Raw genomic sequence first — 67,228 nt, 5'->3', positions numbered from 1 at the left:
GAGAGGGCCTCAGACGAGACCCAGTCACCTCCCCTGTCCCTCTGGCCCCCAGAGGTGACTGAGCTGCTCGTGGAAGGGTGAGGCGAGGGTGCTGGAGTTGGTGGGATGGCGGGCGGAGGAAAAGCCCTGCACACATGTCCACAGGGGACTCGAGATCCTGAACATGCTTTGGGACATGGGCAGGAAATCCCAAAAGTGGCGAAGCTCCCTAAACCCATTCTGTGAGCGAGAGGCAGGCATGTGGGTAGACTTGGGGCTTCTGAAGCAAATGGCTTTACCAGGGGCTTTGGTCATTTCCCACCCGGCCATCTCCTGCCGACCCAGTCCAGCCTGGAGATGCCCCAAGCCTGCTTTCCCCTGCTTCACATGGGCTTGGGCTTGAGCTAAAGATATCCTTGATCACTCCCAGCCAACCTACCTTCCTCCCAACCTCTCCTATGAGCACAGGTGGGGCATGATCTGTTTGGGGACACTGGCCATTCTTGTTAGGTGTCTTCAGCCTCCACTCACATTCCACCCTTTCTCTCTCTGAGTCTAGGGTCATCTCCCTTCTTTTCTCACTGTGTTCCCTTGCCCCTCCTTAATGGGTTATGTCTTAAATGGTGGAGTGAAGGGAAGGTCCCCAATAAAGGTAATTTAAGGATCCGTGGGCTGTGACAGCTGGGTCAGTATTTCTGGGACCCAGACCCCATCACCTTCCTGGCCACCCACTCAGTCTGTGTGTGAGCCTGGCTCAGTCCCGTGATTTCCCCTTCTGGCCCCACTCCAGGGCTTAAGAACTTTGTGTGGGTGCTGGAGTGAGGAGGCTGAGTGGCCTCTTGTTTCCACAGCACCTAGCATAGGATATGGTCCAGAAAATAGTACTGTGGGAAGGCTGCCTCCTCTCACTCCACCTGGTTTTGCAAAATGACTGACCGGCCTGTTTTGTACACACTTCTTGTGAGTTATGTTTATGTGACCTGATTTTCTGCAACTGCAAAACTGAGAGATCCTGGTACACAGGCAACCCAGATGCTGTTCTCATGACCATGCCACCCCCCAGCCCTGGGAGCCTGTCTCTTCCGCCTCAGCTCCATCCTTGCCGCCTCTCAGGTGCCTTGGCAACTGCTATCATCAGACCCTCTGTAGAGTCCTCGGTCACCCTACCAACCATCTCCATTTCTATCTAGGGCCATGGGTCCTACCCAGGTCTGTGTACCTGCCACACCTTGTCCCTGAAGTGTTGACTCTGTGGAGGTACAGATGTACATCCAGGGATGGGGACCTCAGTACTAGTGTCACACACTCAGGCGCCCATGGTCTCCTCAGGGAATGCTGAGCTGTGGCTCATGGGTGAGGACATGCCCTGGGCAAAGGGCAGAGCTGCCCTGAGTCCTGCAAACTATCACCATGGACGAGGCTGGTGGGGCCTCCTCTCCAGACATCTGGAGTTTTAAATAAGTCATCCTGATTTTTTAATGTTGGCAGCTCAGCAACATGCAGCTAGCTGAGTCTGGCTGGTGGGTGCTGGTGGCTAACTCTCAGTGAGCACTTAACATGCTAGACAACGTTCTCGTCCTTTCTGCACAGTCAAGTCACCATCACTGTCACCACATCTCAAACTGGGAAATAGACGCACAAGCAGAGTAAGTCACTTGCACCAGATCACCATTTGATAAGTGATGTCTGAATGCTGGCAGCCTGGGCTGAGCTTCCACAAGTAACCCTGAGGCTTTTACCCTTTTCTAAGTAAGACGCCGAGTCCTTATAATTCTGTTTTAATGAGCAGCTTCTATGTGTGTGAAGAGTACACATCTCGTTCAAGCCTCACAACAGCCCTGTGGAGTCTATATTAAAACCTTATGTTAGGGATCAGGTACAGTGACTTTCCCAAGGTCTCTCAGCCTCCGTGTGGAGGACTAAGACCAACATTCAGGTCCATCTGGCTCCAAAGCCCCCCTCCTTCTGTGTAGCCTGGTTTCTCTCTGAGTTCTCTGCATCTGGCCAGGCTCAACAGGGTCATTGGGGATGGAGGGTGTGTGTCTGGAGCTTGGCTTCTGAGGCTGCAGGGCAGGGCTCCTGAGGCGGCCTCCCGGCGTGGGCGTGGAGCTCAGTCCAGGCTGGCAGGGGTGGGCCTGGATCTGAGCAGTCCCCCAGAGAGGCTCACTGCACTCGATCCGCTCACTTGTCTGTGACGAGAGGCACTGCCAGATTCGCCTGTGGACCATCTCACTGCCCGGCGCATAGTTCACAGCGTTGATCGTGGGCACCATTTTGGCAATGAGAGCAGGCACCTGTTGTGGCAGAAACATACAGGAAAGAAGGCTCAAAAGCCCCTGCTCCTCTCCCTGTCCTACCTGGCGACCCCAGCCCTCCCCCTTCCCCACAGTTGGACTGTGCTACAGCTAAGTCTTCCCTGACCAGCTCTCAGATGATGCTTAGGAACATATGCCTCCCCGGGCACATCTCAGCCCCTGGTCCCAAGAGGGCATATTCACCATCTGGCTGTTTGTCCCTGTCATCTCACATGAGGCTTAGGCAATTTGAGCAGCAGCCCCATGTGGCCTGGGTGACAAGCAAATTCCCAGTGCATTGTGAGTGTTCAAAGGAAGAGAGAAGAGAGACTATCATTAGGCAGTGAAGCAAGAAAGAGAGATGGGTGAGACAGAGACACAGAGATGGAGAAAGTTCCAGCTCTGGGTACTGGAGGTGTCTGTACCATCTGAAGCTTGGGGGAGATGGAGGTCACATCCATGATGGCTGCGTAGAGGTACAGGAGGGCATAGGGGCCCCAGCAGAGCAGCAGCGTCCTGGCTGGCAGAGTGGTGTTCACCTGAGGAGAGATTGTCACCAGAGGTAGGGACTGACTTGCTCCAGTGCCTGGCAGGCCCGTGCAGCCCAGGGACCATGCAGGCGCTCCTCAGAGCTGGGCAGTGTGACTGGGCTGTGGGAAGATGTGAAGCCTATGGAGGAACTTGGGACCTGATGGATCTTACTGCCCTTCATGACCCTACTCCTGTCATTTAATCTTACTTGACCTCAGTTGCCTTGTCTGTAAAATGGCCTGATAATACCTGTCTTAACCTAAAGGCAGGGACTGGGGGCAGATAATGAACTTCCTTTCTGGTCAAACCCTGGACTCTGTGAGTGTAGCCGTGTGCATGAGGGTCCCCAGGCTGAACTGCCCTCACACCTCAGTCCCCAGACCACCTTGCCATCAGCAGCTGCAGCCACCTGGCTTGTCAATCTGTCCTGGGTTCAAAGGGGCTGCTTTCCACTGAGTGAGATAGAACCAGGGAGTAAGCAATGTGGTAGCACCTGGGGCCACAGGAGGGCGCAAGACATGCGATCTAATTTCAGGATGAAAGTTGCCATGTTCTGCTTCTCACACTTCAAATTCTGACGCTAAAAATCAGTGCCTATTTTCTCTTGACTATGTCTTCCTTTAACAAAGAAGGTGACGTAAGCTTGCAGCCGACGTCCCTGGGCCAGTATGTGGCTACCCCTGCTGATGCTACCAGAACTGATGGTTTAAAGTCAACTCGGAAAAATGAAAAAAATCCCTGTGGCTGACTTGTCTTCTGGCTGATTGAACCTCCAATAAATGTGGTGACTTGGAGCACTCAGGCAGGGCTCCGAGGCGGTGATGAGCAGATGAGCATTGAGCTGGGAGCCTAGGATGGGATTCTGGACCCAGCACAGCCCTCATCCTCCTTCTGTGACCTCAGAATCACTGGATCTCCAGCTAAAATAGATTTGTATAGCCTTTTTCCAATTCACAGGAAAAAAAAATGTGGCAAATTAAGTGTCTCCACAACGAGAGGGTTTCTTTTATGCACCACGACTGACCACTGGGTGGTGGGGTCCCTGCCCTGGGCTTGATCCAACTTTGCTGTTCTTAGTTGCGGCTTAGCTAACCTCTGTAGGCCTCAGTTTTCTAGTCTGTAACATAAGCTTCCTTCGTCCGAGAATGGTTGCAAAAATGCAATGACATGATGCATATAAAGTACTATTCGTATCGTTTCTTAAAAAATCTTTGGAGCTTGTTATGACTCATCTGCTAGAGATTATCCAGGTGACAAAGTTAAAATTGTGGCAAGGGAATATTAATGCAGGAATTCAGAAATGGCGAAGAGGGGCTTATTTTGAAGTATTGTTTTGCTTGGACAAATGTACTCGCGGGTGTAATTTTATGTTATGGGTAACAGCCTGTGCCTTGATTAAATTAAACATCTTGAAGCAATTCAAAAGCAGCATTTTAAAAGTATGTAATTTTGTGCCAACTCTCACATCCCTGGGAAGAAGGAAATCTAACAGCATGGATAATGTCCGGAATGGGGCATCCTGGCTCTCGGTGTTACTGTGTCTGGGAAACCTGAGCAGTCCTGATCCTTCTTCCAGGTCTCAGCGATTCCCAGCAATGACAAGGAGGGTGCATTCCTGCCTAACACCCCGGATCCATGAAAGCTGGATTTTCTTGATTGTTTAAAACACAGAGAACCCCTGATTGCTGTCACATCATTCATGTTCCTTGGTGTCCCTGTGGGGGACAGAGACATTTCTCCATCTCTAGGAGTTGGTCCTTACCTGGGGATGGCCAGTCTTCCGGAGTTTCTGCTCCATGAGCCGATAGGATGTGTGTGTGATGAAGAGGGGCAGGATAAAGTTGCAAAAGGCCATGGTGAAGAGGAAGCTGGTGAAGTTTCTGCAGGCAGACGGGGCACAGGAGTAAGCGTCGTCTCTCAGGGGTGACCAGCTGCCCTCAAAGGCCCATCAGCCTTTTCTCTGGATAGTCACATGCGGGGCTGCCCCATCAAACATGTGCTCAGAGTGAGGGTGCTCCTGGGTCCCATCTGACCTCCCCTCAGAGCCAGGGAGCCACTAGTTCCCCCTAGAACTTGCCTTCAGGTGCCAGGGAGCTGAGATGAGGGAGAGTCCTCCTTCAACTCACTGTTGGGCAGTTAAGTGCTATTCTTGCTCTGTGTATGTGCCCAAGTATGGAGAATGGGACACTATCATTTGGGAAATGAGTTTACCAGATAGCGATGTCAGTGAACCAAGAGGAAGGAACATTCCAGGTGTGTTCCTGGCACAGGGATTTGAAAGGGGCCTGCGAATAACAAAGAGACTGGACATTGTGTCACTGAAGAAATTGTGGTCATGGGACATAGAAGGGTTGACCCTTTGTGAGGGGGATGCCATGTCACCTTGGTGCAGTTCATTAAGGATGGGTGGGAGGAAGGGATGCCAGAACGACAGGACACAGGCTGGGGAAACACGTGCAGGGAGTGCTTTGGAGGGGCATTTGGCCCAGACCCAAGGTTACGAAGTGGGTTTCACCCGAAAACCCTGTCATCGGGGGCAGATGCTACGTGAGTTAAATGAGAGTAGACATGTGAAGCAGATGAATACAACACGGTCCTAGTGGAGCCTTGTGACCCCTCCCCAAGTCATCCCTTAATGGGTATCCCTAAGCCCTGGTCTCCCCAGAGCCCCATTGATGGGGCAGTACTAGACACGTGCTCCACGATGGTGGGGCCATTATGCATTCAACCCTGTCTCTCCAGGGCTTGGCCCAGGGACTGGCTCACAGCAGACACCCAGAGAATTCAGAGACCTGAACTATGCCAACGAGGTCTGTAACATTCAATGACTGTAACATTCTTTGAATCTATGGAACAAAGGACATGAGTTCTTCTAGAAACTAATAAAGCCAGAGCTGGGACAGCTGACTGTGCTGAAGAGAGCAAAGGGGCCATGAGGCTCAGTGACTTTTAGAACAAACACAGGCCAATGGCTCACTGGATGATGCCCCTTCTGGGGCCCAACTCTGCGCCCCAATTTGCACAACATTCCCATCACTTGGCCAGTGTTCAGAAAAGGCTTTCCCCAGTCCCACCATCAACCTGCAAGTGGTATCATGACTAAAGAGTTGAGATTGTCTGGCAAATGTTGACATGCCCCCATTTGGATTTTCAGCTGTGATATTATTGTCTAAGGGCTCAAAGCCAGGATTCCCATGGAAGGGAGCCTCCCACCTTACCTGTCCCCCCTGGAGTAGTCCAGAGTGCAGCACGTCCCCAGGGGCTCATAGTCATAGTGGCCCCAGCCAAGGAGGGGCAGTGCTGCCCAGAAGGCAGAAGACAGCCACACGAACAGCACCAAGGTCACAGCCATGTTCCATGCCAATCGGCTGCCTGCATGGACAGAGGGGGAGGATGGTTGAGAGGAGGTGACAGTTATCAGAGTGAAAAAGAATGGACTTAATGGTCATAGAGAATGGCCCTAAATTCTGGCTCTGATGCTTAATAGCTTAGTGCCTCAGGCAGGCTAAGAGTTTCTCTGAGTCTCACTTTTCTTCTCCACAAAATGGCAATGATATCCCTGCTTCAGAGGATTGTTATGAAGCATAAAAGAGATAATAGATGAGAAGGTGTCCTACTAGACACTCTATACCATCTTCTTTAGGGGACAGAGAGAAGGAAGGGTGGCAAAGATATAGGTGTGTTTCCCAAAGCCAAGTTAGGGAAGAAGCATGAACAGTGATTTAGGTGAGGGTCATGGAGGAAGAAGGTGGAGTCTGGACTTGCCACCATCCTCAGCTCTTGCTCAGAAGCAGGCTGCCCTCTCTGCATCCTGGATACCTTCTGAGAACTCTTGACTTGAGTGTTGGGTCACCGTCTCAGTGCCACTGGCAGAGGTGGGGTACTGATGTCTTTTGGTGTGACCAGTCCCACTGACCTGACCTCCTCCACGATACTTCATCCAAGCCCCTCACCACCTCATCTAGCCCTTCCCATCCAGGTTCTTCCTAGATCTGGCTTCAGAATGCCTTTCCTAGATGCTGTCTCTGTCTATGGTATATGTTGTGTTCCTTCGTAGGCAAGACCCCAGGATAGGGGACAGGACTCCAGCTGGGGTTTCATCAGCAGAGAAGAGCAGGTCTACAACCCCCCTCAACCTGAAACTTCACTTTGATTGACATAGTCCCAGATGGTGTTTGCTTGGATGTGTCCCCTTGCTATGGACTGAACATTTATGTCTCCCTCCAAATTAATTTGTCGAAGTCCTAATCGTCATATGATGGTATTTGGGGGTGGAACTTTGGGAGGTAATTAGGTCATGAGGGTGGAGCCCCCATAATGGGATTAGTGCCCTTATAAGAAGAGATTTGAGAGAGATGATCTCTCCTCCATGTGACGGCAAGAAGGCACCCATCTGCAAACCACAAAGAGAGTTCTCACCAGAACCCAACTGTGCTGGCACCCTTATCTTGGATTTCCAGCTTCCAGAACTGTGAGAGATAAATTTCTGTTGTTTAAGCCATGCAGTCTACGATGTTTTGCTCTGGCAGTTCTAGCTCACTAAGACCACTCCCCCAACTGTGGGCACAATAATTAATATCCATCTTGACCCATATATTGCATGAGCCTTTTTGCTTTGCAAACGGATGACCAAGGTGACACACCTAAAGTCACCCAGTAATGGAGTAGATGAGCTTGGGCCCATTTCTTCCCCTTCCTTATTTGGTGCTGCCCCACCATGCCCTCCCGCACAGGAGGGGCTTTGATCTAGGGGCCCCTGGAACAGGGATGAACTGTTCTATGTTGAGGCAGAGAAGCCCGTTGCTCTCTGAGAAGGCGTACGCATGTGTGTGCTCATGTGAGAGTCTGTGTGTGTGTGACAGTCTGAGGGAGTTTGGGGAATTGGGCTGGGATAGTGGTGGGAGATGTGCTCCAAGGTCAAGGTGGATCAGGAAGCCTAACCTGCCAGAACAAAGGCGATTTTTTTGCTTGGAGAGATACGTGACCCAACGGCTGGGTGTTGTGTGTGTGTCTGTGGCAAGGACAGATCTGTGATTCCAGAGAAGCCATGTCCAGGGCTTTAGGCCACACTGATCATGGACCCCACAGTGGCCTCTGTGCCAGAAAAATCCACAGCTCTAAACGTGGAGCCCAGGAGTCAAAGGGAGAGACTACCTCTGAAGTCACCCAGGCCATGCCCTTATTAGCTGTGGGACCTTAGATGAGCTACTTAACTTCTCTGAGCCTCTGTTTCCCAGTCTGCAAGCTGAGGGTTTGCTGTGAAGGTTAACTGAGCCATGGCTCCCCAAAATTCGTTCGTATACCCTGGTGGTGAGTGGGATGCTAGAGGGTCTATGGGTGAGCCAGTGTTTTATTTTAATGTGTAGTAAAATTATAAGAATATTAAAGCTTTGATATCACAGATATTGTTTAGAACAAGACTAAAGCAGGTATTTAAATTTTTAAAAGTGAGTTACTTCTAAAAAACAAATATCAGGTAAATAACAGAGGAGGTGGTACACTGATATGGCCAATTATGAAGATGGTATTTGACAATGTAACTTGGGAAATCAAGAGTTAGACTGGTTTTTACAAAACCCTGGCATGGCAGAGCCCCTCTCCCCACCATCTCTCTGCCCCCCAACAGTAGGGCATTTTCTGTGTCCCAAGGGCATGTTCTGTATCTCATTTGATTTTTCAAAATAAAACAGTGAGGTTGTTTACAAAACTCATCACGTAGAGGAAAGGCTAAGGCTCAGAGAGGACCCCTCACTTGCCTGAGGCTGCTGCCAAGATGCAGGCAGCCTTTCTAGCACATGCGTCTCACTTTCTTGCACCCCCGTGCAGTCCCCCAGCCTCCCGCCTTTCCCGAGTTCCCACACCCTACCCTCACGCACAGTCACCCCCACCCACACGCCCCTGAGGTGGGAAGCAAGGAGCAGGCTTTGCTGTGACCACCCTCACTGTGTGGTGTGCTTCCACCCTGGGAGCCCAAACACTTACGGGTACAGTGGTCGTAGTAGCGCCCCCAGGCGATGGCTGCACTGCCGCAGATGCTGGCCAACGCGGTTGCAAAGCCCTGGAAGCCATGAGCCTGGCAGCCGTCTGGACCATAGGGCCAGTGCCTGTGGGAGACACTGGGCACCAGTGACCCCTCCCCTCTGTCCCTGCCCTCCTCCCACACCTGCTCAGCTTCAGCTTGGAGGGCAGCTTCCTGAATGTTGGCCCAGCTTCTCAGAAGAGGGCTTTGTGATTTGTTTTTCCTGCAAGGAAACTGGGGTCCTAGAGCTGAATTCACTGCGGTCAAGGGGTAGAGACTGGTACAAACTCTCCAGGCTCAGCACCAGGGCTGGAGCAAAGGTCTCTCTGTGTGATCAGGTGCCTCCATCACAGGAAATGGAACACCCTGGTTGGGAAGAGAGCTCATGCCTTTATTCCATAGATGGAGAAACTGAGGCTCAGTGAGGAAAAGGTACTGAGCCAAGGTCACACAACAGATGAAGGCAAAGTCAGAGGGGAGGCCCCAGGCCTCCCAACTCTTGATCCCATGGGCCAAGCAAGAGTAAAAGTTTTAGTTGCCTCTTCCCCACCCTGGGAAGGGGCAGGAGGCGATCACAGCAAAGAACCCTCATTAATTCAGACCCCACAGAGCATTCACGCCCAGATGGGCTCCAGCCTCCACCTGTAGTGCCTGGATGTTAAGCTCACTTAAGAGATCAATCTTGTAAACACCTTCTGAGGCCATGACAATCCTGGCTTACACACAGGAGGTCTTAGACACTCGTCAAAATCCTGTTTGCTTTCACACATACTTATTTAGGGCTTCTTAGGTGACAAGTATTGTTTTAAATTATTTACAAATAATAACAAGTCAATACTTCCAACCACCATATAAGTTAGGTAATAATATCCAATTTATAGAAGAAGCTAAGAGGGAGAAATAACGAAACCAAGATTCAAATTTAGGCAACCTGGTTCCAGGACCCACGCTCACAATCCCTACAGCAGCTCCTGGGTTCCAGAAATTGGTTATGCTTCTTAGAGGGTAGTCTGGAATTCATATTTAGCCTAGTTCAGCCTACCCGCCCTCTCCCTAGGGTCAGTTTTCTGTTGGTAGGAAGAATGCCTCTGGTCTGGCTGCCCAGTGCCCAGAGGTCAGGCCCCAGGCAGCAGCGCAGTGTCCAGGGACAGGGGAGGGGCTGGTACCGGAGGAAGCTGGACGTGGCTGCAACGAGGGCGTTCAGGCTGATCCCACTGTCTGCCACTGCCAAGCTCAGCACCAGCAGGTGGCCAGGGGTCTGCAGCTCCGGGTTCTTGCAGAAAGAGAGGATGCTCCAGCCATTGAGGCTGAGACCGATGAGAGCTGAAAGGAAGGTAGGGAGAGCTGCAGGCTTGCATCCGGGCTGTTGAGGCTCACCTAGGGTCAGAACCAGGGCGCGGGGTGGGCAGAGCCTCAGCAACCTGCCCCCCATTCCTTCCCACTCAGCAAGCCCCTCCGTGCAGCTCATCAAACACCGATGAGGTGGACTGGCCCTCAGACTGAAGGCCATAAGACACACATCCTGCCCTCTACCACTCACAATCTAATGGGGACACTGACAAAGAAGAAAACCAGTAAAGCACAGCACGGTTCGTGCTAGAACAACCATCACAGACGGCCGCCGAGCGCTTATCACATGCAGCGCAGTGTCAGCACTTCATGCGGTCCTTTCATTCACTCTTCACCTGGATACTGACTTCCCCCTTTACAGTGGGGAAACTGAGGCTTGGAGATGCTACCGAACTGGCCCCAAGCACGCAGCTAGGAAGTGGTAGACATGGAAGTCGAACTCAAGTCTTTCAAATTCCAAATTGCCTTCTGTAAGTGCTGTGGAGCTACGTCAGGGAGGGCCTCGGAGAGGAGGAGGCCTCGTAAGAGCTGGGAGGCGCCCAGGACACCAGGCAGTGAGGTCAACTTGAAGGGGGTGGTCTCAGGTGGCAGACAGACCTGACACTGAATTTGAACTTGGTCATTCCTCATGCTCTGAGCCTCAGCTTCTCCCATCTAAAGTGAGGAATGGGAAAGATCCTGTCTTCAAAACTGTGAGCATTTCCTAGGAGGGCAGGGTGCAGAAGAGCATTCTAGGAAGAGGAATAGCATGTGCAAAGACACACAGTGGTGAAATTTCAAGGCATGTTTGATGACCTAGAGGGATGCCAGATTGTAGGGCTCCCAGGAGTGAGGAAAAGGGGTCAGGGCCACCAGGACCAGCCTTGTAGCTGCCTCTCCCTCTCCACTGTCAGTTCTGATTGGGTGAGAAAAGGTGCTAATTATTTCTCTGGACCGACTCTGAACAAGGGCTGCCTCCCCATCAACTTAGTCTTGGGCTGGCCCTGCTTTAGGTTCTACAGTCCAAGCTCTGGCCTCAGTGACCTTCTTAGGGATTCTGGGTTGAGGTAGGTACCTCCCGGACGCAGGCTGCTCCTAGAATGGAAATGCTTAGGCTGGAGGGAATGGAAATATGGTGGCAGTAATAGGGGTGCTGAAGAGGCTGAAAGTGAATGAACTTCAATCCCCAAGGATCTATCTTAGTAGCATTTTATACCCACGATCCCATCTAACCTTCACCACCACCCACTTGGAATGTCAGGGCACTGAGGGCCAGAGAGCTCGAGTGACTTAGTTACAGTCACACAGGTGGCATAGCTGTCTGTCTCTAGAGCCTACTAGGGGCCTGATCCTATACAAGATTCTTAGCAGGATTTCCAGGGAGTGGATTAAACTCCCCAGCTGGAGGGACATGAAAAGACCTGAACTCTGTTTTTTGGTCGTGCCCTGGGCAGATGTTCCCCTCTCAAAGTCCCTTCCTCCCTGACCTTTGCCGGGCCTCTCTCTCTTGACTCCCAGCCTACAAATTGCATCCCACAGGTGCAGCCATCAGAAGCCCCCATGGGTCCAGGCACAGAGTGGTATGATTTGGGAACCTCTCCTTGCCAGCTTCACAGCTGAGATCTGGTTTCTGGGAGCTCGCTGGGTCCCCACTCCACCCCAGGCCCTGCCTGGCTCACCTTCCACCAGCAGCACTATCCCCACAGTCAGCACCTCTAGTTCCCCGAATCCAGTGGGCAGGGACCTGGACTTGGCCATCCTCGCCTTCCTCCTGGCTGGCCCAGCTCTTCTCCCAGTTACCAAAGCCAGGCCCCTCCCTTTTAAAGGGCCATCCCATGTGCTGGCACAAGCAGGTGATTATGCTAGACCTTGGGCTCCTTCTTCCTGCCCCTCCTCCTTTGGCCTAAGCGGAAGGAACCCATTGACCAGTTGGACAGTGCAGTCTTTGTGAAGCCAGAGTGGAGCCTGTCTCATTCAGCCTACCAGGCAGGATTAAGGACACAGAGTCCAAATGTGTGGCTGACAGCTGAATTAGAAAAGAGTTGCATAACCAAGGGAGGGGTGGGGAGTGAAAAGAGGGCTCTGAGCTGCAGCTGCACTAAAGACCTGGTTAGGAGCCAGGTCTCGCTGTGTTTGTAGGTGCTGAGTGCCTGTGTGCATTTGTGTACACACGTGTGTGTCCACATGCTCGCGTACATGTATTCACAAGCGAGGGGGAAAGGGTGATGGCTGAGAAGTCATCTACTGTCATAGAAAGAACCCCAACTGGACTAGAGACTGGGATTCTGGTTCTGAACATGCCATTAACTAGCTATGTGCCCTGGGGTGGGACCACTCTGGTCTTCTCTGTTTCCTCCTTTGCAATGTTAGCATCTTTCCACATGGCCTGTGTAAGTCTTAGAAGAATACATCATGAAGATGGCCTTCCAGACTGCACTTTCTGACTCCCATACAGCACTTAGCTACACAAGCATTGAAGTCTCCCAAGGCTCTGGCTTGGGACATAGGGGCTGCTGTCTTTTTGTAAGTGGCCCACTACCTACTGAGCTCTGGCTTTTGCAAGTGAGGTCCTGGAGCAAGTTATGTGCTGGCTGCTGGTGACATTTGCATCAGGAAACACTAATTTAGAACAACTTAACTCACTTTCAGGTAAAGATACCAAAGCCCAGCGTGCTCTCAGCAATATAGCTAATGTTTATTGAGTGCTCACTAAGGCCAGGCACTGTGCTAACAGACCTTATAATTCCTACAACTCCATGAAATGGATAACGTCATATTTTCCATTTCCTGTGAACAAACTGAGGCTCAAAGTAGTTAAGAATGGGCCTGAGGTCACACACTGACTCACAAAAAACCTCAGCTCCTGTCCCCGGGGGCTCCTGGTCACGCAGTTAATTTTATTTCAGAACCGTTCATTTTCATGCCTTTCGTCTTGTGGTCCCCTCTTATATCCAAGCCTAATCCCCTTGCAAGGCTGAGCTGATGGCCACAGCTTCCTGGAAGCCTGGCTTGATAACCCAGTTACCACAGAGGCTTCTTGGACCTTCCCCAATTTCTGTCTTGCATTACTGGTTAAAACAAGTGTCAGGGGTTTTTCATGCATATAAGATTACAAAAGACTTCAAGGGAAAAGAAAAGCAGGACAGGGCTGGGAATCAAGGGTGGTGATCAGCTAGGTAAGACAGACAGGAAGGCTTTCTCAGGAGGAGGAAGGACAGGCAGAGATGTGGAAATGGGCCGGGCGGCCTTCGGTTTGGGGAGGAGGAGGTAGAAGTGGGAAGCATTAAAAAAATGATACTGGCTGGACTGGGAGAGAGGAAGAGATGTGAGCCACCATTTTCTGGAAAGCAATGTTGCCAAAAAGGCCTGTCCCAGAGCCAGGCATTCCATGTGTGCACCAGGCCCCAGATATCCACCTTAGTCACAACTCACTGGTCTAGGCCTGCCTAGGCTATGGGCGTGAGGGACTGAGGAAACTTCTGGAAAAGCCAAAGGGACCAGGTAGGGCATGCTGGTCCAGAGAGGAAAGCCTTGGGGTCAAATGTGAAGAATGAGTGAGTGAAAGGTGGTGTCTATGATGGGATGAGATTGGGTATGGGGACAATCAGCAAAAACTGAACGAATGAACTTTCTCCCAAAACTCTCTGAGATCCCGCTCTGGGACCCTCCTCAGAGTGTGATGACTTGAGTGAGCAGAGGGACGCTGTCTGCCTCACATGCAGACACCTCGTGCCTTTGGCCTTGGTGGTAACGGCCAGAGGGCTTGGCTCAGATGGCAGAGCTCTGAGACTGGTTGTCCACAGGGCATTCGGAGAGGCAGCTGTTTGCCTGGCAGGCTGGGAGAGTTCATGAGTCCATGGGAGACACTTCTGAGGTCTCTTTGAAATATCTGAATCTTCCTAACTCCTCCATGAACAGTTAGTTGTAAGGGCCAATGAAAGTGGGTCCTTATCACTCATGAGAGAGCTTCTGCTCCCACAGGTTGTCAAGGTCTGGGAAATGGGTTGTTTAATTTTCATAAGTACCCTAAGTAAAGTAACATTCGACAAATGACACAGAGGTGAAGAGGGACCGTGTGACTTATCAAAGACCACAGCCCATAAATAGAGGAGCTGGGATTTGAACCTAGGGAGCATGGCCCCAGAGCTTGGGCTCTTTCTAATGCCTTCACAACCTTGCTTTCATTGCTTTTTCACTACAAAATAGCGTCACAGGAAAGAATTTCCAATGGTCCTTATCAGAGGCCAAAGTCTATCTTCATGTCCTCTGAGCCCAGGAACCCTGGCGGGTCCATGCTACCCACAGCCTGGCTTGTATGCGGTGGCTTTGCAGGTGGGCAGCCCAGCTGGCCTGTCTAGCAGTCACTTGCCCCTGGGTGACTGGCCACTTGCCCCACCTTATTGTGCCCTGGCCTCTCTGGGCCCAGGGCTTTTGCTACAGAGGGGACCCCCCACCCCCACCTTCAGGACTGGGTGATTCCAGGAAGCAATAAGCTGCTGAGCGCTGCGGCTGGGGAAGCTTCCCTCCCTAATCCCTGGCCTGTCCCTGTTTATCTATGGGGGTGCGGGGGGAGGGGGTGAGGAGCCAGTGGGCTGCTGCTGGGTTTGCTGGGCCAGCAGGACAGAGCAGTCCAGGGACAGACCCCACCTGGGCTACAGAGGAGCCAGGAGCCATGAGGGTGGCAGTGGGCCTGCTCTGGCTCCTGGCCCTTGGGGGGTTCCCCCAGGCCCTGGGCTCCTGTCCCTCTCCATGCAGCTGCAGCCTCCACATCCTGGGTGATGGCAGCAAGGCCAGGTATGGCACCAGGGGTGTGGGATGGTAGCCCAGCTCCCATCGCTGTACCAGCTAGGCTGGGGTGGGAGGATTGGATGCAGGGCCCTCAGAGTGTGGCCAGGTGAGACCTCCATCTCCCTGGCTCTCAAGACCCAGGGTCCTGTGGGGCTGGTCTGTACTCCATTATTGTTCAGCTAGCAGGGTGTGGCTCTGCCTGGGACTCACCAGGTACCCTTACACATGGGGGTAGGGGTGGGGTACAGGTGTGCCAGCTCCAGGAAACCCTTCCTGAGTTCTCCTCCAGGATCCTGGTGGAGAGGAACCTCCCTAAGGGCCCAGGAAGTCTCCCCCTTACCTCTTCCTTTTCCCTTCCTTGCTTCTTTCCATCTTTCCTACCATCCTTCCTTCGTTCCTTCCTTCCTTCCACCCCATTACCCTCTTATGTCTCCCCAGCCTCTTCTTTCCCAGGTGTCTCCCATTTGCTTGCCTCACCTCCCAGGCAGGGGTACCTAATCAGAGCCCAACTATTTCTTACCACCCTGTCCAGGATGACCACCTGCCTCCTCATGCTCTCCCTCTTTGGGTCTCCTCTGGCACAGCCCCCAAGAGCCTCAGCCACAACCCTTTCCTAGGGGCTTTCTGAAAAGCCTGGACTGCCCATTCTATTGCAGACAAGTGCCCCTCACTCTTCAGCCTCTCTTTGACTCTCTGCACACCCCATCTGAACCCTGAGAGTACCTCCATTCTTTCTTCCTTCCCCCCCATGGACCTTCCCAAGCCACTGGGGATTACGGATCCTACTTCTTCCTCCATAACTCATTCGCTCTTTCTTTTCAGCTGTCTTGAAATCTTTCCTCTGACCTCTGCAGCTTATCCATCAATGACCACCACATTTCCCAACTTGCTCAAAAATTTCAGCCCCTGGTTCAGGGCCTTTCTTTCCCACCATCTTTCCAACTTTCTGGAATTCCAGCCTCCCTTTCTCCCTTGTCTTGCATAGGTGTTGGGGAGCCACTGATGGTTTCTGATTGGGGCAGCAATGTTATCAGTGCGGCTCTTTCAATGATCCTGGGAATGGGTGATTAGTCGATTGGGTATGAGAGGAGGCAGAGGAGGGAGAGGCATCCCCATGTTGGGCACAATATGAACCCAAGACCAGGAAGAGCTCCGTTTTTGGCCCAAATCTCTGACGTTCCCACTCATATAGGTCATCAGAGGGATGGATCCTCTCCCCAGCGGAAGCCAGGAAATAGCCTGTGGCCAAGGACAGTGTGACAGAGTGATGAAGAGCCTCCCCTGTCACCCATAGAGAGCACAGGGCTCAATGCCACGCAGCATCAGTGGCAGATCTGGTCCTAGAACCCAGGGCTACAGTTCCACTTCCAGAACTGTCCTCATTGGTGATGCTGTCATGGAAGGACCAGGGGAGGGTTGCTGGTAGCAGTTTAGCTTTAGGATGGAAAATGACATGCTAAAAGCAGTTTCCAGGTCCTAATGTCGGCCAGTTGCCATCCTTCCTCTGCAGCCAGAGTTCTTATCATCAGTCTACCTGCCTGACAGTCCATGGCTGATATGCACTAGCCCACGTGCATGGAGTGTGCTTTGAGGGGAATGAGGCCATGAAAGGTTGTAGCTGGCCCTGAGGTCCCCGATGGCCACAGGCACAGAGTGTGCAGTCAGATTAAGGCTCCTTCAGTCTCAGACATTTTCCTCAGCCCACATCTGACCGAGGCCTCTCAGAGTGCCCAGCCCTCACTTCTGAGCAGCCGGGGTGACCTGCCCATTCTCCACACTCCCACAATCACAAACAGAGCGTGTGATCCTGTGGGAACAGGGGTTATGGGAGTGGGGGACAGTCTAGGCATTTGGACAGCTATGTCACCACATTCTTTGCACCCATTGTGTCCGACCAAGAATTGTGCTGGGTTCTTATTGGTTTCCTTGATCCCTCCCTTGACCATTTTCTCCCGCTTCCAAGACCTGTTTTCCCATCAACTCTTTCCTCCCACCTACATCCAGACCCTTCTCCTTGTAACACCCAAGCCTCTTTATCATTGAAAATATCATTGCCTCCAATGCCCCTTCTTCCTTAACTAGATTATAAGCTGTACAGGAACAGGGGCTGTGAGTTTGATATTCTTCTGAATCTTCACAGCACCCATCACTCAGTAGGGTTCCATGTATATTTGAAGAATATGAGTGGGTGGAAAATGTGTCTTTTGTGGACATTGTTGACAAGAGAAAAGAAGCCCAGCCCAGCCTACTGGGAGCAGAGTATGGGAGCTAAGCTGATGGATGCTGGTGGAGTGTGGGTGTTACCAGGAAGACCTGATATGAGCAATATGCTATGATATTACAAGAGAACAACCTCCTTTAGCAAAGGAAAACATGACCACCACCTCACAACCACTCCAGTGTGAGCAGAGAAGTCCTCCAGATGAAACTGGAGCTGCACGAGGGCTGGGTCCCTCATGTCCAGCCTTTTAGGTTTTCTTCTGGAGAATCCTTCCCATTTTACCTGGTGTGCTGCTCTCTGTGACAGCATATGACATGGTCCTGAACTGTAGGCTCCTTGAGGGCAGGGCTGCCTCCTATTATCTCCCTATCCTCTGTTTTAGTATCAAACTTCATAGAACAAGGATTAAGACATCACATCTTGCATAGAAGGTGCCTTGGAAAGTGCTGGTAAGACTGACCCGATCTATCAGCAGTGCTGGGATTCAGAAATTTACAAGAGTGGTCAATAGCACTAGGGCCCTACTGGTGACAGATGTGCAGAGCTGGTACACACATGACCTCATGTAAACCCCCAACTGCCCTGTGACGTGGAGTCTGCTATTACAGTAGGAAAATAGAGATTACGTAATATACTCAAGACACAAAGCCAGCAATGAGCCCAGATGAGAATTCAACTGCGGGGCTGCAAAGTCCCAGTTCTCAAACACGTTAAACATCTCCTGTTCCATCAGTCAGGAGAGGGTTGAGGCGCCCTGTGTATGGCTTCCATTTATATATATATATATATATATATATATATATATATATATATATATATATATACACACACACATACACACATAAATATGTATGTATGCATTTTAAACGAAGAAAAGACAAAACGGTTACAAAAACTGAGGTAGAGTTTATAAAATGAATGCTTTTAACACATGTATGCAATGGGACAATGCACAAGATGATCTCAGTATTTATGAATATTGTTCATTCTTAGTGCATTGCAGGCAGTGTGGGTTGTAACGTGACATAAGAGCTTAAGTTTGAGGTCCTTTCCACCAGTGACCAAGACTAAACGGGACCCTGTGAAAGGCTCTGAAAGCAAGAACATCCTGAAGAGAAAACAGGAGACTGCTTGTTCCCAGTCCATCTCCAGGGCCCACCACAGCTTGGAGCCTGGGTTTGGTGCCTTGTGTTCCCGTGCAGACCAGCAGGCCTCTGGAAGGGAGGTAGGGGAAGTGGGGATCTCTGACCCGACAGGACCCTTTCTCAAATACCCCTCATTTCTGTGACCAGGACAGTGGTCTGCAATGACCCTGAGATGACTCTGCCCCCAGCGTCTGTCCCTCCGGACACCTCTAGACTGTGCCTCGAGCGGACAGCCATTCGCAGGGTGCCCGGGGAGGCCTTCAGGCTGCTGGGCCGCCTGGAGCAGCTGTGGCTGCCCTACAACGCCCTCAGCGACCTCAGCGCCCTGATGCTGCGGGGTCTGCGCCGCCTGCGCGAGCTTCGCCTGCCAGGCAACCGCCTGGCCGCCTTCCCTTGGGCGGCGCTCAGGGACGCCCCCCAGCTGCGGCTGCTGGACCTGCAGGCCAACCGCCTCTCCGCACTGCCTCCCGAGGCCGCGCGCTTCCTGGGGAACCTCACCTTTTTGGACGTCTCCAGTAACCAGCTGATGAGGCTCCCACAGGAGCTGCTGGCCACCTGGGCTCATCTGCAGACCCGGCCCTTCCTTCCGGGCCACCGTGCCAGGGTGGTCCTAGGTAAGAGGTGGCATCCTTCACTTGGAATTGCCTTGGGGTCTTTGGCTACCAAAGCCTCTCTGAGTTTCAATTCTTTACCTGGAAAATAGAAATCACACCTGCCTTCTGGGTTTGAGTGAAGGTTGAATGAGAGGCACGTATTGACAGGTTCAGGAACTCAAGTGCCCAGTCAGACTGCAGCAGTTCAAATCCCAGCTCTGCTTCTCAACTAGCTGTGTGTGTTTGGTTTCCTTTTGTAAAGAGGATGATAAAAATATCTATCTCAAAAGGTTAGTGTTGCGGGTGTAAAGGCAGTGCTTAGTACACAGCAGACACATATGGCAGGCACGGCGATTTGCCACCCAGCGTGGATTGGCTGCTCAGCTTCTGGAGGTGCCGTCAGCAGCAGCCTTCAGCTGTCAGCCTCCTCAGGGAAAGCTTCACCTACAGAGCAGCCTTGCCCAAGGCCACACCCTTTCTGGGGACAGTTTCCATCCAAAGGCCTAGCTGGTGTGAATCTAAAACCCCAGCCACCTGGGACTGCTCCGATGGGCTATTGCAACTCCAGAGCCCCCAGGATTTCCCAGGCCTGCGTCACAGCTCCATCTGTCTCTCCTGCTTTCTTCCTTTCCTTAATAAACCCGCTGCACGCTAATCTTCATCTCAGTCTCCTCCAGGGAACTGAACTTTCAAAAGCATGTGAATCCCCCTCCCCCATGAGAGATTCCTCTGAGCAGTAGGTACACGGGTCCTTCCGTACCCTTTGCTAATTGGTCAGTTCTTACTGGCCATCAGCATTAGTGTGGCACTGACGAGTCCGCAATACTCCCCCTTGCCTCCTCATTGAACTTGACCCCCACCATATCCCAGGTGTAGATAGTGTAAGTACAATGCCCTTTGTTTTATGGATGAACGCACATAAGCTGGGGGTTAGTAAGTGGAGGGTTTGGGCCTCAAGCTCCTGTCATCCAGCTGGTTCTCTTTCCCCTGTCCTATGAGGGGGTGGGAACAACAGCAGGTGGTAGAGAGGTGAGGTGGGTAGTATCAGAAGAGATGCCTCCTGGCAGGGTGTGCCTGGAGCCTGCCTTGGCTCAGATGGGGTCCAGCACTGGGGGCTGGAGTAATCTTAGAGTGGTTTGGGGCAGCTCCTACCCTGAGGCCCAGGAGAGTCTCTCAAGGAGGGACTATTTGGGAGCCTCCCCTCCTGGAAGCAGGGCAGGGAACAGCAAGCCCCATTCCAGCTCCATCTGCCCTACAGACTTTCGCACCCGATAAAGGACATTATCTAGGGAAGTACTGATATGGAAAAATATTGTTGTTTATTTGAAAATCAAGTTTAACTGAGTGTCCCCCTGCCCCAAATCTGGTAACTCTATTCCAACAACCATGTCAGGCAGCCAAGGCAAGGGGTGTTGACCCAGTGTGACAAATAAGGAAAATGAAGGACAAGAGACCTTCTAAGTCACACAACAAGGAGACGGCCCCTGAGACTCAGTTTCCCAAAGCAGAATTGAATGGGTTATACCAACTGGCCCCTCTCTTCAATTCTGTCCTGTTCCTAACCAACAAATGGCCTACCAGGTAAACCAGATCTTTTCCTGCCCAAGGCACCTGCTTGGCCCAGAGGGTGACAGATGGGGACATAACTGATTCTGCAAAATTAGTTTTAATTTTAATTTTACAACTCACACATGACTATATGTAAACATTTAAAATATTACAGAAAAAGCTGAAGATTCTTTTGTCCCTCTTCTGTTTCTATAATAGTTCCGTCTCCCCTTCCTAAAACATAGCCATGATTGTGTTTATTTGCATGTTCCCTATCTACATACGTGCACTTGGAAATTTTACCTGTGTGTTTTACGTAAAATTTTGTCATATTGTGTATATCAACCAATACTAACTTTTCACCCAGTAGTATGTCTTGGAGATCGTTGTTAGTTACTACAAATGGGTCAATTTCATATTTTTAAACTAATGCCTAACATTCTATAGTGTAGTTATACTACAGTTATATTACAGTTTATTTAGCCATTTCTTCTTTAATGGACCTTTAGGTTGTTTTCATTATTTTGTTAACACCGATGATGTCACAGAGAATATTCTTAACAACGCAGCCTGGGGCATGCAGACAAATATTTCTCTAGGATAGGAACTGAGAAGTAGAATTGCTAGGTCATGGAGTGTGCATATTAGATATTACAATATCAATCTGATGGTCTCTAACATGGGTGGGCCAATTCTCACCTCCACCAGTAGTGTGTGAGCCACCCATGTGTGTGTTCACTCTGCAAGTTTATCTGGGTGCCTTTGAATGTGTGGACAAAATTCTAGGTGCTGGGGATGCAGCAGTGAGCAAAACAGATGAAAAATCTATTCCCTCTTGAAGCTAACAATTAAAATGGCCAAAATATTTAACTTTTGCCAATCTGCCGGAGAATGTTTCACTGCCTTTACTTGGCCTTTTGCATTCATTCTTTGGGGACTCTGTTGTGATGGGTGAAAGCCAGATAGCTCACCAGCAGAGGCAGACGGTGATCAACCTTGGGGTGCAGATGTACTGTTCCATGCATTTAACTGGTGGTACAGGGTAGCAGCCACCAGTAGGATGGGGTAGGGGGTGGGAGAAGGGACTGGCACCCTCCCTCACAAGGACTGGAGAGTCACGAATATGCAGCAGATCTGAATCAGCCTCCCCAGCCTTTGACACTCCCTCTTCCAAATACATTAGGTACACACATGTGAATGTACAAGATGCCATTGGTTATTAGACACACTATCAAACTGAATAACAGTCGTCGGCGGATAAAAAGGACATCACATTAAGTGCATTCATGTTTCAACGCAGAAATGCAAACATATAAAAGGAATTGTGTCTTAGAATTGAGGACACGATACCCCTCTATCTGTTGACGATTCTTTGACAGGGTAGGTACAGTGTGACCTGATTCCAGCTTTATAAAGATGCTCAGTTTTAAATTAAAAGGGCTGAGATATGACATGAGATTTAATTTCCTGGCCTCTTCACTCCTCTTTTTACCCCCTTTGAGCCTGTGTCAAAGGGATCATGGCTCAGAACAGCCACTCTCATTGCTGGAGTGATGCTGAAAGTGCCATTTATACTGGGAGGACAGGGGTAAAGGGAGGGGTCATAAGCATTTCTAGAAAACGGTTTTGGCATATTTCAATTATTGCAGAAATTCTCACTGCCTGGCCAGCAGCCTGAAGGGGTCAGTCTAAGAATGGCAGGAGTAATTGCTATTTTTGTCAGTCTGCTGTATGGCCTACCCAGTGCTGAATGTGATTTTTCTTTATTTAAACTTATGGTAACCCTGAAGGGGAAGTAATGCTATTATTCAAGGTGAAGAACCAGGCTTAAGATTGTACAGCTAGCAAGGTAAGGAGCTGGGCCCAGAGGCCAGTTCTGCTGACTCTGCTGATTCAGGACCAGCCTTGTCCTCCCTGAGGGGGAAGGGGACCTGGGCCTGGGGATCTGAATAACTGGGGCTCACCTCTTGCCTTCCCTCTCACCCCTGCAGGGCTGCAGGACAATCCCTGGGTGTGTGACTGCCGACTCTATGACCTGGTCCATTTCCTGGAAAACTGGGCCCCAAACCTGGCCTTCATAGATGCCAGGCTGAGGTGTGCCAGCCCTCGCAGCCTGGCTGGAGTAGCCTTCAACCAGCTGGAACTGAGGAAGTGCCAGAGTCCGGAGCTCCACCCAGGTGTGGCCAACGTCAGTTCCCCTTTGGGCAGCACAGTACTGCTACGTTGTGGGGCCACTGGGGTACCTGGGCCCGAGATGAGCTGGAGGAGGGCCAACGGCCACCCACTCAATGGCACAGGTATGTGAGCTACAGGGGCTGTTGTGCTGACAGCCTAGACTGGGACAGGTGGGTCACTGTCCCAAATGGGCTGAGTCAGGTTTGCCAAGGAGAGGGAGGCAATCTAAGCAAGGCTGTTTACTCCCATTTTGTTGAGTGGAGTTGGCCAGGCTCCACCCACAGGTAGGGCATGGGGACAGTGGCTTCTATGATGATGATGGCTCCTAGTCCGTCCTATCATACTCCACCAGCCACTCTATCACAGGCTCAGGGCCTACCTGGAGGGGAACAAAATGCTAACATTTTGGTAGAAGATACTCTCTCAGTGTATTTAATATTTATAGTAAGTTTCCCAGTTTTAAATATTAAGCCAGTGTCACTAGGGGTAACTAATGACACGAATTACCATTTATTGAGCTCTTCGTGTATTAAGTGTATTATGAACTTAAGGTCATTGAGCTTTAAAGAACAATTTTAAAGAACAATCCTTCCTATTTTACATGCAGGAAAACTGAAGCTCTGAGAGGCTAAGTTTGGCCCATGTCTCACAGCTCCTACATGGAGAGCTGAGCTGGGAGTCTAACGCAATCTGGCCAACTCCGCAGCATGTGCTCTTTTAGCTGTGTGGTCAGAAATTTTCATCTCTGGCACTGGGTGAGAGGGGAGTTGGGGGGGTGGGTGGGATTTCAGGAGTCAGGGCGCACCCACATGCAGAGAGTGAGTTGAGAAGGAACAATTTCTTCGCACCTGACCAGAAAAGCTCACATCCCTCCCAGCTTTCTTCTGTGTCTCCTTCAACTAGATTGGCAAGCATTGCTCTAGGACTGTGGGTTGGAAATCAATTTACAAGCAAAATTGTATAAGGAGCTCCATATCTAAAACAAAGTGGAAAATGCTCTGATTGAAGCGGTCATGGGGCTGGGCAAGGGTGGGCAGAGCCCTTCCATTTGGACCTCTGCCTCATGCCTACCCTGACCCACCTTATCCCCAAGCACCTGAAGGGTAAGCTCTGAGGAATTCTAAGGCCCTGAAGAACACAGTTTGAACACATCACACTTAGTAGGTGGATGATTCCTAGCCCCTGCCTTAGCCTGGGGCTTCGGGGATGCCCCGAACTTGAGTCCAAGCGATCTCAATCCCCTTAGCTAGTCTAAGGGACGCTGCATGATTCCCAGTGGTTTCTCGGGATGACAGGGTCTCCAGCAGTCCCAGGGCTGTGACCTTGGCCCTGGAAGGAGGGTTTGGGCAGATGGGCCCATTCATTCTTCCACATGTGCCTCTTCCCCCAGTGCACCAGGAAGTCTCCAGTGACGGCACAAGCTGGACTCTGCTGGGCCTGCCAGCTGTGTCCCACCTGGACTCTGGAGACTACGTCTGCCAGGCCAAGAACTTCCTGGGAGCCTCTGAGACTCTTATCTCCCTGGTCATCACTGAGCCCCGGACTTCCTCAGAACGTGGTGGCAGCCCAGGGGCACTGTGGGCAAGGACAGGCGAGGGGGTGGAAGCTGCTGCATACAACAACAAGCTGGTGGCCAGGCATGTCCCCCACATCCCTGAGCCTGCTTTCCTGGCCACTGGGGCCCCTGCGCCCCACATGAAGGAGGAGCTGACCCTCCAGCACCAGATGGGTGCCACAGGACAGCGCTCAGATGAGCAGGCAAGACCCCAGGAGGCCCAGATGGTGAGGTCTCTCAAGGTGGTGGGGAACACTTACCAGAGTGTGACCTTGGTGTGGAAGGCCCCCCAGGCTGGGAACATAACTGCCTTCAGTGCCCTCTATGCAGTCTTTGGGCAGCGTGACATGCAGAGGGTTGTTTTACAGCCTGGGAAGACCAGTGTCACTATCCATGGGCTGGTGCCCAAGACCAAGTATGTGGCATGCGTCTGTGTGCGGGGCCAGGTGCCCTGGAAGGAGCAGTGTGTCATCTTCTCCACTGACGAGGTGGTGAACGCCGAGGCCACTCAAAGCCTCATCAATGTGGTGGTGATGAGTGTGGCCGCTGTCATCGCCCTGCCCCTCACACTGCTCGTCTGCTGCGGGGCTCTCCAGAGGCGTTGCCGCAAGTGCTGCACTGGGGGTGCCACCGAGGCCACAGGTGCTTATGTCCACCTGGAGAGGCTGGGCCACAATGAGGACGGCTCGGAGGAGCTGTCCCGGCACAGCCTTAGTGAAGCTGACAGGCTCCTCTCGGGCCATTCCAGCCTGGACTCTCAGCTCTTGGGGCTCAGGGGAGGCAGACAGATCAATGAGTACTTCTGCTGAGGGGCCCACACCCCATGCATACAGATGTCCACACACCTGCTTCGACCACTCCCTTCTATTCTCACACGCTCACTCTGACACCTGAGTCCGTGTTCACCCACTCTTACTCACCTGGTTACCTGCTTACTCACATACATACACACAATGGCAAAAATAACAACAGCCAACACTTAATAAGCACTTAGTATGTGCCAGAGAGTGTTCTAAGTGCTTTATATGCATTAACTCATTTAATGCTTATAACAGCCCTTTGCAGCAGACACCACTATTCTCTCCCATTTTCCTGGAGAAGAAAGAAGGGGATTAAATAACTTCCCTGTATCAGTCAGTTTTTCCTGTATAACAAATAAAAGCAAAATCTCAGACGTATAGAGCAACAAGCACTTATTTTCACACAATCCACAGTCTGTGGGTTGACTGAAATGGCTTTGCTTCATGTGTCTTATTTGGGGCCCAGGATGGAGAGTCAGTGGCTACCTGGGGCAGGTTCCTTTCATGGAGAGGTCACATGACATCAGAGGAGTGAGCAAAAAACGTGCAATGCCTCGCAAGCTCTTGACTTAGAAATGGCACAGTCATTTCTGCCTGGATTTGATCTGCCAAAGCCAGTCCTATGGCCAAACCCAACTTTAACAGGTCAGGAAAGGACAGTTCTTCCATGGAGGTCATGGTGTCAGGAAATATTTTGTTGAGCAGTGATCTAATTTGTATTGCCCATCACTACATGGCTAGGAAGTGGCAGCTCTGGAAGTTGGATCCAGCAATTGGTTCCAGAGTTGATAGTCCTTACCACTCTCATATACTGCATCTTGATTACATTTGCACTAACTCACAGGCACTCCCACACACAGCCTCTTTCTGCAGTAGCCACACTGTACAGTCACACACACAGACACAGGGATACACAGTATGCCCTCACTGTGTACAATCACCGATTCTAACCTTTTTTTCTCTAGAGATAGTCATTTGATTTTCAATAAATTCTAGAGGTCTCGATGGTGCCCAAGAGACTACTGCTCATTCCCTCTAAGAAAGCCAGGCTGGAGGGATCTGCGAGACCCTCCGTGGCGTGTAGCACAGTACAGCCAGTGCTGTCTGGCACACAGCTCACCTCTATCTGCATTTAGCAGCCTGTGTGACTCTAACTGGGGCCCCTGAGGGTGTCTCAGAGCCTTCCTCGTCACTCAGTGAGCCATTTAAAAGGAGGATTCCTGTTCAGTTTGCTGGGAAACCTCTGAGAAGTCTCTGCGCACAGGAGCAGGTGAACATTCCTGCAGAAGGGCCATTGTCTCTCGTCTGCAGGACTGAGCTCTAATAAGAGGAGCATTCAGGATATTTGGAGCCAGGATCTTTGGGTAACAACTGAGAAGATATGGGGACAGCAAGTGATCCAAGGAAACTATTTGGCTAGTATCATCTAAGAGACTCCATATTGTGCTGAACAGACGCTAGAGATAAATCAGTGTGTGCAGTGATTTCTAAAGTTACCGCACTCTCTCTCACATTTACAAAAGAACCTGCAACATATGACCTTACAGTTTTCCTGTTTTTCTCATTTCACTCTTACAATCAGCCACTATGGAGGCTGGGCTACTTGACTTTACTGAGGCTCAGAATGTGGAATAATGTATAGAGGGTTGTGATGGATTTTTTCTAGAGGGTCCAATTCTTTGATAACTTTCTGATCAGGCTGAGGAGCTATATCCAATATTGATCTCTGCAATGTGAGCCACAGCAGGTACACTACAGAAATGGATTTTTTTTGAGCCACTGAGACCTGGCAACCATGAGAACACCAGTGCACATGAGCACAATATTTCCATACATCAATATTTTCTGCCCATCACCTGAAAGGTGCATCTAGTGTCACTTGTGGTCCATAGCCATTGGTAAGAGAAATTATTTGGTTTGAAGTTGACAAAGCCCTGTCACGTCTACATCAAGGGTCAGCAAACTTTTCTTTAAAGAAAGCCAGATAGTAAATATTTTAGGCTCTGTTGCTACTACTCAAATCTGCTGATGCAGTGCAAAAGCAGCCATAGACAATATGTAAGTTAATGGGCATGGATGTGTTTCAATTCAATGTTATTTACCAAAACAGGTGGCAGGCTGGACTTGGCTCCTGGGCTATAGTTTTCCAAACTCTGATCTAGATTTATAAAGGCATTGCTGCTGTGGCTTGGGAGACCCAAGACTCAATTCTGATTGTTTTATATATGAGATTGACAGGCACTCCCCAAATTAGAACAAATATAAATGCAATGGATGAAAGCAGCCATCTGTTGAAATGATCAAAATGTTTACTCCAAGTGACTGGCTGACTCAATCAAGACTGAACAACTATTGGCCCAAAGATAACTAACATCCAGTCAGTTTTATTGAACCTTGTTTGAAGAAAATTCAGGAACTCGAAAGCGAGAACTTGTTAGTATTTGACCAATTGTGTGTGTGTGTGTGTGTGTGAGAGAGAGAGAGAGAGAGAGAGAGAGAGAGAGAGAGAGAGAGAGAGGAGATTCAAACTTTCAAATGATTCAATGAAGACCGACCTTGGTGGTCTGGATGAAATGGCCCCCAAGATGATCAGCTTCACAGTATTCATCTGTCATCCTTTCTTTGTGTGTCCTGTCTTTTTGGTGTGCTCTTATAGAGAAGAATTAGGCTTGATCGTGCCCAGCAATATTCATGTCACTGGAAAAAACAAATTCTCATCATAAAAAATAAAATGATGTTTGGTTTGTATATTAGCCTTTTGGTATGTGAATCTTATTAGTATGAGTCAGTCCCTGAAAACCTAATGTCTTCTTAGAGTCCTGGGAAAAGAATTTCTGGTTTCCCAATGCTGAATACCTGTCTACACGACGATGATCCTACAGCAGGCTCCATTTGGAAGCCTTGTTTGGAGGGTGGTTGGAATCATGGAATATCAACATGTCTTTTCTGACTGCTACATGGTTGCATTCTTCTTGACCTAGGCAGAGGCTATCTCTGATGTGACTTATCTGTAGTTACATGTCTAAGTTGCAAGGTATGAAAAGGTAAATAACAGAAATTATATCCTGGAAAGTGGATGTGGGCTATTAAAATTAGGCTATCAATCAAGGGATTCAGTGAGTGTTAAGAGGACTAGAGCTGGACATTTTTGTTTTAGTTATCATATAATCCAATAGAGACAAAAATCAACTTACAAATAATTGAGCATATTTTGATTGCAAGGACATTGTAGTCAGGATAGGTTAGGCTTATGCTGTGCTAACGATTCCCAAATTTCAGTGGCTTAACAAGGTAAAACTTATTCCAGCTTTCACAGAGTCTGCTTGAGTCAGTGGGACATGTGGATGGAAGGAAGGTTCTGCTCCACTTGCTCACTCAGGAACCCAGGCTGATGAAGGCTCCACCACCTGGAATGTCAACAATCGTTGCAACAAGGAAAAAGAGATACTGGAGAATCATGTTGGGCTTTTCAAACATTATTTCCTCTAACATTTTATTAGCTAGAATATTAGTCATACAGCTCACCTATTTCAAGGGGTTTGGGAATGTAGTCCTCTGTGTGCCCATCACAGGCATGCCACAGAGCGTGGGTAAGCAAGGGGAGCAGATGTGACTGGCAATAGAAGAGTGAGGGAAGAGTACTAGTTTGAGAAAGAGGAAGGACAGCATGTCTGTTTCCTAATAGTTCGCCTAGTTATCTGTTATCCCAAAGTTCTGCCACTTAAATAGATAAAAAAAATTCTCTTATTTAATATTCGATTAAAACAAGCCAAGGAGCTGCCACCCAGAGCCATTTATATCCAATTATTTCATAAATGCAGAGTAAGTTCTCTCCTATGACTCTCTCTCTACCATTCTAAGAGCAAAATTCCTAAAAGCATCCTGTAGGAAGAAAGGTGGGGGTGTAATATACTCAGACCCCTTCCCTTTGTTGTTAAATCTCTTGAGTTTAGAGACACCACTTAACCATGGTTATTTTTCTTAAATAACCACGGTTATTTAAGAAAAATAGCATACCCAAGTAACTTTAATTGTCCTAGTCTCCTGCCTTAACTGACAACATACATACTCCCTAAGCCCACATGACAAATAAGACATCAGAGGATGAGGGGGTCAGGAGAGGAGAAGCAGCAGTGCAGCAGTGCAGAGTGATCCAGAGATGACATGCTAGTGGGTGTCCTCGAGACTTCAGCAAACCACTGGAAAGTTCAGTTAACTCAGATTCATTTGAAGAGGTTAACATGAGATGAACAGAGAAGAAACTGTTGGGGACAGAGAGCTCTTCAGTCCCTTACATTTTGGGGGTGAGAATAGAATTCACTAATGGTTTGTGGTACCCATGGATTCAATCACATTTTGCTGTGATGCAAACCTGACAAAATCTTGGCCAACAGGGGAGGGGGCTCTGGAGTGAGAATCACCTGTCAGTGTTGTCCCCATCAGGCCAAACTGGCTGTGCCCTTGTGCCCTCACCACTCTCAGTCACTGCCTGTGGACTGCCTTAGGAAGGGCAGGACATCATGCAAGCACTCCTTGCAGGTAAGCATCAACTCAGTCCTCAGAAGGGGTATAGACATCACATCTCCATGTCTACCACAAGCTTTTTGCCCATAACACTCTCTTTGCTTTGATTTTCACCTTGAGAAGAACTCCAGAGATCTTGTCATACTGTAAAGTTAGACTGTCTGGAAACACCAGCAAATATATCTGGCTTGGATGGAAAGTCTGGAGTGTAATCAGCTTTCCTGGTGACCCATTTACCACTCCCCACCACCTGCCCTGCATCACTGGTTAGCTACTAAGCGGATTTTCTTCCCTGAGGCCTTTTGTAGGGAATACTATACATCATGAGTCTTAGGGGAACTCATGGAATTTAGTATTCATTAGGAAGTACCCCAAGTAATAGGGAAGTAGACTTTGCTGCTGTTCATGCGTCTGATGGTTTGGGAGATTGAAATTTATTGGACACCTACTGTATATTAGGTACTTTATTTTACATAATCTCAAAATTACCTAGAAACACTATGAAGTAGTTATCAATTCATCACTTTGCATAGGAGAAATTGATGTTCATAGAGGTTAAATACTTTCCAAAGATCTCAAGACCAGGAAGCATAAGCTAGAGAGAAGATCCCATGGGACAGGGTCTATAATAGTTTGGCTCACCACTGCATTTCTTGTATCTAGTAAATGTGCGTTTTAGAGCAGAGGACCAATAAACTTCTGCTGAATGAGTTATGGGTGGCAGAGTAAGTATCCCAAAATCATATACATGTCACTTTCAAAATGTAAACCTTTCATTTTTATCATGTGAAATACAGAGCATTCAGGACAAGTTGTGAGGTTGAGGATAAGAAGTCTGTTTTTGTTTAATGAGAAAACAGAGTCTTGTGGTTTAACTTCTGCACCGTGATGCTTCTCTGACTGTGGTCATCCAAGGGGCAGATGCAGCTGTCTTCATGCAGTAGAGGCACGATTCTACCACACGAGGTGTTGGGAGAACAGTTCATAGGAGTGGTCACAGAATTACTGTCTTCCATCATCTGCATTCACTTTTAGAGAATGGTTGGAAATTCTAGGTTTCAGGAGCCAATTGTGATCAATGAAGTATTAGGTGGATTTTTGGCCAAGTCATCTGAACTATGGTGCTCAGAATAGCATTACCTGCTTGTTTCTCAGGTCTTTTTGTAAGAAACTGAGGGAAGGCAGTATCAGGGCTGAACTGGACATCTGGCTTAGAGTTTGCTTTCCAAATACAAGAACCATACAAAAGGTGGATTTTCTGACTTCAGTTAAGAGACAAAGCTTCCTCTTCATGGGTTCTTAGTAAGCTTGTGATCTGAGCCATAACAAAGCTTAGAGTGTCCAGGGCTTTTCCTCTGCTGTGCTGACCTACATTCCCATGGATTACCAATAATAAGATTTGCCACTCAGAAGCTGGGACGATACTTATTCAAAATTCCCAAGGCAGTTTCTTACAGAGGAATATGGCTTCAGTTTCTCACTATTTCCTGCTAGTTCTGGTCTTTCTGGACTCACATGCAGCTCAGCCATCCTGTCTGCCAGGATGTACCTGCTCAGAGGAGAGTTTTGGCAGGTGCGCTGTGCTGACAAGATGCCAGAGGGTGGTGGAGGTGGGCTTACTTTGTGGATGATTTGGAGTGGAGTCAGGCCTAGAAAAACCTCTATAAGACTAATTCTAGTTGGTGCTGAAATTTGGTGAACTGTGCACTTTTACCCAAGTGGGTCGAACACTTTTATTTCAAGTGAATAATACTTTTTTCTTCTATTTCATATGTCTAATGCCAGGATAAACCTGATCCCACTTCCCAGTTCCCTATGCTCATCTTAAAGTGTTTCTGGTTTCTTGTACAGGACTCTGCAGTGCATGTCCATCTCTTTGGGAAAGATCCCAGGGAACCTTCCAGAAGAGTTCAAGCGAGTGAGAATTGAACATTCATCCTTATTTGAATTGTCCCGGAAGTCTTTCATCAACATGAGCACCTTGGAATACCTTTGGCTCAATTTTAACAATGTCACTGTTATCCACCTAGGAGCTCTGGAGCACCTGTCAGAACTGAAAGAGCTGAGACTGGAGGGGAACAGACTCCGTTCAGTACCGTGGACAGCGTTCCATGCCACCCCACTCCTGAGGGTCTTGGATCTCAAACACAACAGGATTGACGTACTCCCTGAGCTGGCTCTTCAATTCTTGGTCAATCTGACCTACCTTGACTTATCCTCCAATAGGCTTACAGTTGTATCCAAGACCGTCTTCTTGAACTGGCCAGCCTACCAGAAACACCAGCAGCCTGGCCATGGGGCCAGTATTCTGACTGGCATGGTGCTGGCACTGCACAACAACCCCTGGCTATGTGACTGTCGCTTAAGGGGACTTGTTGAGTTTGTAAAGTCCATCAGCCTCCCAGTCATCCTGGTGAATCCCTATCTGATGTGCCAAGGCCCTCTCTCCAAGGCGGGGCAGTTTTTTCATAAAATTGAGCTCAGTGCTTGTGTGAAGCCCCAGATCTCAACCCCCAGTGCCAATGTCACCATCCAGGTGGGATAGAATGTAACCCTGCGCTGCCTGGCACAGGCCAGCCCCTCGCCAATCATTGCATGGACATATCCCATGAGTCTATGGAGGGAATTTGATGGTAAGCCACATGTACCCTCTTATCATATCTGGGAGAATGAGGAGGTCTGTAGCAGCCCTGTCCTCAATAGAGAGGTTCTAAACTGGGTCAATCATGAAGGAAGTGTGCAGGTAAGATTGGGACAGGTCTGAGTTACACCCACCATGACAGAAAAGGTTCCAAGATAGTGTTCACTATCAATGCATTATTTTAAATGGTTGCATACGGCTCTCTATGATATATGTGTGTGTGTGTGTGTGTGTGTGTGTGTGTGTGTGTGTGTGAGTTGACTTAACATATGGTATAAATATTAGACAATGTATATGAACAAATATATTTTGAGGGCCTTTTAGATGCAAAACACTATACTGTGTATTTTTAAATCATAGAGTTTCTGACTAGAATCGATTCTAGAGATTATCTATTACTTACATCTTAAACTTGTCTGAGCAGACTCACCTAGGGTACTAGTTTGAAATAAGATTTCAAGACCCCTGACCTGGAGATTTGGATTCAGTGAGTCTAGGGGAAGGCCTAAGAATATATATTTTAATACGTCTTCCCCGATGCCCCATCCCTTACCACCCAGCTATTTCTTCTACCAGGCAAGGTTGAGAAGTCATAGATAATGAATTTTATACACTTCTCACCACTTTGTTGATCTGACCTTACTGGCTTGAACTTGTAATACTAGGACTCAGGGAGCGATGGGCCCTTGAGCCCCACAACTGGATTCAAACCTGCCTCTCATTTTCTGGAGCTCTGTGCTTACTCTGCTTTTAAACCTAAGCCGGAATCACCTTCAATGCCACCTGGGGTGTGGGGCGTGTCACAAAGCCAGTGATGGCCTCCTGAAGGGTATCTTGAAGCTGTCTAGACTACAACTAAAAAGATAATATCTAAGTAAAATTTGAGAAATGCAGTCAGTCACCCAGATATTTGTTACACATAGTGACAAACCTCTGGCTGATTCAAAAATACTGAATTAACTGAAATTTTGACTTTTTCCTATCATTTTGATCACATCTTGTTGGCTTGAGGTGAAATACTCATGGAAGAGAAATATAGGATTTATTGTCGTGGCCTTTTTGAGAACAGTGAAGCGCATCTGGGCGTTACCTTCTGTGATGCTCTATGAGCAGGCTCCTGGGCACCATGTTCTATCTATTCTGTCAGTAATAGTAACAGCTAATACTTATGGAGCACTTACTGTCAAAAACTTACGGCATGAGTGCTGTTATCATCCCATTTTATTGTTGAGGAAATTGAGACCAAGAGAATCTAAGCAACTTGCCCAATACCATATACCTAGTGAGGGAGAGAACCCAGGCATTTGGCTCCAGGCTCTGAGCCACTTCACATCCTGGAATTAAGAGGGCACTATTTGAGGCTCACAATGTTGCATAGTCCCACAATTGCGAGAGATCTCCCAGAAACCACAGTGTTAGCTCAGCAAGGCTAAGGTAGTTTGGTGGGAACAGCTAATTAGCTGAGGAACTTCATATACAGAAGAACGAGGTTCCAGATCAATTGTTGTCTTTGACCAACACTCATTATGGGCAACTCCCTATGTGTAAAGCTTGGGTACTTACCTTACAAGGTTGCTGAGAGGCAAACACCTGACACCAAATATATGCTTAATAAATGGTAACCACCACCTTTTAACAACAAAAAATATATATATTGGCAGTACTGGACACTCCAGATGTCTATCAGAGAAACGCACAGCTATTTTGCTCTCTCTCCACCCAGTATTGACTTCATCTACTGCAGAAGATGCTGCTGTGTCGGAGCTGGTCATACCTGCTGCCCACCTAGTAGACAGAGGTAACTACACCTGTGCAGCTTCCAATTCCATCGGCAGGAGCACCATCATCATCTCACTCCATGTCCAGCCTACATCCCAGTCTCTTTCCTCCCCCTCGGGGGGCGATGCCTACGTTGACCTGCGGGTGGTCAAACAGACAGTGCGAGGGATCCTGCTGGAGTGGTTCGTAATGGCCGACACCTCTGAGCAGAAGTGGTTCACCCTGTACATTGCATCGGATGTAGGCCTCAGGAAGGAGGTGGTCCACATTGGCCCTGGAATCAACACATACGCTGTGGATGACCTCCTTCCGGGCACTAAATACGAAGCATGTCTCAGTCTGGGGGCCCAGCACCCACGCCAGGGACAGTGTGTGGTCTTTGTGACAGGCAGAGACCGTGGTGGGCTGGATGAAAGGAAGCATCTGCTGCACGTCACAGTGGTCCTGTGTGCAGTGCTGCTCTCAGTGCCTGTGGGTGCCTATGTCTGGGCAGCCCAGGCCCCCTGCCGCTGTAGGCAGTGGTGCCAGCACTGCTGTCCCCACCGCAGGAAAGCCCCCAGGTGCCCCCGTGCAGCCCCACAGCACAGGGATGACTCCTACAGAGACCACACAGCTGTCGGTGAGGATGGCCGGGGGCACAGAGACACTGAGGATGAGGAGAAAGAAGGAGACAGAGATAGCGGCTGAACACCCCGGTCCAGAAGGTGGAAGGCTGTGGGCCTCCAACCCCTCAACTGACCCTCTATGGCAACTCAGCTTGGTTTGATCCATTAATTTAACAAGTATTTACTGAGCACCTATTGTGTTCCAGGCACTGAACTTGACACAGTGAACAGGGGGACACAGTTCTTATTTTCATGGAGCTGATGCCAATGGAGCTTTGTCCTGTCCAAGTAATTGTTTTATTAGACTCGGTGCCTGGGAATTAATAACTGTTACTCTTTGCAGATAAATAGCCCTATAACATTTACATGCTTACATGTAACATTTACATATAACAGTTCACATGTGTTATTCTATTAGACAAAGGTAGAATCCTACTCCTTTTTACAGGTGAAGAGACTGAAGCCCAGAAAATTACCACAACTTGCTGAATGTTGCTCATCTAGCAGGTGGTGAAGGCAGCACTCAGAAGAGCTTCTGATTCCATTGTTTCCTCTAAATGTCTGCTTTGCAGGATTCTTGCATCTCCCATTGTTCAGAAAGTGTTATTCTCCCTCTTAATGGCAAACTCCCAATAATCGCATAAGTTTGATGTTCCAAAGAGCTGCCATTTGGAGTCATAAGAGCCTGGTGGGTGGTGTGAGTCTCTGAGTGTGGCTGTCTTTGTCCCTCTGAGCAGTCTTTGGCGCTCCTGACAGCCTAGAGCCATCAGAACCAAGGAACAGGGAATTGGCTGCAGCCCAGGGCCCATGCTCCAGCGACTGTGGAAAGCAGAGTCTCAAGCGCCATACTCAGAAGAAAAGAATCTACATAAAATCATGTGACTCTCTTTATTCTTTTTTTGCAAAGAGGAAGCTATAGAGTCTTCATTCTCATCTAGTTCCATGAGACTGTGATCTTCAGGCTTATTTTTTTCAGCCCTGTGTCCCTAGCTAAAGTTTCAGTACTGAGCATGACAAACGTTTGCTATACAAATGATATAATCCTTTCCTCTTCCCTTAGCCAACATTCCCTATGAAATCCCAGAGAAATGCTCATTTCCTCTTATCTGGGCTCACATGGAGTAGAGGTGTCCCCATGAACCCCAGAGGCAGCTCACTGTCCCTCTGGGCAGCCCTGCTAGTGGAAGCAGCCTTTCTCTGGATTTAAATCCACATCTGTCTCCCCACAGTTTCTCCCACTGGCAACAGGAAAATTCCCTGAAGGCTGTAAGTATAAGCTGGCCTCCTTGTGTCATCCCCAAAGGTGTTTTCCGCCTCTTTCCCACCATCCTTACCAATTCCTTCTCATCCTTTTAGGCCTACCTCAAGTATCAAGTCCCTTAATTAGCCTTCCTTGATTTTGCATCCCTGAGGAAAAGAAATAATGAATCCAGCAGGATATGCACTGTTTTCATTGGTTGCAAGCCCTCTGGCACAGAGACCCATCATTCTTGCTGTAGCTACTAGACTGTGTTGATAATCAATGTTGGTTGAAATGAATTTTTAAAATTGAAGACCACTCTCACATTCAAACCAGCTGTTTCCTCATTTCTTCAAGGTGTCATTCACTTTCTTCTGAGCATTAGAAGACAAAAACTTATTTTTATAGAAATTTTCAGTCATACCAAAAGTTTGGAGAATCTGATTCTTCTCCTTCAGTCAGCTTCAATAATTTTTAACATTTTCCAATCTTATTTCATCTAGTTCATGCTCTTAACATTTAAAAAAATACTGGAGTATTTAAAGGCGAATACAAATGCCTACAGTTTACTTGTGACTATTTTAGCTTTATCTCTAACAGATGCAGAAGTTTTAAAATACAACACCATTACCACACCTAAGAACATATATTTTTAAATTATACGGTTATATATGTACAAACTGCACATCCATAATGTATGTGATGTAGCAGAATTTGTTCCTGAGAAATTTCCCACTATGAATTTTGAAGAAAAGTGGTCAGAGCAAGGCAAGCACTTCGATTGGCCTCTGTGTGCTTCCCTCTATAGGATCAAGTCCCATGCACAGGTCTTGTGGTGTCATGAAGTGTCCTGGGGCCACCAGGAGGCAGGAGTGGACATTCTGGCCTGCACTTCTGGCAAACAAAGCTTCATGGTGGATGGGGAAAGAAGGGACAGGAGGAGGGAGGGGGGTGTGGAAGAACCTGCGGTGGAAGAGTGAGAGTCAGGAGCGTGTCAGTGTTCAGATGCTCCTGTGAGCATGGAAATTTAGGGAGAGGGAACAGGTCCCCAAGGATTTCTGGGAATCTGATCCTTTAATACCCTTAGACTGCCCCTTAAAAATCCCAGAGTAAAGATGCACATTACTCAGCTTGACTAGGCAATACGATAGTAGGGAGAAGAGCATAGACTCTGGAGCCCAGTTTCTTGAACTTAAATGTTGGATTTGCTTCTCATTGGCTTTGGAATATCAGGCAAGTTACTCTATGTTTCTGTGCCTTAATTTCCTCATCTGTAAAATAGGGATAAGGATGAGTACCTACCTCATACGGTTGTCTGAATGATTATATGAGGTTTTACATATATAGCTCTCAGAACAATGCCTGGCACATAGTAAGCCCTCTGCAAATGTCAACCCAATAAATGCTCTCACCATTTACAATGTCCATGCCAGTTTGTGCTTTTCTTTTTGTTTGTTTGGTGGTTTGAATGTGACTCAGCATACAGAGTGGGCCATTTGGAACATGAGATCTTATCAGGATCGTATGTGTTTGTATGTATAAATATTCATGTAATGACATAATATCTATGCTAAGATCCTCCACATGTTCTGTTCAATTAATGTCTAAAAGATGCTGTAGTTTTAGACTCAGTTGTCATACTATTGGGAAGCTTATCTATTTGGAGTTTTGACCCTGCAATTTTAAAGCAAGTGCCTTTGATTCAGGAGACATTTGTAAGCAGAGCAACTTGCTTTTAGAATGAAGCCATTGCTAGTCCCAGGCCTCTGCTATTAGCATCCTGAGGGAGGAATTGTGTCCTTTTTCTCTTTTCTTCTTCTGGCTGATGAAAGTTAGCACCAAGAAGAGGGACTGTCACTGGTGATATACTAAAACAATGTGCTAGAGGAATGATTGAAGGAATGATTGAGGAAATTATTGGTTAATGAATAAATAACTAGAACGTATTCAGCCATAGAGATGCTGTTGCACAATTTCACAGGGTCATGTAGATGTCCCCAACATCACCAACCTGTTGCTGCAAAGTGTGGTCACTTACCGAATTGATCAAATTACTGTCACTTAAGCCACCACCACCTCATTCTGGAAACCAGTCCCTTCAGAGCCTCCCCCACCACCAGGTTATATCTGTGAATCTCCTGAGGGGTCTTCCCTGTGTCCACATGCCAGTCTGGCAGCCTTAGTCCTCATGTGGCATCTTCCCCACTCGCCCAGTCCACCCTCCTGTGGCCAAGGCCCTTGAAGACTATCATCAAAGCCTCACTGCAGCTGACAGATGCCAACATCCATGCTAGGTGGGCTGACCCTGGATTCTCTCAAAGCTTCCGGTCCTCAGAGTGACCAAGTTCCTGAAGTCCTTAGAGAAGCAGGAGACTCTGGCTCCTCCCTAGGTTTTGCCACACTTTGCAGCTGTGCTCTGAAGGACAGCTGTTTAGTAGAGTCCCACAGGTTTTCTTAGGGAGTGGCTCCTCAGTTCCTAACTCCTTCAGAGTGTAGATGCTTAAACACAGGCTGCAGGGCTTGAAAGGTCATAGATGCTATGGTGCCTGCCCCACTCTCCTCCACTTGCCTCTAGTCCACTCTCCTCTCTTCTCAGGTACAAAGGAAAGGCTCCCAGTCCTAACAGTGAGTGGAAATGTGCTAGAGATAAGGATGCATAGAGGGGGTCCTCTTCTCCAGGATGTGGTACTCTACCATGTGGACCATCAAATGGCCTCTTGTACAACTAAGAATAGGAACTGTCTCCTGCGCTTGTGTTACAGACACAAAGCTGGTGGCAGGTGCGTTACATAGATTAGCTCTTGCATCCTCCTAACAACAATTCTTTGTATCGTGTATTGATGAGGAAAGTGAAGCTCAGGGAGGTTTCATCTCTTGCCCAAAGTCACACATAAGTGGCAGAACCAGAGTTCAGACCCAGGGCTTTCAGACTGTAAAGTACTACATTATTTCATATAATTAGAAAGTCTGGGCAGCCACTGAGCAGAGGACCCAACAATACATAATCAACACAGCATCCCATGAAATGATTACAACTGTCTGCTCCAAGGACACATTTTCCACTCCTCAGTCATCTTGGCCACCCCTCCCTGGACTCCTTCCTACCCCAGCAGAAGTGACAGCTGTCAGAATGTCTGTAACGATCTTTGCACATGAAGGTACAATGACGATCACGTCACGACCACTGCCTCCTGCAGAGCGAGCATAGGGTAGCAGGCCCACCAACTGCAAAAGCCTAGAACAAACCCCTGAAGGTGAACAGGCGCTCACTGTGCTCACGAACTTGGATGTGAAGATCACCTTCCCATCGGATGCCAACAAGCCTGGCCCCCTTCTCTGAACTCCCTGTGCCCCAGGGCACTTTCTACCTCCTATTTGAAGACACACCCCCTCTGCACCCTGCTTCCCATCTGCTCCTCTGAGACAGGGATCATTCCTGTGCATTTTCAAAACGTAATGGCTAAAAGCTCCGTGGTGATCACTGCCAAGTTCACTGAAGAGCCATGGGTTTCATGCTTTCCGCACTCTGCATCTTTAACTACAGCCTTCTTGTCAGTTGGCTTTCTAGGGAAGTACTCCAGCCAGCTATTTGTGACTTATCTTTGCTGAAAAGACTCAAGTAAATAGTCCAGGTCCAGCCTCTTCACTTGGTGGGGTTTTTGTTTTTTTTCTTCCTAGAAATAGAGAAGCAGTGGTTCCTTCCACCTCCCTCCATTCTTTCACCCAGCATTGTGCAACGGTGTGCTTTTGTATTCTTTCTGCCCTTTGAAACTTTGCTCTTCTCATCCCTGAGCTGGGCGACTTTGCTACACACTCTTCCAATTAGTCAGGCCCCTTTCCACTTACCCGGGCGTCTGGTTTGCCCTTGAACTCAGTATTAAGCTCTGGGGTTAGCCAGCATGGATATCTTGCTACCTTCCTGCTGTCTTCTTGCATACCCATAGTGATGACCACACCCGTGTACGCACATGCACGCATGTGCACACACACAAAAAAATCTGAACTCAGTCAAAGGATAAAACACAAACTGTTCTGCAGATTTCTTTGAGTCATCTGTTACTTCATCTTTCCATGGGTCTAAAGCTCTAGTCTTAGGGCACAGGAGGAGGAGACTCTTCCCAGTCTGTCTCCCAGCCCCTTACCCTGAGGCCTAACCTTGTGCCAGCTTGTAGCCCAGGCCCTGCCCAGTGTGACTGGGCAGGCAGTTCCTTGGCCCGCACCATTCCCTAAGGCAGTGAAAACAGCCTGGCCTCATTCCCACAGGCTGGGAGTCTCCTCCAATGCCAAACCCATGTGCTGGTCCCCTATGCTCGGTGGTGCCCTCCTGCTCTTTCTCAGTACGGCTCTGCTGACAACTAAGCACCACACTTCCCGGTGTAAGAGTTGCCCACATGCTCAGTGTCGAGATTGGCTCTGCCTTGCTTCGAGTTCCCAGGCTTTTCCAGGAGCCTCCCTCGCTCCCGGGGCCGGAATGCTGGCCTCAGCTTCCAGCCCAGGCCTTCATGGTCACTGTCCTCAGAGACAACACTGCTTCCCAGGTTTCCATGCCTACTCCAGGCTTCCCAGTTCTTGCCCTCACTGGGCTGGGCTGGGCTAATTAGTTCTAGCTCCAGAACCCATTCCTCCCCAAGCAGCCCTGCCAGGGCTTGTCTTCCTCGGGAGGAAAGCCCAGCCCAGGCTCACAATGTGCCACGTTCAGGCAAACGTGCTTCTCTTAGAGGTGTCCGCATGGCAATTTGGACAAAATTTTGCAGCCTCCTACGGAGTCAGATGTGGTGGTCAAGGGACTCATCTACCCACCAAAGGAGCCAGGAGGCCAGCTGAGCTTGACTGTGTGTCAGGAACACCGGTCTGTACCAGTCAACTAACAGGAATATTAGCAGGGAGCAGGAGACAGCTTGGCTGTTAACAGATTTTATTTACCATTTACAAAAGAAGATGATTGCATGCAGATTGGGAGGATGCTATACTCCCTGTGGAGGGCAGTCTTGACAGAGCAGCCCTCTCCTGAAACATGGACTGAAACATGGACTGCAAAGGACCTGTTTGCTCAGTCCAGGCCCACCTCTTAATACTCAATACTTTCTGGGTCGGGGACTGCCGAACTCTCGTCAGGAGCCGACACACCGGCACATCTGAGTAACACCTGGAAGCACAGATCTGGAATCAAGAAAACCAGATATGCATATCACTGTTTAGATAAGATCACTGATGTATTCTAGTGGGGTTACTAGTGAGCAGCGTGAAATGCAAAGAACTGTTATACTTGTCTCCCTGTGTTCATGTCTAGATTTCTTTACAGCAGGTTTCCTTAAAGTCAAACAGGACCTCTTTGTATAAACCACAGAGGTCTGCATGTGTTCTCTTCTGGGGGACGTGGTCATAAGCTCTCAAGGTGGGCCCCAGCTAGAAGATTCAGGTCCCTGCCACCAGGCAATCGTTCCTCTCTTGGGAACTCATTTTTGTCATCTTGGCAATAGGAGGCTCGGACTGGACGTGCTGCCCAGCTCTGATCCCCTCTGATGGCTGCCCAGGGGCTCTGGTGGTGGTGGTGGTGGTGGTGGCAGGGCAGGGGGGCAGGGTAGAAGGGAAGTGTGTGAATCAGGGCAATGGCATAGTCCAGCTCTGACTGCTGTGGATAAGAGGCAGCACCCTAACTTCCTAGGGTGCTTGGTAGAGTCGCTGAAAGAGTTGCACCCCAGAGAACTGGCCCGCAGAAAAATACTTTACATGTGTGCTGCTCTGCACTCAGTGAAAGTCTTGTCACCACTACTTATTTCCTTCTTCACCCTAGACCTATGGGTGAGGTCGACAGGACTTACTTTCTTCAACACAAGGAAGAGAATGATCAGGGAGTTTAAACAGCTTCCCCAAGGTTACACCATGTAAGCAGGGGAGCTGTTTAAAAACGGAGGTCTCCCCACTCCCCAGAACTCAGCCCTGACATCCTTCTAATGCCCGCACTGTCTCTTCACAGACTTCTCGTGGGGCAGCTCCTTAGAAGGGACTGGAAGCGGTTCCCGATGCCTATAAGGCCACCACTGTGGCTCCAGTTTGGACATTTCCAGGCCCAGGCCAGCCCTGGCTGGGGCATCTTCCCTCACTCTTGCAAAGCCTGTCTTGCCCCTCTGTGTCCATGGTCCCCGTGGGCATAGCAGGGACCCCACAGTCTCTGCCCGAACACCATCTCCCAACTCCCTAGTGGCTTTCAGGCACAGTCCTGCAGGAAGCGTATTTTCAGCGCATCTTGGTCCTTTCTTACCACATTTGCTCTCCCTCAGCCTGCAAGGTTTGCTGACTTCCAACTTTAGCCAGCACTCAACCTCCTTTTTTCTACTCCTGCTCTTAGCTGGAGGCTTCAGGAGCCAGGGTCTAGTTGGCCTTGTAACAGGTGGCCAGGCACCTGCTCCTTGACAAAGGATGCTGAGGCCCCAGGAGGACCCAAGGGACTGTGAGATCTGGGATTGGTGAGTAGAAGACACACAGAGCCGGCTCTATGTCCATGCAGAATGGGGAGCATCGTAGCTGTGCCAAGGTTCTGGGTGATGGGGAAATGTCTGTCAATTGCAGCCAGAACCAGTGAAACCCCTTGCCTAAGGTGCTGTCCAGAGCTCTGGATACGGGGGTTATATCATTCCACAAAAGGGGGGTGACCTGAAGGAGCAGAGGGGGGAACATGGGATGAGGAAGAGAGGGGCTATGGGACACATTCTAGAAGTAAGCCTTACTAGCTACATTGTTCTTCTCAAACTTTTGCCTGAGCTCAGACACCAGAGCTGACTGCATGGGGCTTCCCAAGGCCTTGGGTTTGGGTAAATGTTGGGGCTGAGGAGGGGTGAGTGAGCCAGAGACTGTAGGCACAGTCCAGGGGGCTGTGGCTGTGCTGGGCACCATTCCGGGTGGTGGAGGGGGAGCTGGGGCTCTGGGAGGCGGGGGGCTTCCTTGGCTGTGGTTGTTGCAGTTCTCATTGGGAGCATCCTCTTGGAGCACAAACTTGGCAGCGGCCTTGGTCCTGTTGAACTTGAGCCACTCGATGCGGACAGTGCTGGGTGCAGGGCTGGGCCGCTTGCGGAGCACGCGGCGCACTGGCAGGACCTTGTTGGACTTTCTGTTGCGCCAGAAGGTGGCGGTGGAGACGAGGACGGTTATGGCCACGATGATGGCCATGATGCCAGCCAGCACACCCACAGCCTTCATGGGGTTGTCTTTGGTCTGCATCAAGAAGGCATCCATGGGGCTTCGGGACAGCATCTGGAAGAGAGAGCCACCCCTGCATTCAGCAGCTCCTGCCTGGTCCCTGGAGGACAGAGCAAGGGGTGTGAGGTGCCTTAAGCCTGATAGTTTTCACTTTCTGGCATCAGGCATCCCTTAATTTGTTAAGCACTACGGGCTTCATTCCAGAAAAATGCACACAGAGAACACAAGGGATGCAACTCACCAGGAAAAAACTCACAGAGAGAGAGCGGGATGCAAACGCCCTCTTTCTGATGAAGACCTCCTGCATTAGCTGGACTCTTATTCTCCAGAGAGTAGGCTATCTCATGCCTTTGATTAGGAAGGGCCGCATCTGCCCAAATGTATCAGGAACCCCTGAGTGATGACTTTCTGCCTGACACTGAGCTGAAAACTACACATAATGTGAAGGAGGCATCGCTATTCCCATTTTACTGGAAGGGAAGTAGATGCTTAGCAAAGCCCAAAGTCACCCTGTTAATAAATGTTTAAACTAGGATTTCAAAGCCTGTATATTTGACAGCACAGGAGGCTTTGTTACTAGCGCTGTGTCTTCTGGAAAAAGGCTGGATGGAGATGGTCTTTCTCCCTCTGGCCATGTTGCAGCGAGACCAGAGGTGGCCCTCTGACCCTCTTCCCAACCCCAGCTCCATACCCACCTCAGTGTCTGTGATGTCAATCTTGAGTGAGGCCGTGGTGCTGAAGGATGGGGAGCCACGGTCCTTGGCCTGCACCTCCAGGGACCACGTGTAGACCCCGCTGGGCGTGATATTGTGCAAGGCTTCCAGGGAGCGGATGGAGTTCTTGAGCCGGATCTCCCCCGTGTGTGCATTGATGTCGAACACGTTGGCTGGCTCCACGCGGATGATGGAATAGTCCACCAGGTTGTTGGGCTCCTCTGCGTCCTGGTCTGTGGCCTGTGCACCGGGAGGGACAGACCTCGCTGGGCTTCTGGCACAGTACTATGTACCCTGGTTAAACCAACATATCAAATGGGGTTTCTGGGTTGATGGGAATGGTTCTGGTCCTACTGAGTGGACTGGCGTTGGAAGAGGAATTAAATGTGTGCTCTATGAACCAGGCTCTATGCCAGGCCCTCTGGGAGTTATGCCATTCCCTTCTCAGAACAATCGAGGCATTAGATATTGTTGAAAAACAAAAGCTTGGATCCTAAGTGACTTGTCTAAGGATAGATAGGTAGAAGGAGGGGAGCTGATATGTAGAAGGAGGGGAGCTGGGATTCAAAGTCAAATCTGTAGGGTTTCAGAGTCCATGTTTTTCCACATTGGGAAGACAGCGTAGTATAGTGGGAAAGCATTGCTTTGAAAGCAAGCCAACCAGCTATGTGAACTAAAGTAAACTAACAACCTATCAGAGTCTCAAATTTTTGTTTTGCAAAGTGGCAATCACCTTTTCTTTTCAGAGATTATTTCTGGGTTGAGGTGGGAATGGGGTATATAAATATCTTTAAAACTCTGGCTCAGAGTAAGAATGCAATACATTTTAAAATAAATTCTTATGCCACAATGTTTCTTATAGTAGCTGCTAGAAGAAGGCTTTTAGGGGAGCGTAGCTGCCTTGGAAGCCCACCTCAATTTTCACTGAGGTCCCCAGCACCATCGTCTTCTCTTGGATGCTCTTTCCAAACTTGGGGTAGTGGTCGTTGACATCCAGCAGAGTGACGAACACCTCAGCCAGGCTGTACCTGCCCTCCATGTCCTCCGCCTTCACGTAGAAGTTGTACCTCGCAGTGGCCTCTGCGTCCAGGCTGGCCCAGGGCTGGGTGTAGACCATCCCAGTGGATGGGTGGATGAGGAAGCTGCCGGGCACAGAGAGCGCAGACAGGGGAGTGCACAAGGACATGCCCAGGCACACGCACACGCGGACGTACACGTGCCTGCAGTGCTGAGCTGCCTCAGGAAGTGGCAGCAATGCCTTCTGTAGCTCCTCTAAGATGTCCCACCTGCCCCTCTCCCCATCCCTGCAGTCTGACTGAGGGAGCCAGGTCCACCCATCTACTCATCCATCTATCAACATTGAACTTAACAATCCAAGTCACAGCCCTTCCCTCCTCCCCAGGTCTGCCCCTCCATAGCCCAGCACTGCTTGCCTGGCTCCTGAGGTTATGGGTCCTAACTCCAGGCCATCATGCTGACCCTTCGGCTCTCAGACCCCAGCATCTCACCGAGTGTGTCCCCAATACTTCTGCCTCAGGCTCTGCTTCCTTCCACTCCTCGCCCCCATGCTTGGCTCCCTGACCTAGGTCTTGTCCTTTCTAGGTTCCTCCTGCCTTTGGCACAGACCCCATCCACTCTCAGCCTCAGACCTTCATATTCCTTGGCCTAGGCCCTGTCTGAGATTCTGCATCTACTTACAGGTCTGCCCCGGATCCATAGATGGAGTATTTGACTTCACCCCAGGGACCTGTGTCCGGATCCACAGCCTGGAAGAGAGAAAGCTCCCAGTGGCCGCTGCCCCTTTGTCTGGATATGTGGGCAGCTCATGTGTCTGAGGGGTGTTTTCAAATGGTGAAACAAGGGATTTGGGAGGTTGCCCAACTGAGGAGACTGATCTGGGGGCCTGCCCTGGAGCCCTAGTTTTCTGCCCAGGAGGCTCAAGTGTTGGAGCAACACTGGATCTGGAACTCATGTATTCCTCCTTTGTAAATGAGGAAGGAAAAGGAGGTAAGTCCTGTGCGCTGAGTTTGGGGTTCACACTTATGTCCTCCTTGTAGTCCAAGAGGTGCTGCTATCCCCATTGTACAGAAGAAAAAAGTAGAGCCTCACAGAGGGCATAGCTCATTCAAGGACACAGCTAATAAGTGTGGGCTTTGCAATTCAGATTGGAGTCCAGGTTTGTCTAACATCGTAAGGTCCCCTTTGCTGGGGTTCCAATTCCACCCTCAGTCCCTGGGCCAGTCCTCAACCCACTGTGACAGCCAACACGTTGGAGCCCCCTGGCACATTCTCAGGGATTCTGGCAATGTAGTATTGGGAGGTGAACTTAGGAACATTGTCGTTGGTGTCCAGGAGCTGGATCACTACATCCGCTGTGGAGCTGAACTTCTCCGGGGTATTCACTTCAATGGCCAGGAGCTGGGGGAGGAAGGAAAGCAGAGGAGTTGTCTGGGTGGCAATAGCCCTGCAGAGGTCCTTCCTACTTCCTTTCTCAGCCCTGGCCCCACGCCCACCTACCTCTTCTTACTCTCAGCTGCTATTCCCACCACCACCTGCAGGGGGCACCTGTAAGGCATTCCATCATTTCTCCCACTGACTTGAAATGCAGCACAGTTCCCAATTGTATTTCCGCCAGTTCCTTTTGTTCCACTCAATTGAATACTCCTTTTTAGTTCCAATTTTAAAATTTATTTTGCTTTATGATATAATTTATTATTTGTTAGCGCAAGTTCCTGCCTAATATTCTTTAAAAAAAAATTTTCCCCCGGATATATATATATATATATATATATATATATATATATATATATATATAAATGTATATTTTATTAGCTATTCTTCTAGGCTTATTTCTCCAGATAAAAACCACTGTAATGGTGTCAAGTCCTCTCACCACCTCCCGGAAGGAAATTCTAAGTAATACTTAATTGAGGTCGCATTGGATTCTTTATTAATGAGGATTTGCATTTTTAATAGGGTGTTCCTCCTATGCATTTCTTGTCATCTTCATATCTTTTTGTTAAATTTTTGAATTTTTTTATAATTTAGATGCTGCATATGTATTGCTATGGCAAATCCTAAGAATTTTATCTGTTAGTTGATATTGTAAAAGAGAATTTTTTTACATTATTCTCATAACTATTTTTTGTATGTAGGAAAATTATTGGATTTTGTGTATTAGCTTTCTAATGAATCATATTAACTTTGCTGTTTCTAACAGCTTTTCAATTTCTCTTAGACTTTTCTAAGCAAACACTTACATCACCTACACATAATGGTAAAGCTGTCTCTTCCTTTCTAATGTTTCTAATGTCTCTTATTTCCTTTCTTAAAACAGGAATAATGTTACTCCAGGAATAGTGTTAAATAACAGTGGTGATAGCGGGCATCCGTGTGTTGTTCCTGACTTCATGTAATGCTTTTAGAATTTCACTTTTAAGAAGATGCTGGCTATCAGTGTGTATGCGTGTATAATTATAAATAATTTAAATAATATCAATGAAGTATTTTTCCTTTTTATTAATATATATTATTTATATGTTTATGTATAACAGGCATTGTTTATGTGTTTATAATTTTAAATAATTACAAATACAAAGGAGTATTTTTTCATTTTCTGCTAAAGTTTGTATCAGAATAGATGACAGATGTCAAATGTATATGAGAAAAACATCTATCTTGACAATCAAATAGTTTTTCTTTTTCTCCCTATTAACATGGCACATTATATTGGTAGTTTCCCTTTGAACCCTCCTTGTTTTCTTGGAGATAGCTGTAGTTTAGAAGCTGGAGCTGAGAGGCTGTGCGAGCAGTAGGAAAGGGCCTTGTATCACTTTTCTTCTCTCTCCCCTTTTGCTCCCCAAATCAGCAGGAGAGGCAGAGAGACTGAGAAGAAAAGAGTAAGGTCAGGAGGGGCAGGGATGACAAAGGCCCTCTCAGAAATGAATCCAGGGGCTGGGACCCCCATTCAGGGAAGTGCAAAGCATCACCTACCTTGAAGGTTAACACTTTGAACTTTTCAAAGTCAATGGCAGCTGAGTTCTCCACAATGATGGTGACTTGGGCTTCATTCAGGATTGTCTGTGGGACCACCCGGAAGATGCCCCCGGGGCCCACTAGCCGCAGGTTGAATTTGGCATTGGCTCCCTAGGCCATAGAGTTTGGAGAGAAGAAACGGAAAAGATGAATGAGGATAGGAACTCATATAGTCCTGCTAAGCGAGGAGTATTCATATGCCCTTAACCTTGGGAAATAAGTTTTATTACTTCTTTCTGTAGGTGAGGTGATCAAGGATCAGAAAAATTCAGCAAGTTATGAGGACTAGACAAGGGAAAAAAACAGATAGGCCTAGCCCTGTGCTCGGCAGAGGAGGCAACAGGACACATTCACAAATGCCTGTCTGGTGGGTCAGATGCAGAGGTGCTTTTGTTTAACTGGCTTTTACTTTTTAATTGATTGTGAATATCTTTAGGCCAAGCAGATAGTCTTTGATTAGCTACACTCTCACTCTCTCGGTTACACTCCCTTGTTTCATTCATTTTGTGACCCTCCAGGCCGCTGTGACATAAGTGTGAAGGCTGATGCAGACTCAGCTTTGGGACTCTGGCCCCACACAATTTGCAGGAAGGCAGGATGGAGGGCAGGGACACACACCTGGTCTGAGTCATTGACGGTGATCTTGAGTCCCCGCAGGATCTCCCCCTGGGGCGGGTGCTCATACATGGACAGCTCAAACCTGTTCTGGGGCCCACTCTCTCCATAGAACGTAGGTGGATGGTTGTTGAGGTTCACGATCCTGATGGTGACTGGAACGATGGCCTGGGCAGCTGGGCTCCCTGCAGAGCTGACCTCAGTCACCTAGGATCGGGACAAGTGGTTAAGGTTGTGTGACAGGCTGGCTCCAAGATGGCTCCAATGATCCCCACCTCTTGGTATTCATTCTTGAGTAATCCCCTCTCCTTAAATGTGGCCTGGCCTAGTGACTTGCTTCTCACTGAGAAAATGGCAGAGGTGATGAGCTATCACTCAGTGATCAGATTACAAGAGATGATAACTACTGTCTTCTAGCAGACTCTCTCTTGCTGGCTTTGATGAAGCAAACAGCTGTGGTAGAGAGGCCCATGTTTCAAGGAACTAATGGTGACCTCTAACCAACACCTAGCAAGGAACGGGGGCCCTGAGTTCAACCGCCTACAAGTAGCGAAATCCTGCCAATAAGCATGTGAGCTCGGGAGGTGACCCTTCCTGAGTGGAGCCTCCAGTGAGAACACAGTCCAGGCTGACAATTGGGTGGCAGTCACATGAGAGACTGACACTGGGGACCAGATAAGCTGAGCCTGGACTCCTGACCCACAGAAACTGCAAGATACACATGTGTGTTTTTAAAAGCCACTAAGTTTGTGGTAATACGTTACAATAGCCATAGGAAACTAAAACAGTGCAGTCAATAACCCTGTTTAACAGATGAGGCACAGAGGGGTGGGGCAGTCACCTGGAGTCACAGCTCATGAAGAGCAGATGTGTCGATTCTGTAGTCAGTGCTCTCTCTGCCACACCACACTGTTCTCTCCTTGCAGCCAGACATGGTTTCAAACCTTGCTCTACCACATTCTGTCCTTCTATCCACAGGCGAGGGGGAGGCTGCAGGGAGGGGAGGTGTGGGGATGCAGCCATAGGTAACTAATACAGCCTGCAAAGCCAGGCCCAAGAGCCCATAGGCACCTCAGGAACCACATGGCAAACATCACACAAGCCCCTTCAAGGGCCTCCTTCCCCTGTTCTACTGCTCTGGTCTTACTGATCCTAAAATTTCCCTTTCTGGACCCCACTCTGTCACTCCCTAGCAGCTTCCTAATTCTCCTTTCTCAGAAGCCTCCATCGGCTGTCTTCATTCCCTACTTCCCACTCAATTCTCAGCCTGTCTCCAGCTCAGAGACTTCACACTGACGTCCATGTTGCATGAGGCACTGCGACTCTCTCACCTTCCCTGGTGTTCTATGCTCTTGGCCACTGTGACTGCTCTCTGCAGCTCCCCTCGACCTCTCTGTTCTCTCCTTCACCTGCTCACTCTAAGCTTCGGATGCTCCCATAGCTGTGTTGTTGGCCCACAGCTCCTCTCTCCCCCCCGCCATCCTCTGGGTGATCTCATTCCCACCCATCCTTTTATAGCTACCTGTATGGTCTATACTCTCTCCTCTAAATTCTAATCCTGTATACCCAGGTTTGGATCTTTCAACTTGGATATTTCTGAAGCACCCAAATTCATCATGCCTGTCCTCCACTTGCCTCCTTCCCTGTGTTCCCGATGGCATGGTGCCACCCTAGGCTCATCCACCCCTCTCCTTCCCCCACCCCTCACAGCCACTCAATTGCCACATTCTGTGGAATCAGCTCCTTCATAATTTGCAGTTTGTCCATTTCTGCCATGCCGCCTTTCCTCATCCCCATGAGCCCTCTTCATCTATCACCTTGGCTGATGGTGCTGCTTCCTGGCCTCTCGTCCGTTTCCCTCCAAACCCAAGTCAGGAGCAGCACTCTCCAATGCCAAGCTGGGACTGGGACAGAATCACCTGGGAGCTCAAAACACGCAGAGTCTGGGCTTTACCCCAGCCAGACTGGATCCCCACTCCCAGGGTGGGCTCTAGAAGTCACCGTTTACCATGCTCTCTGAATGTGAGAACCCCACTGGTCTAGTGAGCAGCCTGGGTAAGCTTTCTAACACGACTGTAATCCTGCTCAAAACCTTTCAATGGCTCTTGATTGCTCTGGCGCAAGAGCAGCGATATAATTTTCAGGCCCAGTGAAAAACGAAAATATGGGCTCCTTTGTTAAAAAATCATTAATAACTTCAAGATAGCAAGAGCAGAGCATTAAGCCCAGCGTTAGACTCTTCTAACCAAGATCCTTGTGTGATGGCACAGGTCATATGTCCATGGAGTTGGTCCTGCTCCAGGGGCCCACCTCTCGTGTTCAGGTCCATTGTTGCTCTGGTCCCAGACTGGCATCCAGCCGTTTCTCTTCTACATGGGGCCCATGGACTCTTTGCTGCAGTCCTACTTGATTCCTCATTGTTTCCCTAGTACACTACGTGCTTTCACCTCCAGCCATGGCTCACAGGCTTTCTTACCTTGGAAAGACAGCACTCCATCCCCACCCCACCAAGGCTCCCCTCCACCAGCCTCCACCTGTCGGGTCCTACCCATGCTCAAGGCATACATGCTTCAGTCCTACCTTCTCCTGCCTCTCACAACTCAGCTTGTGAGTTCATGTCTTCCCCTTGGCAGGGGCTTTGTGTACCTGCTATAGCCTTTACACAGCTACCTGATGTAGGTGCTCCTTGGAGCAACATCTAGCTCCCTCCACAGACTGTGACACCTGGGGAGTAATGGAGGCCGCCTGAAGGCGGGGATGGCCAAGCTGAGGGATGTTACCTGTACGTGCAGCTCATACACCTCTCTCTGGAGCTGGGCAGGGCTCTGTGTGATGGAGATGGTTCCAGAAGTCTCATTAATTTCAAAGGCTCCATCAGTCTCTGTCATAGAAGAGAGATACACCCTGAAGTGCTGACCAGGGCCACAGGAGGGTGTAGGAGAGTTGTGCCAGGTAGGGTGCCATACGCTTCTCATGCATTATCTCACTGAAGTCTCCTCTATAGAATGTAATTCTGTCATCTGTGTCTTGCCAGTGAAGACATTGAGTCTCCGAGGGGCTAAGAAACCATGTCCAAGGTTACACAGTAAGCAGAACTTGGATTTGAACTCATTTCTGTCTGGCTCCCAGATTCTGTAGTACTTTGCTTCTCTCATGTATAGTGTGTGTGTGTGTGTGTGTGTGTGTGTGTGTGTGTGTGTGTGTGTGTGTGTGTGATAGAAAGAGAAAGTGAGAAAGGAAGAGATATAGATGAAAGGAGAGAGAAGGAGAGGAGAGAAGGAAGGGAGAGCAGAAAAAGAGGAGAGAGGAAGAGGAAAGAGACTGAAGGAGGAGGAGGAGAAGAATGGAGAGGAGAGGGTGTGGGATGGGTGCTTGGTTAATTGGTAACAGATCTGGAGTCTGTGACGCAAACACTGCCTGGGCAATTGCACACAGACCTCTTGTGGCCATCTTTTCAGCATATAGGTCTACACTGCCCTGCTAATTGTGTAAATTGTGTAAAATGGTGTAATTGTGTAAAGGTTTGAAGTGGTGGTTGAGGAGGGAAGGCAGTCGAGGGTCTGCGTGCCTGGCAAAAGGAGCCTGCATGTGATGGTGGGCATGTTTGTTAGCGCATGAGCTGCTAGAGGGGCATTGTGCACCAGGCGTGTCCCAGGGACAGGGTCAGAGGAGGCGGTGGTGTCTGAGTGAGAGCATATGGACATATGCATGTCTGGGATCAGGCATTGGGTGTTATGGCCCACTGAGGGAGGCCCTGGAGGGGCTAGCTACTGAGGGCTGCAGAGCCCACACCAGGGCCGGCCCCACCTGTGCAGTTGCTGCCCAGTTGTCAAAAGAACACAGACTTAGATTGAAACCCAGTGAACTTTGGATGTCCACTTAGCTTCTCTGAGCCTCAGTTTTCTCATCCATATATAGGGTGAGTGGTAGGGAAATGCCATATCATCATTGTACTTAATTCATTTAATTCAAATATATGTCCTAGGCCAAACACTTAAAATAATTAGGAAAAAAATGGCAATTTAAAGAACAAAAGAAATGTTGCCATCCCTTCTTGTCAATGAGCATATGCCCAGGATAAAGGGAACATGAATCTGTGCCCCCATTTGTTCTTAGTTCCCAATGCTTCTCTCCCTGTCACTGGACATAATGACAAGCGGAGGCCAGAGGACATATCCACGGAGACTTCTTATGTGGTGGAGGGTCCAGTCTCTCCTCTCCATATATTTTGTGCTTCTCACCCTATAGATGAGGGACCCGGGGTGCAGAGAGACTAGGGAATCTCGTTCTGGTTGCCTGCAGCGTCAGAGCTGCTGCCCAGTATGTCTTGTCCCCAAAGCTGCCCCAGACTTACCGCTCATGAGGCTGTAGAGAATGTGGTTGGGTTTGCCCCGATCTCCATCCATGGCAGCCACTGTCAGTACCTCCGAGCCCTTGGGGGAACAGGAGCAGTGGCTTGAGGCTCATGGGCGATCCCAGGGCTCTCCCTTCCCAAGACACTGTCCCCACCACAAAGGGAAGGTGCTGTCCCACCCGACCCCTGCTCTATGGGAGCTCAAAGCACCCACTGGCCTCCAGGTGACCCTCTTCCACAAGGGTCAGCACGTGGGCTGCCCAGGGGCTCTCAGGCTTCGCTCCTCGCACGCACACTGCCTCCTTTCCCACACACCACACTCAGCCCTCCTCTACTCTCCCCACCCTCCAGCTTCACCCCCTCTGCCTCAGCCATTTTTTGCCTTCTGAGGTGTGCAGAGGGAGAGGTGAGAGGCTGGTGGGAGAGGGGCCGGCACAGAGCGGGTGCAACAGAAAGTCCAGGAACCAGGATTTTATCCTGTGGTGCTGGAGTGCGGTTCGAAGGGTTGGCACAGGGATACCACAACTAGACAAGTCTGGCGGGACCCTGGCCTGCCACCCCCTGCTAAGCTCCGTCCTCAGGTCCTTCTCCCTGCCCTGCCCATATTCATGGCTGCTTCCTGACTGCCCGCGTGCTGCCCTCTCTCCCCTCGGCACCTCTGTCCACCCTTAGCTCCTCAGCAGGACAGTGCTGGCCTCCCCCTGCTCCGTCCTGCAGCCCCACCAGGACACCCTGGCATTTCTCTCCCTTGCTCTGTGCTCATCTCCACCACTCAGCTGCTGGCTTCTGGTAAGGTGGTATTTTAGCTTGGGCCCAGCCTGTGAATGGTCCTCAGTAAGTGCTTTTCATTGTTTCATGAAGTCAGGAATAATCATAGCCAGGAAGAGAACAATGGAACTGCAATTCAATTCCAAAGGGAGTTCTTGAGCCATGGCCTTGTGAAGTCTGGCTCTGGCCAAGTCTCACTCCGCAGCGAGCTCATGGTCTGGCTAGGGTGTCCTTTAAATACAGGGGTGCATACCATGGAGGGGTGTACCAAGTGTGGGAGAGATGGGAGCTCTCATCTCAACCAGTGATGTCAGGGGAAGTGGTGCCTGGGCTGAACCGAGAAGGGCAAGGGGCATTGGCCCATGGGCACAGTTCAGGCAGAGGCATAAGGATGGAGTGGTGAGATGGGTTGGGTAGAGGATGGTGAGGGGTCATCGGTAGAGGGGAGGCTGGCCCTCAGATGCCAGGCCTGGGGAGTGGGACTTTCCCTGAGAGGCCGAAAGACAAGTGCTGCAGCCAAAGCACTGGAGGCAGACTGCACTGAAGGGGAGACCACTGAGGCTGGCCTTTGAGCTGTGATGTCTAGCAAGGGTCATGGTGGTTCAGCAGCAAACTGTAGGAGAACTACTGGTCTGAAGGGCCCCAGGCTCAGGGCTAGGAGTCACAAAGACTCCTAACCTCCTATATGAGGTGTAGGAAAGGCCCCACCCAAACTAAGGCTCAACTATCTTCCAGCCTCTCTTCTTTGCCCTTCTGAAGGGCCAACCTTTGCAGTTGGTCTGGGGTATGTTTGGATGAGGGGAAAAAATGCCTGGTATGGTCTTGGCACCTAGCAGGTGCTCCATACACGAACACCCGCTTCCTCCCCCTTATACTTCCAGAGGCAAAAAGACCTGTTGGTGGCCTGAGTGAGTCCAGAGCCAGCTTCTGTATGACGAGGGTCACCCGGGGTTGAGCCCAGCCATTTCCAGCAGGGGGATTCCAGCACAGAGTAAGGGACAAGGCAGGAGGCATCAGGAGGTGACACTGGGCTGAGGAGCGCAGCCACCCACCGGAATGGTGTCCTCGTACACATAGCCGTAGTAGGGTGTGCCCACGAAAACAGGGGCCATGTCCTGCATGTCGTCCACATTGACTGTGACCGTGGTGGTGGCCGAGAACACCACATCAGCCCCTCGCAGCCTCCCTCCACCATCCTGGGGACGAATCCGAGAGTGAAGAGAGGTCGGGCTCTGGAGTCGACAGACTCCAGTGGAATCTGGCTCCTGCTACTTACTGGCCGTGAAGCCAGCTGCCTGCTCTGAGTTCTGTTTGCTCCTGTGTCACTTGAGATAATTCTCCCCTCATAGGAATGTTGGGGAAATTAAATGAGATCATGCATGACAGTCTTCAGGCAGTAAAATGGTCTTTTGGAAACAGGGGCAGTTCTCTCTCCAGGGAAATGATGTTGGACAAGTGGCAGAGGAGGGAGTCAGAGCCACTTTCCCTCCCAGCCAGGAGCCAAGCCTGACTCCCAAGGACCTGCTAGAGCCTGACTGCTGCCCAAGCTGAACAGTGAAGCTGTGCACTGAGCCCAGCCCTGACAAGAAACCACAGGTGGGATTTGGGACAGGCTGGACTGGGATGGCCTGTAGCCAACATGTGACCCACCCTTAAGGGCCTTTCTAGAAAACTAAACACTGGGCCCAGAGGACTGGGGTTTCCTGCCCTTTGTGGGGAGAGGAAGCACATTGGCTGAGCACCTGCTGAGTTGTAGGTCCCACACATTGCACTTTAAAAATGTGAGGAATTTAGTTAAGCCTCAGTTTCCTCACCAGAGGAAACTGAGGCTCAGGGGTGTACACAGGGGGTGCCCAGAGGCCCGGTGTGGGGGAAGTGATGGGATATGAGTCTCCAGGCCATGGCCACCTGATCCTACAGAGAGGAACCTGACCTGTCAGTCTTGAGGAGGTGTGTGCCATCTCCCAAGAGGGAATATGCTCTCTGCCTCAGGAGACACTAGCCTTCTAGGAGACTATGTCCATGTCTGGGCAGGGTCCACTCAACACAGTTTCTGAGCAGCTCTCCCCCAAATTCTGTTGTAGAGCCTAATTCTGTTCTAATCCAAGGGTGGTTTCCCCCAACAGAGGCTGAGGAAAGACTGGATGGGATGCCCCCCATTCCTCCCTCTCTATTACCTTGGCAACCACGGTGACGAAATGGGCCCGGGCTTTCTCATAGTCCAGGGTGGTCCCAGGCCTGAGGCGCAGCACACCACTGTGGCGGTCCATGGCAAATTTGGTGGACTGCATATTCTGTAAGAGTGACGGGCAGGCTGGTCCTTGGGGAGGGACACTGGCCGGCCCCAGAATGCCTGTTCTGCCTACTAAAAGGGGATCTTCACTGTCCTTGTCACAGTAACTCTGGCCTCAGAGCTGAGGTTCAAACTTCAGGGAATCCAGCCTTTCTGACCCCCAGGGTCCCTCTTCCTAGAGCTCTGGGCTTCCCCTCCCCCTCCCTTAGTTAAAACCAAGAAGTTCCCTTCCAGCAAGCCTTTAGGTTTTCTCTCTGCTCAGCTAGTACACAACTGGGCCCGACTTTGAGCTAAGCTCTGGCCAAGAGGTTCCAGAGTGCTCTAACCTAGAGGTCGTGGAATCTTCAAACCCCACCCCAAGTAAGTGACTGTGGGCCAATCCCAGGCAGTATCTGGTAGTGGTGGTGGTGAAGGGGGGGCAGGGTTTGGGTGGGGATAGGAGATGACTTCCAATCTAAACAAGGGTTACTGAGCTCTACATACATTTAATCCTCAGGAAATCCAATGAGGATGTGATTTTATCCTTCCCATTTTACACGTGAGGGAACTGAGCTGGGAAAGTTAGATTATGGATTGAAGGCCCCACTAGTGGGAAGAGGTGGGATCGCTCCAGTACCCACAGAGCCGAGGGGATTTCTCCAGAATGTGTATTTTTATCCATTGAGCTGTAGTGTCTTGAAAATTTGTGACAGCAAATGAATAAATGAGAAGAGAAGAGGAAATGTTACAGAAATGGCAGCCTCGTGAAGGAAGGGAGGGGGTTCCTGGTGAGCCCAGAAAAAGGCAGGTGATGCATGGAGGGGTCTCGCCTTTGATGGGGAGTGATGGATGGACAAGGGGCGTCATAGCTTTGACCCTTCTGAGAGCTGCCCCTTCTGCCCTTTTTCCTACTGACAATTCTGGCCCAGACAGCTTTTTTCCACCTTGTGTGGGTGCAAAGTGCCCAGGCCTTCTTCTGAGGAAGGGTTTGGGGGTGGAGAGCTGAGGGTCCTGGAGATCTGGGGAGAGGGAGGGAGGCCAACTCAAAGGGAGCTGGGATGGTGCAGTCAGGAGAAGATAGCTTCCATCTGGGTCCCTCTCATGTCCCCACCTGTCCGTCCTATTGCTGCATTTACTAAGACCTCATTGGGATCCAATGTGGCATCACTGACCATCTTTGGGAATAGCAGAGGGACTGACCTACGGGCCTTGGTGATGGAAGTGGGGGTCAGCCAGGCATCCCCTCTATCCCAGGCCTCTGGTTTCATACTGTGTGCCCTGCCTTACCTGCAGGAAGTAGGTGACACTCCCTCCAGAACCTGTGTCCTTGTCCACAGCATGGACCTTAAGGATACTGCTCCCAGGAGGCGTATCCTGAGGGGTCAGAGCCACAGGGGTCAGTCCTGGGGCAGCGACACAATGCTCAGGGTACTTGGGGTATGGAGAACCATGGAAAGGTGGGGTCAGGAGAGTGAAGGGTAAAAAGAGGTGACAAAGTGGTGACTAACCCAGGGAGCCCCCAACAGGGGAAAGAGCAGTGATGGAGGAGACACATCAGAGAAGGAAGAAAAAAGAAAGAGCAGATATCCTCCCCCTGAGGAGAGTCTCAAGGAGAGAGGGAAATAAACTAAGACTCCAAGTAGATAAAGGGTTTAAATACGAAATGAGAAAGGCCTTAATAAACACGGACATTTTCAGCATTACCAGAGATCACATATGTACTATTTAGAGCCAGGATGAAATGTCTTTCTCTACGGAATTAGCAAACATTAAAAAATGTGAGACTCTCCAGTGTTGATGGGGGATAGGGAGACAAACCCTCTCCTACATCTTGTTGAAAATTGCAAATTGGTGTTATTCCAGAAAAGCAATCTGGTAACACCTCATAGGCATGGAAGCTTTTGACCTAGTAATTTCAAATCTTGGACTATAGCTTAAGGAAATGATTGTAATTAGAGAAAAGGAGCTTTTATGTCAGAATTTGATATTTCTTACGAGAGCAAAACTGCAAGTATCTTAAATATCCAAACATAGGGGAACAGTTCCATAAATGATAGAATGTTCACTTAAGAGAAGTTATTAAAATGATAGTTACGCAAATTTTATAATTAATGGGGGAAATGATGATATTATAAATTAAGTGAAAAACAGTATACAGAAAGCATATGTTTAGTATAGTCACAACAATGTAAAACAAACAGAAAATAAATCTAATAATCACAAAAACAGCTAGAAAGAAATACACCAAAATTTAACAATGTTATCTCAAGCTGGAGGGGTTGATAGTGATTTTGAAATCTTTTTTTTCCTACCTTTTTATGTATTTCACATTTCCACAATAAATATATATCATGATTATAATGGAAAATGGGAAATGAACATTCTGTTAGAAATAAAACACAGGTGTGAGGGGATGGCGGTGGGGGTGGGGAGGACAGAAGGGCCAGCTCTCCGGAGGGCAGAGAGGTGCTCTGCACTCAGAGGCCCAGTCCCCTTGGCCAGGTCGCAGGGCAGCCCCGTGGGCTGGGGGTAAGAGGGCAGCAGCTGTGCCTGGCGGCCTCATACTCACCTCAGGAACATGGACAGTGTAAGGCTCCTGGATGAACCTGGGCGCCTCGTCGTTGGCATCCGTCACCAGGATCACGACTTTTTCTGCCACCTGAGAAGGGTGAGGAGTAAAGGGGACAGGAATTGGGGCAGTGAGACCTTTTGAACAAAAAAGGGACAGTGGCCCCTAATGCCCCCAGGTATATGTCTCTACCCATCGTCCCTCTCTCCCCCTTCCTTCTTGCTATCCTTCCTTGTTTCATTCATTCACGAAACAAGTATTTTTAAGCAACTATTTGATGCCAAGCACATGGAATGAAGCACTTGGTGCCCCATATCAGGGACAGAAGACATGGTCTGATGGTGTGCATTTTGCAGGACGAGGTGGCAGGGCAAAGGTCAGCGTATGAAAGAACGTGGTGATAGCATTCAGGGTGATAACAGTGGCATGCCAAGCACTGAGGGCAGGACCCCTGCACTGCCCCGCTCTGGAGATACCATGCATGCCATGGCCTAGGCAAATGCATCCCCTGGGGCTATGGGGGCACAGTGCAGGAGGCTGCATCCGGAGGACCCCAGAAGAGGCCTCTAACCAGCCTGTGGTGGTGGACACAGGGAGGCTTCACAGAGGGGTGAGAATTAGGCTCTGCAGCAGTTTGGCAGGTGAGAGGGAGAGAAGCGAAGGAGCATCAGGTGCAAAGGGGAGTGAAATGCACAGTGAGTTCAGAGAACATAAGCAGATTTACGCCAGATGGTTGGTGGGGTGACTGTGGGAGAGAAGGTGGGAGAGGCTGATGGTGCCCAAAGCGGAGGCCCTGAATGCCAGGCTGAAACTCGGGTTTCACCTGGAGGGTGGTAGGGACCAGCTGGTAGTGCTTTCTGAGCCGGGCTATGGCCAAGTCTGTGTCCTGCAGTGTAGGCCCAGGCTGAATTTGGAGGTGGATTGGGGTTGGGGAGCCTGCAAGCAGGGGAGCCCCTGTAATTATCAGGGAAGCACTGATGAGGGCTCGGGCAAAATGGTGGTTTTCCTGTGGGCATGTTGGGGGCGGGTCTTGCTGGGCCTCAGCTTGGGTTTGCCAGGGAACCCTCAGTCCCCAGGAGGTTGGAGGAGGGAACTGTGCTCAGGCCCAGGGAGCTGCATGCTGTCAGGGACAGGCGCAGGTGTGCACTCACCAGATTCAGGCTGTCAGAAATGCTGATGATGGCTTCAATCTCATCCTCTCGCTGCGAAGCACAAGGATTGAGTGAGTGTCCAGGAGTGATACATGCTAGGGACCCCTGAGTCTGGAGAGAGCTCTCCCTGCCCCACTGAGCCCATCAGAGGAGGCCTGGAGTAGTGTGGGGTGACCAAAAGTTTACTCTGGCCATGCTTGAGACCTTCTTTTGAGGCTCTACACATCAGGGGCTCTTATAAACCCAGAGAGATTGTTGAGCTTTAGATGCTAGAAAGAGAAGAGATGCTAACCTAGTGTTGTAGAGGTCCCAGGAAGAAGGCTTATTCCCTTTTTTCTGTACATTTTCTCCCCCTTATCTCTGCCATGCCCCTCCATATTCCACAGTTCTGCAGAGGTCCAGATCTGTGGTATCTCAAGCACTCCCCAGCACACTGTGGCACCTCAATGAGGAAGGTCCCTGGGGGAATGCCAGGGAGGGGAAGCCAAGTCACACCTCCACCACTGTGTCCCCACAGCAGTCTCTGAGACCCACCCTTTCCCTTTTCTAGTCTGGCCTGTGGGTGGTGGAGTCTGCCATCGGACCAGAGCTGGCAGCAACGCCACACCTGAGGTCCAGTTGTGTGGCTAGCTAGCCCCACCAGTCCGGTGTGGTGTCTCAGAGTGAAATGTAGCCCATGCTCGGTCACCGGCAGGTTCAGAAGGGTGCCGAGGGGTGGAATTTTTCCAGACTCAGACCTACTCTCTAAACCACGCTTTCCAGCCCTGATCTGCTGTCGGAGTTTTCTGCAGCTTACAAGACCTCTCCAAAGACGATCTCTAGCGGACCGCCCAGTCCTCAGAGGCTTGGCCGGCAGGCAGCAATCCTCACTTCTCCCCATACCTCTCTGTCCAGCTCTTCAACCAGGGTGATGTTTCCAAAATTGGGGTCAACAGAAAAGACGCTTCTAGAGCTGGGGTCAAAGCTGATGTGGTAGGAGACAGGGTCTCCCTCAGGGTCTGTTCCATTCAGGGTGTACACATGAGAGCCTGGAAGGAGACACAGAGGGGAGATCTAGAATCTGGGATCTGACGTTTCCCAAAAGTGGCAGCTGCTCAGAACCAGGGATTCAACCATCTGTACAATGAATTTGCAGTTCAAAAGGAACCACCCTGAACTGAGCACCTCGCCCCACTGACCTCACTCCCCTGCTGATTGCCCCTCCCACTCTTTGTCTTTATTCTTCACAGCTGTCGGTGAGATATTAGTATCAGCCACTTTACAGAGTGTCATCTATAATACAGATTGTACAGGAACTTCCCCTCTGCCTGCTAATGACTCTTGTCCCAGGAGCCAAGATTGGGGGCTCCCCCAGGATGGGGGAAAAGGGAGGCACCAGTAAGGCAGGAGGGTGGCCCATGGGGCAGCTCTGTTCCCCCTGCCCAGATCAGCTCCTCAGGGATGTCTGAGCAGGCGCCTCTTTTACACTGATCTTACGCTGGTCTTTGGCTCAGGGTTCCCAATCCAGACAGGATGAGACAGAGGAAGTGCAAATCTCTCTCTTTCTCCTTCTCCCCCTCTGCAGATCCCAGCCAGTGAGTTGGATGTTCTTGGATGCCTTTAAAGCCTAAAGATCTGAGGCTCTGGGAGGTCAGTCAGTACATTTGCTCAAGGTTACACAGTGGACACTGGGCAGCTGTGGCCAAGCCCAGCGGTAACCACCATGCTGAGGGCTTCTACCTGTCTCCTGGGGCAGGCCCTGTCTTTGGATTGGCACTGAGGTCTCCAGGGCTTGTTGGGCTTAGGTTTCCATGGCAACCAAGACCTCCTTTATATGCAACTGCCCTGGAGAATTCAAAGTGCAATCAGCCCCTATCCCCCCACTGCCAGCACCTGCAGCCTAGCTCTCCCTTTCTCTACAGATTGCGAGAACTCATGGTTCTTCCGTGCCATGTCCAGGGGAACGAGGGCCACCCCTCTGGGGGACCTATGGGGGCCAGTGCCAAGGCTCCTCACCAACAGGGGTGTCCTCCGGGAGGCTGAATAAGGCCATGTTTCCGTTAGTGCTGCCAACCCCATTGTCGAAGAAGTGGGGGGCGAAGTTGACCTGGGCTAGGGAGAAAACAGACAGAACAAATGGACACCCAGAAACTCGAAGGGCAATTTCGCGCCAGCATGGTCTGATGTCTGGTCCCAGTTCTGGGCAGGCAGGCACTCTCCTCTCCAACCCTAGCACACCCATGTTTCGGCTGGGGAGCCTGGGAGAGAGTCCCTTAGCTCAGGCTTGTCAGGGACATGGACCATCTGGGGCCCTTAGAACCCAGGCAGCTGCCAAACTCAGCTCATCAATAAGCAGACTGGGACCTGGAGCCAGAGAGGTACAGTGTCCTGGCCAAGGTCACACCAGGAGCTGGGGCGCTGTCCCCTGCCCCATGCATCCATTAGAGATGCCGCCAATCCTCCTACCCTGTTTCTGAAAAAAAGAAGAGGTCAGCGGGGGTCCTGGCCCCAAATCTGGGGTGTCCAGAGTCCTTGCCTCTGGGGAAGTGCCCTGGGAACCCCTCTCCCAGCCAAGCCAGAAACTGGAAGAATCGCCCCCCTCCTTTCTGCTCCGGTCCCCATCGCCCAGCTGGAGTCTCACTCTGGAAGTGAACAGTCCAGAACTATGTCTCTGTGTCCCTCGGGGTAGCGCCGGCACCCACCCCTCGCCCCCACCGAGGCCCGCGGGGCCCAGCGGCCACTCACCCAAGCAGAGGCGCAGCAGCCCCAGGGCTAGGGCGGCCTGCGGGTCGAGCCTCATGTCTCCGCGGGCGAGTAATGTCGCTCCTCGCAGACGAAGTCGGGCGCAGGAGCACAGAGCATGCCCCGGGCCCGGGAGGAGCACAGAGGTGACAGTGGGGGTGGCGGCGGCTGCGGCAGGAGTGGGCACGGGGCGGGAGCGCTGGGTGGTATGAGGGCGCTAAGCGGATGACAAGGTTCGGATCTGCGCCGCCGGAGCGCTCCCGCAGCCGCCAAATGAGACCAATTAGTGCACTGTGAGCCGTGGGGACCCGCTCCAGCAGCGGGTGGGGGGCGGGTGGGTGGATGAGGGCACTCTTCTCTCCTGCCACGCCCCCTTCTCCCAAGTCTGGAACGCAGGAGCCAAGGAGACCCCAGGTCGCGGATAGGAGCACTGTGGAGTGGGCCAAGGGTCTTCCCCCAGGTGCCCTGGTCAGAGCCCTGGAAAATTGGGGCTTTTCGAGGTAAATAGGCTTGGGGAGGGCATTGCCTTCCAGGACAAACATGTTCCAGAGATAGTTCCCTGAAGGCTATGGGGGTGAGATCAAAAGACAAAGAGGAGAGTTGTGGTCTGGAGAGGAACAGATGAGGGGTTATCAGGACTCCCTGTCTAGGACCTCAGCCCATTCTTGCGTGTGTCCCAGGCAAGGCCAGCTCTCCCAGAGGGTCCCATCACTAGTCTGACCACCAGTGGGGGTCCACATGTGTGGTAGGCAGCAGGGGGTGTCTTCCAGTCTCCATAAAGGTGGGAAGCAGAAGTTGCCAGGTAGCAGGAGGCCCTCCCTGCCCATTCCCAGTAGCCATTTGATGACCACAGAGAAGCACCAGAGCCACTCAAGCCTTGCAAGGAACTGTTTGAAGACACATTCAAGCCCCATCCTGGGACAGATTTGCTGACAGCGCTTGCCAACACAGGTATGCACTCCCCCAAGAGAGGTGAGCTCCCTGTCTCTGGGAGGACATTTAGGAAAGCACACCACTGCTGTGGGGACCCTGGGTACTGACAACTAGGAGAAGCAGGTGAACTCAGGAGCCTTCCTTGTTGCTGGTAAATCTCCCTGGTCTGGACTTATTCTCTTGCTCTGACATTGGAGTTTGGTTGGAAAAGCAGTGGGGGACACAGGGCAGTCACTTCAGGTCCAGTCTTGGTCACTTCTTAGATGCCCTTGGGAAGGTATGTCCACAGACAGAGGAGACCCCGTTGTGTGCTCCCTGGAGAGGTCTCCATGGCTCGGACCTTTCCCCAGGGCCTTCCCAGGAGTAAAGCATCCCCTATGCCCCAGGCCAGCCCTCCTTGATCTACTGTTAGAAAGAGTTAGGGATTCAAGTCAAGGAAGAGATGATTCAGTGGGCTCAGAGTGTTTAGCAGTTTTCAGACGCAATTAACCCAAACCTTTCTTGTTAGAGGGTCTGATCCTTTGGCTAAAAAGATGCACTTCAAGTTGCACAGACATTTGTGCATCTCTGTGTCACAGGATGCTGAGACAAAGCCAAGGCAAGCATTCCTATATAGAGATGAGGAGGCAGGCCTTCTGCAAGTCATCCAGTGAGCTGGAAGCAAAGCCAGGGTTTCCTGAGGCAAATGTCTTATCACTATGCTAGGAAGAGCCAGAGCTCCCTGCTTCTGTCTGCCCATCTGCATCAGGTGGCTCTGGGGCCTTTGACTTCTCTCTCCTCAGTTCACTCAGTGAATAGGCTTGCACTGGAGAGTGAAAAAGACAGAGTGCCCCACACGTGTGTGTGTGTGCATGACCGCATGCGTGCATGCCTGCTCGCGCCCATGTGTGTGTACTGTAACACATATTATCTCATGTAACCAGTATATCCTTTCCTGGTAGGATGGTCTCCGCTTCAGAAAGGAAGAAGTTAAAGCATAGAGAGAGTAAGTGACTTGCACAGGCTCACACAGCCAGTGAGGGACAGAGCCCGATTCAAATCCAGTTTGGGCTGCTTCCAAAAAAAACGTTGAAACTTTTCCATGGCAGAAGATGACTGTGAAGTTACTAAATCTTCAGCTCTGAGCCCCTTCCACGGCACGAATTTTGTATTTGTAGTTTACGTTATTTTTTCTTAAAGCTATCACTCCCCTTCAATTGTACAGGTTCCCATCTGCTAGAGTGACTAGCCATCTTGCTTTGCCTGGGATTGAGAGGGTTTCCAGGAATGTGGGCCTTTCCATGCTAAAACCAGGAATGTCTGGGGTAAACTGGGACCACCTGCTCACCCTAGACCTGCCCCCAACCTCAGAGCACCCGAGAACCTGGGAAAATAGCAGCTCTTCGTGGAGAGCTCATAGACACTGATCTTGACCTTGCAGTATGGAAGGTCTAGAAGCTACCAGGAGGGCTTGGTTTGTCATAGCTGGTTTGTTCACTTGCCGTGGAACATGGGGCTTGGCCCTCCCCCACAGACCCGGGGCAGCCTTGGGCACACCAGTTACCTTGTCCTCCACATGTCCATTACCCCTGCAGGGCGACGCGCTTCCTTTCCCCTACGGTCTCCTCGCCATGGCACATGCAGAGAAATATCAGATCAGGTCACCTCTAAGTCAGGTCTGACAGCTCTTCCTTGGGTAGATTTATAACAGCTGGTCCAGCTGTCAGTAAGTGAGAATTCGAGTGTCAGCTGCCAGTCTGGTCATGCATGTGTGTCCCAGTTCCATCTGCCAGCATAGCTGCCAAGGATCTTGTGAGCTCTCTGCCTACATCTGATTTACCTCAGTGTGCTAATCCATGCATGCACAGACACATTCACATGGTTGCCCACAAAAACACGAGTTCTAGTTCCATTTGCACTCACATGCATACACACCTATCTGCTTGTGAATCGGCTCGCATCTCCTTGTGTAAACACATGTGTCCAGCACATGCGAGCACATCTGCACCAGGCTTCTTCTGGTGCTGAGCATTTAGTGAGTAGCTAGTGCCTGCTTTTCAGGCTCGTCTTCCTCAGGACCTGACCCAGGGAGGGGAAAGGGCTGGTCTATAATGCCCGGCTTCTTCCCCAGCTGTCTGGGATGAGACTGTCTGGTGGGCTGACCTCTGCCCCGGTACTTGGCATCCTGAGCTGTTCTGCCCAGTTGCTGAGTTCCAGAGAGGAATTTGGTACTGAGCGGGAAGGCACAGGGCCCAGGGATCCCAGTGAGCCTGGATGCACCCTCTCTGGACACGACACGACTGTGAGGCCCCACCTATATAAGCCCAGCTGAGGTCCTGAGAACTGTCCTCTGCAGATCTGGGACAGGGTGCAACCACCTGGCTGGAAGTTGGGAGTCCCTTCCCACAGCAGTGAGCTCTGGGGTTAGTAGGTCAGCTGTGGGCTCAGCAGGCCGGAGAGTCCTGGACACTATCTACTCTGAAATGTGGCCTCCCCTTCCCCTTGCTGTGGCCACACCAGGTGCAGGGTGGCTGCCTCAGTTTCCTCTGACATGGGGATGGTATCCCTCCCCTATCCGCTTGAGGTTCTGTCTTCACTGAGGCTGCCACCTGTACCCCAGTCCCCATCCAGCTGGTATTAGTAACCACTGACTCAGACTTCCGGTTGTAACGCTAGTTCTTGGTCACTGGGGCATTCCCACAGGTGGGCAGAAGCTCCAGCCCTGACATTGCCTGTTTTCACCCTACAGTAGTCTCCTTTGCTATCTCAGCCTGCCACATGGCTGAGCCTGGGTAGGAGACACACCCAAGAATGTCTTTTCCTCCAGAACATTTTTTTTTTTCTGGCATGTTTCTTCCCCCAAGCAGAACTGGTCCCTACTTGGGACTTTGATAGGTCCCTTGAAAGACTTTAGTGACCTAATCTGCCTGTTGTGCTGTCTCCCCAGAGTGCTGTGAACCATTTAGGGAGGAGGTCATGTTTCATGAACAGGTGGCTGCAGTATCAGCACAGGGCCTGTGACACAGTAAGGTCTTCAATGGGTAGTCGTTCACTGGCTAAATGAATGACTGAATAAATGACTGACTGACTGACTGACTGAATGAATGAATGAATGAATGAATGAATGCATGAAGAGGAACCTGACAATGTCATAAGTCTTGGTACCTGGTGCTAGTCAACAATGGACCTTCTGCAGCTTTTGACATGCTCCTTTTCCATCCATCCACCCACCCACCCATCCATCCATAAAGTGATAGGCAGGAGTAGCCAAGCCAGTTTCATAAATGGAAATGCCAGGAAATGGGAATGTGGAAATGGCTTCGTGAAACACAACAGGAAATGGTACAGGTTATGGTGCGTATGTAAGTGTTCAGATCAACAGCATCTTTAACCATTGAGTTAACAAGCAAAATGGTTGCATTCTAATGTAGAAAAGAACCTTTTCTGTTCTGACATCTTATCATTTGGCACCTCCCACCCTGTGGTTCACCCTTTACAAGCCCTGAGAGGAGCAGTACAGTTTGACAGATTAAACAGCAGATGAGCCAAAAACACTTTCCAGGGATGGATATCAAGTCCGCCCATTGCCTCCAGAGCTGCCCACAGGTTACCAGGCTGCTAGTAATCAGGCACGGGCCAGCCACCGCTTGGAGACCAGGCTGGAGCCCTGGACACACCCCAATCCTACAAGTTTTATGATGTTTTCAAGGCAGGGAAAACGGCTGCAGAGTCAGAGAAGTTACCCGTGGGGTCCTTTGTTAGCACTACAGCCAGGGCATGGCCTGTGCCGGGCTCCAGAAAGTGGTTTACCCGGCACAGTTCGCCCAGAGATAAGCTCAGAAGTGAGTCAGCAAAGTGTAAATTGCATGTGCTGCACCCAACAGGAGGCGCTGTGATGGCTGTGGCTGAAGCTGTCCAACAGGACCCCATCCTAAACGTGGCTCAGGAGGGGGATCAGCCTGGATCCATTTAGTTCGATGGGGGCACATCTGTGATGACCATTTGGTTTCTATTTCAGAGCAAGGCATTTCTCTTTTTCTCATTTACTCTCCCTAACAGCACTCTGTGATGGGCTCTCTCAGTCTCATTTTACAGATGGGGAACCTAAGGCTCTGAGAGGTCACCTGCCCTCCCTAGTGTCACACATTGGGCATG

The 67,228-nt window shown here is 50.0% G+C and overlaps 4 protein-coding genes across 5 annotated transcripts in view; 2 read left to right on the top strand and 2 right to left on the bottom strand.

Annotated features, from left to right (window-relative positions):
• Nucleotides 1-11,948, bottom strand: part of RGR (retinal G protein coupled receptor) — a 13,134-nt gene extending 1,186 nt beyond the window's left edge. Inside the window, exons 1-7 of one of the 2 annotated variants that reach the window (XM_074339717.1) lie at nucleotides 11,832-11,948; nucleotides 9,990-10,146; nucleotides 8,787-8,920; nucleotides 6,023-6,176; nucleotides 4,567-4,684; nucleotides 2,699-2,812; nucleotides 1-2,273 (exon numbers count right to left, since the gene is read on the bottom strand). The exon at nucleotides 1-2,273 is cut by the window's left edge and continues 1,186 nt beyond it. In XM_074339717.1, coding sequence (XP_074195818.1) covers nucleotides 1,899-2,273; nucleotides 2,699-2,812; nucleotides 4,567-4,684; nucleotides 6,023-6,176; nucleotides 8,787-8,920; nucleotides 9,990-10,146; nucleotides 11,832-11,910 — 1,131 coding nt within the window. In that variant the 5' untranslated portion in view covers nucleotides 11,911-11,948 and the 3' untranslated portion in view covers nucleotides 1-1,898. The remainder of the gene's footprint in view (nucleotides 2,274-2,698; nucleotides 2,813-4,566; nucleotides 4,685-6,022; nucleotides 6,177-8,786; nucleotides 8,921-9,989; nucleotides 10,147-11,831) is intronic. The other variant, XM_019755548.2, reaches the window with a different exon arrangement.
• Nucleotides 11,949-14,824: 2,876 nt separating this feature from the next.
• LRIT1 (leucine rich repeat, Ig-like and transmembrane domains 1) lies at nucleotides 14,825-25,719 on the top strand. The gene is made up of 4 exons (XM_019755553.2): nucleotides 14,825-14,946; nucleotides 18,454-18,920; nucleotides 22,439-22,744; nucleotides 24,013-25,719. Exons 1-4 carry the CDS (start codon nucleotides 14,825-14,827, stop codon nucleotides 24,984-24,986), a joined length of 1,869 nt encoding a protein of 622 aa, XP_019611112.2. The 3' UTR covers nucleotides 24,987-25,719.
• A 5,245-nt stretch (nucleotides 25,720-30,964) lies between these two features.
• Nucleotides 30,965-35,353, top strand: LRIT2 (leucine rich repeat, Ig-like and transmembrane domains 2). The gene is given in 3 exon segments (XM_019755547.2): nucleotides 30,965-31,074; nucleotides 31,353-32,134; nucleotides 33,866-35,353. Coding segments are annotated over 3 exon segments (1,635 nt in total). The 3' UTR covers nucleotides 34,609-35,353.
• A 5,311-nt stretch (nucleotides 35,354-40,664) lies between these two features.
• CDHR1 (cadherin related family member 1) lies at nucleotides 40,665-62,388 on the bottom strand. The gene is made up of 17 exons (XM_019755545.2): nucleotides 62,165-62,388; nucleotides 61,436-61,531; nucleotides 60,323-60,468; nucleotides 59,441-59,491; nucleotides 58,290-58,379; nucleotides 57,008-57,094; nucleotides 55,626-55,742; nucleotides 54,501-54,644; nucleotides 52,681-52,759; nucleotides 51,107-51,207; nucleotides 48,330-48,533; nucleotides 47,670-47,822; nucleotides 45,930-46,094; nucleotides 45,375-45,442; nucleotides 44,590-44,818; nucleotides 43,659-43,916; nucleotides 40,665-43,017 (listed from the first exon to the last, which is right to left on the bottom strand). Exons 1-17 carry the CDS (start codon nucleotides 62,217-62,219, stop codon nucleotides 42,478-42,480), a joined length of 2,583 nt encoding a protein of 860 aa, XP_019611104.2. The 5' UTR covers nucleotides 62,220-62,388; the 3' UTR covers nucleotides 40,665-42,477.
• Between the last annotated feature and the right edge of the window lie 4,840 nt (nucleotides 62,389-67,228).

This window comes from Rhinolophus sinicus, linkage group LG07 (genome assembly GCF_036562045.2).
Source record: "Rhinolophus sinicus isolate RSC01 linkage group LG07, ASM3656204v1, whole genome shotgun sequence".
NCBI lineage: Eukaryota > Metazoa > Chordata > Mammalia > Chiroptera > Rhinolophidae > Rhinolophus > Rhinolophus sinicus.
Note: the sequence above shows the minus strand (reverse complement) of the source record. Positions and strands in the feature narration are given on the sequence as shown.

What these genes read in the sequence shown, in the direction of transcription:
- LRIT1 (XM_019755553.2), top strand. Translation starts at nt 14,825, where the DNA reads ATGAGGGTGGCAGTGGGCCTGCTCTGGCTCCTGGCCCTTGGGGGGTTC. An exon ending in CCGTGCCAGGGTGGTCCTAG is followed by an intron (nt 18,921 to 22,438) that starts GTAAGAGGTGGC and finishes TCACCCCTGCAG; the next exon opens with GGCTGCAGGACAATCCCTGG. An exon ending in CCACCCACTCAATGGCACAG is followed by an intron (nt 22,745 to 24,012) that starts GTATGTGAGCTA and finishes CTCTTCCCCCAG; the next exon opens with TGCACCAGGAAGTCTCCAGT.
- CDHR1 (XM_019755545.2), bottom strand. Translation starts at nt 62,219, where the DNA reads ATGAGGCTCGACCCGCAGGCCGCCCTAGCCCTGGGGCTGCTGCGCCTC. An exon ending in TCGTCACCGTGGTTGCCAAG is followed by an intron (nt 54,645 to 55,625) that starts GTAATAGAGAGG and finishes ATTCGTCCCCAG; the next exon opens with GATGGTGGAGGGAGGCTGCG. An exon ending in GGACCTCAGTGAAAATTGAG is followed by an intron (nt 43,917 to 44,589) that starts GTGGGCTTCCAA and finishes CCCGGTGCACAG; the next exon opens with GCCACAGACCAGGACGCAGA.